This window comes from Petaurus breviceps, unplaced genomic scaffold (assembly GCF_028583685.1).
Source record: "Petaurus breviceps papuanus isolate PSGF00001 unplaced genomic scaffold, PetGlider_PUasm1.0 207, whole genome shotgun sequence".
NCBI lineage: Eukaryota > Metazoa > Chordata > Mammalia > Diprotodontia > Petauridae > Petaurus > Petaurus breviceps.
In genome coordinates this window covers 32,967,260-33,039,174 of record NW_027185850.1, presented here as the reverse complement: position 1 = coordinate 33,039,174, position 71,915 = coordinate 32,967,260, and the positions used below count along the sequence as shown (strand labels likewise).

Below are 71,915 nucleotides of genomic sequence, written 5' to 3'. Positions count from 1 at the left end.
TCCCATTTTCCAGTAAGGAAACTGAGGGACAGAGAGATGAAGGACTTCCCTCAGGGCATGCTGCAGATAAATGCCCAAGGTGGGATTTGAATCCTGTGCCTTCCTATAGCATAAATGTAGAAAAGTGGAGCCCAAAAGTCCATGAGAACAATTTTGTCTAAACACTAAGACATGCAAATAATTATTGACATAACAAATGGGGATTTTGTTACTGCTAGGATAACCATCAATGATGTACAAATAAATGTTTCTTGATCTAATTATCAGAATCAGAAATCTAAGCAAATCAATGCCAAACAATAGTGATCAGCGGCACCTCCATGCCACTTTCCCTATAATTCAGTGCACTCTTTTCATTGAAAATCCATTAAACAATTACTAGGTCATTAGTATTAATTTTTAAGTGCCATCTTCACAACCTCAGCCCTAAAGAATTCTCTTTGAAAAATCTACTGCAGAGCTCTAAGTCAAGCTGCAGTCAATTAATCACAGAATCCTGAGACTGCAAATTCACAGTAACAGTGTGCCCCTGAGTGGCCCTGGAGTGGTGGTGGCTCTCCATCATTCCCCACCATGTATAATTCTGGTTTTGTCTCCATTTACCTTTTCCCCTCCTTTCTTGCTTTCTCCCACTCCTCCCTTCTCAATCCTGTTCTTATTGTCTTTATCTGTCTAGTCCTGTGCCTAGGCCCTGGCCATTACTTAGCTAGAAGAATGGTTCTAAGGGCTGAAAACGTGGCTGATCCTGACCTAACGCTACCAAAGGAGAGTTTTTCATCAAAAAAAGACTTAAATATAGTTCTTTGTCAAAGCTCCCTCTGAAGCTACTCTGTCACAGAAAAAAAAAAACCCAAGCATATAATTCTACCCATTTAATTAAGATCAATCAAAAGGTGGGGAAACCTTCAAGTTTAAAAGATTCAGGTTTAGTGGGACCAACAGAAAGGGAATTCCTAAGAAGGTCCTTCCTTCATAAGGAAAATTCCTTGCCTTTAGTTTAAAAAAAATAATTCCACAAATATTTCCCAAAGGCCTACTATGTGCAAAGACATAAACAAGTCAGTAACTTTCTTCAGAGAACATACATGCTACTGAACATGCCTACACAAAGTACAGATCTGAGAACCTTGGGAGAAAAAAGAGACATGGGCCATTGATTTCACTTTTCCTCTTCTTTATTTTCCCCCCAATAGTCTGGAAAATGTTGGAAATAAATGGAGATGGTTCCCTAAATTCAGGTGGTATTATTAAGAGTCATCTGCCATAGTGGCAAAGCTGAGAATGTGGAATGGGAAATACTGTTCTTCCTCGTCCTGGAAGAAGACCAATGACATTAGGAGGGTGATGTCTTGACTTGCACATTAATTGGATTTAAGTGAGGCAGGGCTGGGCAAAGTTGTCAGCCTCACTCTCTCCTCCAGAATCATCAAAGTCCAGCGGCAAGACAAAAGTCAAGATGACCGAAGATGGCCTGGGATAAAGTAGGTGACCTTGGTCTTTCTAAATTAAGGTCTTAGGAAATGGAAGAATCACAGGAGAGATCAAAATAGAATCTGTTTATGATTTGTACTTAGGGAAGGGAAGGGAAGGTTATCTTGTTTGAGGTGAGAAGCCTTGGTGGTGAGATATATGAGGAAAATGCAAACTTAAGACTATTTGAAACTTGAAAACAAAAGAGAAAGATGTCTATGATGACCACATACCGAGATACAAAGGAGGTCAATCCTGGACAGAACCTGATATTCCCACCTCCCTCCTTCCTTTGGAATAAAACTCTGAAGGCCACAATTAAAATACAAGTAAATATGGGAAGAATAATTCATTAAGCCATTATCTGAATGTAACTTGTTCAGTAATGTCTGACCCTTCATGACCCCTTTTGGGGTTTTCTTTGCAAAGATACTGGAATAATTTGCCATTTCCTTCTCATTTCACAGATGAGGAACTGAGGCAGTCAGGGTTAAGTGACTTGCCCAGGGTCAAACAGCTAGTAAGTGTCTGAGGCCAGATTTGAAACACAAGATGGATGAGTCTCCTGACTCCAAGGCCACCACTCTATCCACTGTGCCACCTAGTTGCCTAACACCTTAACACAAATTGATCAGATTAACTAGTTATTTATTTATCTAGTAGGGACCAGAGGAATAAAGTTAGAGGGCAGGTTAGTTTAGATAGAGGACAAAGGAGTGAAGAGACTAGTGGGTAAACCCTACAACAAGGGACATTTCAGGGGAGAAGGATTAGGGTTCTCTGTAGCCTGAGGGAAAGTGGCATAAAAAAAAAAAAGAAGGGATATGGAACAGAGGATGAAGAGATAGTAAAGAATTTTTTTCTTCTTCATAGTTTTGCCTATAATCAATCCTGAACTTATAAAAAAAAAACAGCCCCAAAACCCAAACAGGCAAATATCCTGAGCAATTTCAGGAATCAGTCTTCAGCTTACAGTTATTTTCCAAAGGTAATTGCCTATTCAACAGAAGCTTTTGGCCTTGAATTACTACCCTTAGTTAATGAGTTTTGCTCTGTTATGAAATCCAAAACTTGTGAAATTCATGCTGTATTTGTTAAAAACCAAACACATTTTAATTTACTCGATGGCGATCAAGGCCAAAGTCTCTGCTTTTATAAACAAATGAGGAAGAAGAGTTTAAGGATTATTCATGCATTTTATAATTTTTATTTTTGCTCTTGGAGAAAAAGTCATACAAAGTAGGAGTGAGCTCCAGTTTTTAGCCCCATATCAAAGAAGACAGCATAGGCTAATACTAATAAATTAAAAGAAGAATGTTAACGTACTCCTTACATTAAAGTAATAACGGGAGAGAATAGATGAGGACTCTACAATTAATTGAGGCTCCCTGCCCCTCACCTTTCAACTGATGAAATTGTAAAATGCAAGGGGCAAATAACAGAGAGAACAAAGTGTTAAGGTCTTAAATGAAGGGCAATGAAGTGTCTACACTCTGTCCCCATTTGGTGAACTGTGAAGTTCTTTCCTCAAGCTTGCTGGAATTAGAGGGCAAGTAGCCATTGTCTGGCCAAAGGATTGGTTTTACCCTTGGTGGCCTTTAGAAATACAGGTATCGGGGTGGTCACGTAGCACAGCAAGTAAGAGCACCGGCTCCAGTGTCGGGATGACCTGGGGATTGAATCAGGGCTCAGAGACTTAGCACCCACCCAGAAACACCTGGCCGTGTAACCTTGAGCAAGTTACTTAACCCTGATTGCTAAAAAAAAAAAATACAGGTATCATTTTCCCATGCAAGGATGTAGACAATTGAGTTCCTTTGAATTCCTTACATTTTCTTTTCCCTTTTTAGGCTTCTCTTGGGTCTTGTATCAGAGAACAAATTTTTTCTTCAATTCTGGTCTTCTCCTTATAAAAGCTTGAAATACTTCTATTTCATTGAATCACCATTTTTTCCCTTGAAATATTATGCTTAATTTCACCAAGTAGGTTATTCTTGATTGTAATCCTAGCTCTTTTAATTTGGCTATAATGATCCTTCGAGTTTTATTTTGGGATTTCTTTCCTGAGGCAATTAGTGGATTCTTTCAAAGCCTATTTATTTTGCACTCTGGTTCCAGGCCATCAGGGAAGTTTTCCTTGATAATGTCTTGAAAGATGCTGTCCAGTTTCTTCTTTTGATTATGGCTTTCGGGTAATCCAGTGATTCTGACATTATCTCTCTTGGATCTATTTTCCAGGCCAGTTCAGTTGTTTTTTTCCAATGAGGTATTTTATATTTTCTTCTATTTTTTCATTGTTTTGAATTTGTTTGATTGATTCTTGATGTCTCATAGAGTCCTTAACTTCCACTTGCCCAATTCTATTTTTTAAGATGTTGTTTTCTTCAGCTAGTTTTTATATTTTCTTTTCCATTTGGCCAATTCTACTTTTTAAGGAGTTGTTTTCTTTTTCCAAGCTGTTGACTCTTTTTTCATAATCCTTTTGCATCCCTCTCATTTCTTTTCCCCATTCTTCTTCTACCTCTCATATTATTTTTAAGCTTTTTTTCAGCTCTTCCATGAGTTCTTTCTGGGCTTGACACCACTTCCCATTTTTCTTTGGAGATCTGACATTGGTGTCCTCTTCTGAGTTTGTGTCTTGAGCCTCCCTGACACCATAATAACTTTCTATGGTTCAATTCTTTTTGTTATTGTTGGTTTTTGCTCATCTTTTCTGGCCTTTTTCCTTTCTTTTACACTGAGCTCTGTTCCCAGGGTAGAAGGGGCATTGTCTCTGGCTTCTTGGGTCCTGGCTGTTTACCTGGTGCTGCACTGAGGTCCACAGGGAGCCCTTGTGTCTGGTGCATCACTGAGGGGGTGGGGTGTGACTACTGGAGTCCAGAGGGGTCTGGCAGCTTACCTGGTGATGAACCAGGGTCCTGCTGCTAGTGTCTGTTGTGTGCTGAGGCACTATTTCTGTGGGGTGTTTCCCTGGGGCTATACTGTAGCATGTGGAGGTCTGGCCACTGGAGACTACCTGTTTGCCCAGAGCTATGCTGAAGCACATATGGGTTCTCAGAGCTGGAGTTTGCCTGTTCCTCTGGTTATGCTGAAGCATGTGGGAGGTCCTGGTGTTGGTGTCTGCCTGCTCCACTGCACTGGGGCACAAGATCTCCTGCTGATTTGCTGTGATCCCTTGCTGGGACACTTGCTGTCCAGGACTGCACTCCCCTTCTACTCAAGTGAAACAGACCTTTCCTGTCAATCTTCTGAGTTTCTTGAGCTAAAAGATTGTTTCATCTCATTTTTGTGCTGGTTCTACATTCCAGGATTTGTTTTGGGGTGCTATTTAATGGTTGTTTGGAGGTGAATATGGGAGAGTTATAGTGATTTACCGCCATCTTGGCTCTTGGAATTCTTAGTGACCTTTTGAAAAGCAACCCATACTCAACAGAGACACTGCCCCCAGGCCAAGTTACCTAAGGACTCCCTGAGGAATGAAAAGGCACTGGGGCCCTGTGCCATGGGCTGTATGAATAGCCTTGTCCACCTGTATTCCAGAAGTGTGCTCTCTACTAAGATATTTCTATGTGAGTGTCTGTTCTTCCAACCAATATTGGGAAAGGACACCCCAGTTTTATGGGAAAATTTTGTTTAGCTGTTGTTGTGACTATAGACTCTGCCATCTTAGTAAATGTTTCTGCTAATTATGTCTAAGGGCAGCTAGGTGATGCCATACAGCACAGAGCCCCAGGCCTGGAGTCACAAAGATTCATCATCCTGAGTTCAGATCTGACCTCGGACACTTAATAACTGTGTTAGCTTGGGCAAGTCACTTAACTCTGTTTTCTTCTGTTCCTCATCTGTGAATGATCCGTTATTGAGGAGGTACCTAGAAGTTATAGTGGCTAGAGGGCTTGGCATGAATTCAAGAAGACCTGAGTGTGAATCTTGCCTAAGACTTTGACTAATTGTCCTACCTTTGGAAGTTCAGGCACTCCCACCCTGAGTTTCCTCGTTTGTGAAAGAGGGACCATAATAGCACCTACCTCACCAGGTTGCTTGTTATAATATTGGTAAAGCACTCTATAAATGCTGGCTGTTATTAGCACTGCTGACACTGGTTTTCTGGTGTTCATAGAGTAGAGATGCAGAATCCACATGTTTTGGAGAGTGGTTATCTGCCTTGGGAAAGAGCTAAATTTCTTATGGACATGGTAGAGCTTAGAGAGAACAGAAAAGAAGCCCCCCTTCTCTTTGGGGAATGATCCCAGGGGAATTCTTAACAAGTATAGTGTCCCAGGGGCTTGTCTGAAGCATTTTCCTCCTTACAAGTTCATTTTCCTTATATATATGTTGGTCTTTTAATCTTAACCCAGCCTCTTAATTATACAATTGTGAGAAGATTCAATTCACATGCAATCCTGAAACCCTGAAGGTTTGCCTGGGGGCCCCTGTGCCCTGGGATGCTGGCTCTTCAGTTATTTTTAGAATAGCAGAGAATGTGAGGGCAGTATAACTATGCAATGGTTATGCACGCTTTCTTCCAGGACCCCTTTATTAGTATTGTACTCGAAGAAATGTACACTTCGTGATAAGCCCAGGACTCAAAGCATAAGACTGAGCTCCCAGAGACAGAGCCAAGCTTTCAAGAAAACTCCCAACTCACAGACTAAAGACTGGAGGCAGAATCTGCCAATCCCTCTGAGATATCACATAAAGCACATTGAGCACTTGATATATTAGGTGGTTTGTAAATGCTATTGTTTTCCCTCCTTCCATCTATATCCTGGATTACGAATCACCACCTTTGAATCTCCCTTTTGCAAAAGATAATGCCTGATTTGGCTTTGACTGAAAAACATTAAAAAGATAAAAGTCAGACAAGAGGATTTCAGAAGGAGTGATTCAGACAGTGTTCCGTTGTGCAGAAAGTTACACCTTGAAAAGGGACAGAAAACACACGTGGTTTGTGATAACTCCTAGAAATTACATTTGCATAGAAATGAAATAAGGCAAAAATAAATAAATGATGGAAAATCTTTTCCCAAAGATGTTACATTTTTGTTTGTTCAGCACTTTGATGTCTCTTTGGCGAGTAGAAAGAACACTCACTCTGAATGACAAGTTCAAATCCCCCTCTGTGTGAGCTTGGGAAAGGTGATATGTACCTACCTGGGCCTCGGTTTCCTCAACTGTAAAATGAGATTGGGTCTTATGAATCTAAAAAATAACTTTCTGGAGGCATGAGCCTCTGCATACGAGCACACACACAACCACAGCTGGGCTGGAGCCGGCTCTTACAGAGACCATCCTGAAATTTTCTGTATGAACGTCTACACCTCAGAAATAGGTGGCCATTACAGATCAGACTGGATTCATTATTTTATTGGTTGTCTGGACTTAAGAAAGTGATAGAAAAAAAAATGCTGCTAATGTTGACTACTGTCCTTTTGACTTCTTCACTGAAATTCTAGCTTCCAAGGGAAATAGGAATGGATATTTAGAAAGACAAATAAAAGAAAAAATTGTCTCAAAGCAGAGTGAAATGGATTGTGCTGGCTCCTCATGGCACATAAATTGAATAAAAGTTGGGCTGTTTCATTTTTTTAACTTAAAGTAATGTTTATAAATGATTTATTGAGCAGTAGATAGAGGAGTTAAGAAGTTAAGACCTAAGTTCAAATCTCACCTCAGACACTTCCTAGCTATGCGACCCTGGGCAAGTCATCTGACGCTGTTTGCCTCAGTTTCCTCATCTGTAAAATGATCTGGAGAAGGAAATGGCAAACTGCTCCAGCATCTCTGCCAAGAAAATCCTAGATGGGGTCACGAAGACTCAGACACAACTGAACACATAGGAAAAAGGGAAGGTTTGGGGAGGGGAGAAAGATAAGAAGTTCAGGTTGGGATATGTTGAGTTTAAGATGACTACAGGACATCACATCCAAAATATCCAATTGGCAACAGAGAAGTTAGGGCAGGATAGGCAGATTTAAGAATCACTAGCATAGTGATGTTAATTGAATTAATGGGAGCTGATGAGATCAGCAAATGAAGTAGTAAAAAGGGAGAGGAGAAGAGGGACCAGGATAGAGCCTTGGGGGGCATTCAGGGTTAGTGGATGTGATTTGGATGAAGAGCCAGCCACAGACACTGAAAAGGAGTGATCAGACAGGTAAGAGGGGCCACTTCTATACAATGAAGGAGCTTGTCCAGAGGATCTGTGATCCATATGATCTATGAAGGCAAAGACTGCCAATATAAAAGTTAACTGTAGCAGCTCTGAGAGAGAGGCCAAGTCTGAGCTCACCACAGTCTTTTTTTACCATGCTATTCCTGGGACCCAGTTGGAAGACCAGCCTGGAGGCTGCTGAGTATAGAACAGTCCTAGTTTTCAATATTAATCTTATCACGCTGGCTCCCTACCTTGCTTTTTGAAACAAGTCAAATCCTCAAGGAAGAATTCTACTGCATGCTAAATCAACCTATCAGGAGAGACTAATGTGAAATTCAGAACCTGGAAAGAAAATACAGTGAAGTCTCATTCAATTTCCTTGAATATTCTGATTAACTGAGAATTACCCTCTGTGGATAATCAGTTTTCAAAGAATTCAGCTACAATAAAATTTTAAATTTAAGATTCAGTTAAACCATTCAATTAATCTAAATCCAAATAAACCACTGACATTCTATGGTACATATAATGAAGTCTTTCTTTGATAGCAATTTAGGATCCTGCAGTGACTCAGGGCTCTTATCTGAACCTCAATTGTCCTTGCACAGCCCTGTAGATGTAAAGGGTATAAGACATTGTGCTTAATCTGTCCTGACCCTATAACACGCCCCTTCAAAGAAATCCCTGATAGCAACTGGTTTACTTACCATTAGATGAAATGAAGATCTAGCCATCCAGAGCATAGAAAAGTTCCAGTTACTTGAGCCTTCCCTATTTGAGGTACAGATAAATGGGAGGTTACGACAGATCGAAAACAGATTTCATGCATGATTTTCTCCTTTGTGGTTTAAAAACTGACCATTTTCCGTGTTTTCTTTCAGAACATGACTAATATAGAAATATGTTTTGCAAGCCTCCACATGTATAACCTCTCTCAAAATGCTTACCTTCTCAATGGAGAAGGAGAGAGGGAGGGAGGGAGGGAGGATGAGAATTTGAAACTCAACATTTTTTTAAATGATGTTAAAAAGTGCTTTTACATGTAATTGGGAAAAGAAATTTAAAAAAAATCTGACCATTTGCTGTTTATCCTCGGATTCTAGGTTGGAAAAAAAAAATGGAACTGATAGTTTTGCCTCTTCTTCTCCCAGGTACGTTACCTGGGAGTGATATATCACCAGGTCTTCTAGGCATCAGCAAACAATTAGCAGATTCTCAGCAGATGAGTCATACATGACCAGGAGCTGGCCACCCCAGAGCTCCCAACTCACACGTGGTCCAATAGCAGTAGGCAAAGGATATCTGTATGTACTGGGGAGGGGAAGGTGTGTGAGAGGAAGAAAGCTGCAATTATACACACACACACACACACACACACACAAATATATACATGTGTACTCACATGTATATGTAAATGCATGTACATGTGTAGATATACACACATAGACTGCATTTATGTATTTGTTCTCACCCTGGAACATCCCTCTGCCGTGCCAGCTGCCTTCTCCCTTTGGTCAGGTCCTCCCAGGCCCTCCATTTAGGGTATGGGCCCAGGCTTGCCATGTTCCATTCCCTTCCCAGGTGAGCTTCTGACTCTCCAGTCTTTGCCATCATGTCCCATTGCTTTTGGGATCATCTCCAGTCATTCTGACCTATTTTCTGTCACTATACTCACATGACACAGGAGGAGAGAGTGAGGCTGATGACTTTGCACAGCCCTGCCTCACTTAAATACAATCCACTTGCAAGTCAAGAGATCATGCTTCTTATGTCATTGGTCCTCTTTGAGAAGGAAGGACAAACTACTGCTACTACTGCTGCTACTACTACTACTACTACTACAACTACTGCTATTACTACTACTACTACTACTACTACTACTACTACTACTACTACTACTACTACTACTACTACTGCTGCTGCTGCTGCTGCTACAAGCCGGACACTGTGCGAAGCACTTTACAAATATCTCATTTGATCCTCACAACAGCCCTGGAGGTAGGTGCTATTATTATCCCCATTGTATAGTTGAGGAAACTGAGGCAGACAGAGGTTAAGTGACTTACTCAGGGTCACACAGCTAATAAGTGTCTGAGGTTATATCTGAGTTCTTCCCGACTCCAGGCTGGGCACTCCATGCACTATGGCGCCCCCTAGCTGCCACAGACACCTACATAGACTTTAGCAAAGACCTGCTCACACATGACTCATTTGACCCTCAGAACGCTCCTGGGATACAGATACTACATACAGTGTTATCTTGTCCCCCCTGGATGGAGCCCATTTAGCACATTTCTATAAACCCTTCAGATGTGCACAGCCGTTGAGCTGACCAGTAGGCAAAGGTCAGAGGCGATCTTCCTTTTCCTGGACAATCCTGGTCTATTCACGCAGCAAAGGCTTTTGTATTTCCACTACATGCTGACAAAACAGAGAATCATAGAATCTGAGGGTCTTAGAAGGGTCTTGAGAGATTGTCCAGTCCAATACTCTCCCAGGTGTGGAAACTCTTTCTATTAAATCACCGCTGATGAGTGGTTACCCAGCCTCTGGTTAAACACTTTTCCCTACAGGAAGATGCAGGACAGTCACTTTGGGGGGATTTCAGAGAAGGAATTAATGAATTGGGCACCTGGGGGACCAAGAAAGGGAGAAATCCAATACATTAAAGCTTATGTCCAATCTCTTTCTTGATCAAGGAATATAGAGGGAGAGCCAGCATTCGATTTAACATTCAATTTAAGCTATTTAGGCAATAAATGGAAAATTCAGGCAAATGAAAAGCGTATCTAATTAGGAACTGAATTACCTAAACTAACTGGATAATTGCCTACCCTTTTTACTTTTTGCTGTTCAGGGCTTTTTCTTTCTTCTTCAGTACCAATACAGTTTACAGTAAAAAAGAAAAAAAATATATAAGAAAACACTTTTACAGATCTTAATGATATGATCATATGATCAGGTTTTACAAAGATCTAGAGATTTCTATGATTATTTTAACGGACTATAAGAGACTTTATTGCAGCATGATTTTTAAGTAGGCACGATAGGGAGAAGTTTTGGGGTCATTAAAAGAGCTTTGTCATTTCCTGATAGCTTTCTGGCCTACTCTCCTTCTCAGGTTTCATTTTGGGTACAAATTGTCCACTTGTGCTCTCTGTCAGATAATGGAGATATATGGATGGATATGTCTGTATAAACAAATTATCAATGTCTACACATACTTCTCCCTTGCACACTTTGGCTCCTGAGGAGGGCAGGCTCAGAGTTAAAGGGGTAACTATAATTCCTCTCACCAGCCTCACTCCAAATGTGGCATAGCTGATGGCCAAATTGCTCCCTTGCTTGTTTGTGGTTGGTGGGCCCCTCACCAAGCTCAGACGATGCTCTCCCAGCTTATCTGCTACAGACTCCAGATGCAGGACCTCCAGTGACTCCACCAACCTTCTGAGGCTCAGCCACCCCTCAACATTCATTCCCACTAACATCAGGAAAGACCAAACCCAGGCAGGCCTATGACGCCCCAGACACCTCTCTACCTCTGCTCCCGCAGCCTTCTTCTCACGCTGGCCTACAACCCCACTCCTATTACTTCTTGATCTGATTGGTGAGGTCCTCTCCAAGCCTCCATTTGAGCACACACCCACACCAGCCATCATGTTCTCTTCCAACCCAGACCACCTCATGATACCCCAGACTGCCTCTGCACTTTATCCCTTTCCCCACTAACCCCCTAAGCTCTTCATCTCCCTCTTGTGCATTCTTTCACCACTAGAATGTAAACTCCATAAGGGCAGGGATTTCTAATTTGGGCTTGTTATTTCTATTTCTAGTGTTTATCACAGTGGTAAGTACTCAATAAATGCTATATCTATTTATCTATCTCCCCATCTTTGTCTAAGAATTAGAGATGCCATGTGTTCATGGCCACTCGTTGGCCCAGGTGGAGAGAGATGGCAGATAGAGTTACCTCCTTCTCTCCACCTGGAAACTTACAGCAGTCCTAACCTCACTGTAATGGAAATGCGAATTTAAAAATCTTCCCTGCCCCTACGCTAAAGTGCACCTGGAGCCTGGGGTGGGAGGCTTGTTTTTCAGTTGATACTTTTTGATTGGCCAATGGGTCCAAAAGGTTGTTACATTCTCTGAGCCAGGAGAAGGCTATATAAGCCCTGATGTGTAGCTTTGTTTTTGGGGCTCACTTTGAGAAGTGTTCTGTGATTTGATATGGATTCTGGGAAGCCGTTGTCCTGAGCCCCCCGGTTTTGAAAAACCCAGATGTTGAAACCCAGATGTTGATTGGGTATGGATGTAATGGTTGGACAGTTTGAAATCTGTCCACTTGATCTGTTTCTGTCTTGATAATTCTGCCTGTATACTTTGAAGTTCGGGGTGCTGACCTCTTTCCCCTGAACTAGGTAAATGATACATATTTGACTGATTAACGTAAGCTTGTTAACCCATTTTGAGTTGCTTTCCTTTATCAAAGCAGATCTAAGAACCTGTGGTGGCAGCAAACCCTGAGGACGCTTGGGGTGCTTGCTGCTACACTCACTCACCACCAGGGAAGAAAGAGAGGTCAAGTTCCCACATCGGAGCCCTTTTTTTCCCATTCAGCTCTGACTCAGCAACCCATTAAAAGGTTTTCCTTGACCACACAGTAAGATGACCAGAAATAGTCTTAGAATACCTGTGCATGCTCTCAATGCTTCCAGGACTGCCCTATTCTGCACCATCACACACTTCCAGATACTCACTCACCAAGACATCACACAACAGTGTCCAGTCCCCTATTACAATAGCTAGGTGCAAATGTTGTCCAGGTACATGTCCTGCCTCCACCAGCTAATTGGTCTTGACCAGAAACCAGTCTGCCCAGGCATTGTGGGGAAACAGCCAGGAATTTATTTTTGAGAATTGGGAGGGGGGAGCGGTGTAAGTTTTCCTTGAACAGTATCCTTCACTTCTATTGAACTGAGAGATGCAACATCCTGTTTCTCTGTTCTGCCAAAAGCTGATAAGAAGCCAATAAGTATACACGTCCTGAACACAGAACAAACAATGCTAACCCCTCATGATACATCATCCTGGAAATGTGAACACTGTATGTCAACTCTGATCCAGGGTTGTAATCATCAATCATTGCAGGCATCAGGGGGTTTCCTACTTAATTTCTTCAACCCTCATTTTCCTCACAAGGATCAAATGAGATAATATATTTAATGTGTTTTGCAAAGGCTACATTCCTACCTAAATGCAAGCCCTGATCATCCTTCCCTTCAAAGACAAATCTTTTAACTGTTCTTTGCATACAAAATGATGCTTGTCTTTTGATTAGTCTTATCAGTCCCAAGCAGCAACTAACGTACAACTAGAATCAATAAATTCCATGTCTATTTTTATTAGAATTTCTACAAATAGGGGCGGCCAGGTGGCTCAGCGAGTAAGAGCACCGGCTCCAGTGTCGGGATGACCTGGGGTTCAAATCCGGGCTCCGATACTCAGCACCACACCCAGAAACAACTGGCCATGTAACCTTGAGCAAGTTACTTAACCCCGATTGCTTAAAAAAAAAATAAAAGAATTTCTACAAATAAAAACACCTGAAAAGTGAACCATGCCGTATGTATCAAAAAGAGTTTATATAAGAAAAGAAGCCTGTATTTGGAAGAAAACAATGGCTGTTACAGAATGTCTCCGACATTTCTGTTGCAATCAATAGACACGTGAATCTCTTGCACAGCTTCGAGACTCACCTGCCATTTCACATCAAATATCCCCCAAATATCCCCCAGTCAAGGAGCTGAGATGTGTTTTAGAGGCCAGGGTAATTTGGGAACCCCTGCACTGACACAAATAGGCAGTTTCTCTGTAATTTCAAGTCAGTTAACAGGAGCACCTGGAGGTTAAATGTTTTGGCCGCAGTCTCACTGTTAGTATGTGTCAGAGATAGAAACTGAACGACAGGATATTTATGACTCCAAGGACAGCCCTCTATCCTCTCCCCTATGCAGCCAAATTACATATGTTTAATGACAGACAGAGACACAGAGAGAGAAACAAAGGGATGGAGGAAAGAGGGAGAGACAAAGACAGCCTAAAAGATGGTCCCATGGATTTTTATCTTAAAATTTCACAGTCAACTTAATTGTCCAGTGACTAAATGGCTGGACAGGCTAAATATGGCACAGAGTGATGAAGAATGCCATCCACCTGGTGGCAGAGAAGAGGTAATTTACTCAATATGCAGAATGGGACATACTTTCTTGGACATGGCCAAAGTGGGAATTTGTTTTGCTTAGTTTTTCAGATAGATAGATATAGAGATAGAGATAGATTTATATAGATAGGTATAAGTAGAGATTTACATGTATATATACAGACATTGTCCATCACTTGGCCCAAGTAATTTCCATTGGTACAGGAATGCATTTTAATAACAAATCACACAGCCCACCTATTACTTAGTAGGAAAGTCATAGAGAGTTTCTTGTTCAGAGAGATGGGTAGCCCAGGATCTCTCACAGCTAAATCTCAGAGACAGTATTTGGAGCCAGGTTTTCCTGACTCCAGGCACTGTATTACCCTGCTTCTCCAGACTGACCATTACATATATGCTTATAGGAACATAGAATTCTAAAAATCAAAAACTGGCATAGAATGAGTTATTAGCAAGTTGCTATCAATCCTATGCTTATATAAAATTATTATTGTCAAGGAAAATTTTTAACTGTTAAAGCAGGGGAATCAATGGTTGTAATTCTTAGTGAATCACTGAGTGATTCTTAGTGAATCACTTGGTGAATCACATAAATACATATCCATGATTAAAAATGCAAAAGAAACATGTTCCTTATTTTTAAAAACAAATACAAAAAAAAAAACCTTTCAGAAGAATCTCTGCCTAAATCTTTCAAAGCCTCACAAGTTAATTTTCTTTATAGTCAAAGGAATAAAATATAAGAAACAAGGGGCGGCCAGGTAGCACAGCAAGTAAGAGCACCGGCTCCAGTGTTGAGAAGACCTGGAGATCGAATCCGGGGCTCAGACACTTAGCACCCACCCAGAAACACCTGGCCGTGTAATCTTGAGCAAGTTACTTAACCCCAGTTGCTTAGGGGCGGCCAGGTGGCTCAGAAAGTAAGAGCGCTGGCTCCAGTGTCGAGATGACCTGGATCAAATCTGGGCACACTTGAGCAAGTTACTTAACCCCAATTTCTTTAAAATATATATATATATATATATATATATATATATAAGAAACATTCTATAAAGATTTTTCTCCCTCTGGGTAATTGAATATGTCATAAAAATACACACGTATGAGTGGTCAACACATTTAGGGCATTGCATAGACTGTTATCACATTCTGAAAGCTTAATGTTTGTAAAAAGAACTATCTGTACTATGTATTATAGGGGGAAATCTTCACTTAATTTTATTTTTCACTTGAGTGTAATCTCCAGGTCTACCAGTTATGGGAGATCTACCCCTTCACAGTTCTAGAAATTGGAGCACCTGTGTGGTTTTTGAGCCTACTTGGGGGAAGTGGGGGGAGAGGAGAGGCGGTGAGGAGGGGAAAGGGAAGGAAGGGCCTTGCTTGGCTTCAAGGACCTTGAAGCCAAGCAAGGCCCTTCCTTCCCCTCCTTCCCCTCCCCTCTGAAGGCCTTGGACATGTTTCCTCCTTCTCCATTTTAGCTAGAGGAGCTCTTTGCAAGCTTCTCATAGTCCAGAATATGTCCCATTTTCACAGGGGTGACTAGCAGTATACCCAGCGGATGGCAGTTACTGAATTAGGGGCCACCCAAGTCTTTGTCACTGTCCAACGCTTCAACATCAGAAACAGACATGGTTTTCATCAGTGGAAATAGCATCTTAAAAGAAGCATTCATTCCCACTATCTGCTTTGCCATTGCAACCTAAGGATCATGGGACCTTCCAAAAGCCTCCCCATGTGTCGTCTCCCCCATTAGAACAAGAGCTTGGGGAGGTTAGGGACTGTCTACCTTTACTATTTGTATCCCCAATACTTTACACATAGTAAGCACTTAATAAATGCTTTTTCATTCACTCATCCAAGTAAAGTAATGTGGGCTTAGGCTACTTTAACAGAGTCACAGTTTCCAGGAATAAAGAGCTGATAATCCTGTTGGCACCATGCTGTGGTCAGATTCCATCCGGAGTACTTGTGTTCAGTTTTAGGAACCATAGCTAAAGGAGGTCATTGATAAGCTAGGGGGTGTCCTGAGAAGGATGAGGAGGCTGGAGGTTGTACCAAATGGAGACAAGTTGGAAGGATTTTTTTTTTTTTTTAGTTTTTCTTGAGTATTTGAAAGGCGATCATGAGGGGAAAGGGATTAGATTCTTCTACTTGGTCTCAGAGGACAAGCAAGTTTAGGGTTGAAATCCAGAAAGACTTTCTAAAAAATTAGGCCTATCCAAAAATAGAAAGGGCTTTCTTGGAAGGTAGTGGGTTCTACTCAAGCAAAGGCTGGATGACCATTCATCAGGTATATCATCGAGGTCCTGTCAAGTCCCTTCCAACTATGAAATCCTGTGATGGTAAAACCTCAAAAGACAGGGACTATCTTATGCATCTCCCTCCCCCAGTGCCTAACAGAGCACTATGCACATAGTAGGGACTCAGTAAAAACCTGTAGAATTAAATATGACAAATTTACTTTACTCCTAAGCCATAAAAAGGATTGTTTTTACAGAGCAGTGATTTTCTGCTATCCCACTTAGTTCTTTTCTTTCAGATAGATTCATAGCTTAATGCATGCATATGGTTCCCATGAATACTAATGTGAATTGCATATGCAAGTTTGTCAGGAAAAATACACCCCCAAATAGTCAGCTATTTAAGAGAGACTGATGCCAAAGAGAGTACACATTCAAAATCAACAAGGCCATTGTTATGGAAGGGGAACTAATGACTGATGTGAAATTTCAGAAAATTTCATATTTTTTAAATACCTGATTTTATATTTTTAAGACCACTATTTCAAGTTTAAGGATACCCACAAAGATATACATAGTACAGTGGGAAAAAGTACCAGTTCTAGAGTCAAAGGGCCTAGGTTCAAGTCTTCACTCAGTGACTTGGTAACTGTGTGACCTTAGACAAGTCTCTGAACCATCCTGAGTATCTGTTTCTTCTTAAAATTGAGGATTAGAAGAGACAGGCTGGGGGCTCACTAGAACTGTATTCACTAAGGTCAGGCTGAAAAGTCAGCGGTTTGAAAAAAAGAAAAAGATATTTTAAAAGATACTCATGGTAGAAGTCTGCCAGGATCCTGGGCAATCACTACATTCCAGGGACCCCAAGCCAAGCCCCAGGAGGGATGAATCAGACAAGGATGTAAAGGAGGCATAGGGCTTCCCACCACTGAGGTCCCAAAGGAGTTCCCTTTGTTCTACAGACACAGCCTCCAGGGATGATAGAACGGAGTGGAAAATCCCTCCCGGTGCCAGGCCCATTAGATTCTTAACCCTATTTGATTTTCCTTTTAACAGTTTCTTCCATTCCTTCCATTTATCCTGTCTCCAGTTCCCAGGTAGAAGTCTCAAGCTCCATCCTGGACCATTCTCTTCCCTCCTCCCCAATTGCAGCTTCAGTGACTGACCCAGGCAGCTTCTAATCATGGAAGGAGTCAAGCTGAGCCAGAACTTTTGGTCTAGAAAAGACCTCGCTCCCTAGTTCTGAAGGGCAAAATTCCGCAGGGGAAAAACACACACACACACACACACACTCACATTCACACACACGTACCAAGCATGCCAACTACAAGGTTTGTTGGTATCTTCTGTCATCTAGTGGTCAAATGAAAAAAAGACATATGCAAATTATATTCACATTTATCTAGCCAATTCATCTCCATTCAATCCAACACCTAATTGCAGCAGCTGTGCTAGGCAATGAGCATACCAAGACAAATTAAACAGTACCTGCCCCCAAGGAGATTACCTTCTATGTAAAGTAGCCTTCCAAAAATATTTTAAAGAAACTATGGCATTACAAAAATATTTATCTGCAGTTAGCAACCCTCCCTACTTTTGCCAGATTCATACCTTTCATGCCTCATTTATTCTATGATGAAATTGAGTGAATTTTAATTTTTAATTACATACTTACTACCTCATTTTGTTTAAAATATGACTATGAATAACCGATTCAAACCAATAAATCCTAGATAAATCATCTAAATAAATCATATAATTATATATAATATATATTATCATCTAAATAAATCATATCATATAATTGTATAATTAATATAATATAAACATAAATCAATAAATCCCAGATAAATTTCCATTTGGGGCAAAATGAAATACCCAAATAGCTGGCAGTTTTCATGGAATGCTAAAGAAAAAGTGGTTTTCATAGGAATACCAAATCAGAACAATAAGAGAAAAAAATCTGTTTTTGGAAGGACCTAAGGCAGTAATAATGCATTATTATCTGAGCTAAAGAGCGGAAAGATGCAATAACTTCGTTAATGTCACCAAAAAGTTACATTAAGCAGGCATAATTTTTTTGATGCTCAGAAGACTCTTGACCCCTAAATGCCCTTACTAATAATAAAGTTGTAGAATTTTGGAAGTTGGGAATGGGAATGAGAACAGAACTCAGAGATCATCTAATGAAACCTTCTACCCATGAAGCAATCCCCTCACTACCCTCCTGGTCCCATTATTGACTTTGTGAATTTCAAAACCAGTTCTCTGTGGCTAGAGATGAAGGCTCCTAAAATTTCCCAAAGCACCTGGGACCTCTTTGCCTTGAAATGTCCCTCCTCGTAACCTGCACCCTTCCCCCCTTAGTGAGTTCATCCTGGAGCCTCTATTTTGGGAAAGGGTGCAAGCCCTCATTGCTCTCCAGGCCCTGTTCCTGATTTTTTGGACTTTAAAACCACCCCCTGTGCCACGTACTTTCATTCCCCTCCCCTCCCCCATTTATGTGTTGTCTGCCCACATTAATGTGTAAACTTCTTGAGGGCACGGACTTATCTTTTTTTTTTTTAAGCTTTCAGTTGTTTTATTTTTAGTTTTTTTTAATATACTTTGACACAACAAAGATATAAAATAATATACTAATAAAATCTGGATTTATATTTAGAATCAAGGCAATATTTGCTTGCTTACAATGATTATCTTTCTTTTTGCTTGTATATGTATACCCAGAATTTAGCATAGTGCCTGGCATATAGTAAGTGCTTAATAAATGATTATTTCCTTCCCTTTCCAGAACTCTTAACTAGCAAAGGGTGATTAGAATTGGGCCTGAGGGTCTCAGCATCCAGGAAAGGGTTCCTCCACCCCATTATCTACACACCAAGTGTACCCCACAAGCCCATGTAGTTCAACTGCCCCTAGAAACTTGCTGAGCTCCAGGCCATCCCCCATTTCCGTGACACCCCTATTCCAAGGACTGCTTTTCCCCTCTGCCATGCCCTTCTCCATCTCATCCTAGCATCTCATGGGTCAAAAACTGACACCTGAGCTAAGGAGCAAATGAACCCAGGATAGTCTGTCCTCTGTCCTTCCACATTCTGTCCCCTCCTTCCCCCACAAGGGGGGACCATCTCCAGTCATCCTGAATTATATTTTGCCACTGGACCCAGATGGCTCCGGAGGTAAGACTGAGGCCCTCCCTCAGCTAAATCTAATTCACTTGCAAGTCATGGCATCAAACATTTAAAGACACTCATGTTCCCCTAAGATTTCAGTTTAAATGCACCTACTTTGTTCAATAGATTATTTTACAATAGGATTTCCAGACATCTTGTCATTATTCTCCACATATGCACAGAAGGGAACAAGATAAATTTTCTCCACACTTTTCCAGAGCCAAACTTGGATCACATTTAGAAATCCCAATTTGTTTTGCCATTCCTCTATTGATGGTCATTTACTTTATTTCCAGGTCTTTGCTGCTGGGAAAAAAAAAAGTATTGTTTAAATAGTTATGCATGCATAGGACTGTTTAAAAAAAGCATTATAACACTTTTTAAAGGTCTTAAAAACAGTCTTATTAAGAAGATTGGCCAACAAGGCTCCAGTCCCAAGAGCACTGTAATATGCTTTCTCTGCTGTAATATCACTTTAGAGGCTTCATGAACCTGTGTTGGCCCTACAGTTATGGCAGAAGGAAGCAGAACGAGGGGAAATGCAAAGAGCTACAAAAATTATATGAGGCCCTTTCTACAATTACTTCTCAGTTCTCAATTAAATTTAGTTCAGATGATCACTAGTGATGTGCTGCAGACTGAGCGGCCCACCTCCTATCTCTCTATTTCATTTTAAATCTCTTCTGCCCAATCTTTTCCTCTGTAAAACATTCATAAATCTCCTACTCTGGTTTTCCTTTGGCATATCTGAACACGGAGCTTATTAGTTTTTATAAGTAACTCTTGAAACTGCTTTGAATTTTATATTCACAATGTGACAAAATGACCAAAATAGGCTAACTCCTCACCAATCACCATGCAGTTGGGAAATATGGGGCTACCCATTCCCACCACTAGATGGTACCAATAAATCTGTTAGGAGACGGGATTCTTCCACCATGCTTCTGTAACAAATAACTTCCCTGTTATTCTCAAGGGCACTGCCGCCATCTTCTCCTTCACCAAGGTTCAAAATCTGAGGTTCATCTCACTCATTCCACATATACAAGCAGTCCTGTCCTCCCTCTCTCTGCAATATCTTGAGCGTACATTCCTTTCCTACCGTTCACAGGCCTCGTTTTATAGTCCAAGCCCTTGTCACTTTACCCCAGGTATATGGCAATGGCCTACTCATTGGTCTCCTTGCTTCAAAACTCTCAGCACTCCAACCCATTTTCCATACTGCTACCAAAGGGATTTTCCTGCATTTCACTCAACAGGGAAATAGGATATGTTAACAGAATTTTAAATGTAGTCAGAGTGAAGGGGGAGAAGGGAGAAAGGAGAATTAGACGGAGGGTAAATTGAGGCAGAATAGCTAGGTGGCACAATGGATACAGTGTAGGATCTGGAGTTAGGAATACGCATCTTTGGGAGTTCAAATCTGACCTCACCCATTTACTGGCTGTATGACCCCCGTTTGTTGTTGTTCAGTCATGTCTGACCATTCGTGACCCTGTGAGTAGTTTGCCATTTCCTTCTTTAGGGGATTCATTTTGTTGGACATTCAGAGATTAAGTGACATGTTCAGGATCACACTGCTAGGAAATATCCGAGGTTAGATTTGAACTCAGGTCTTCCTGAGTTCCTTCAAAAACATGCTTCTATCCACTGAGCCATGTGCTCTCTCCAGGTTAAATGACCCTGAGCCAGTCATTTAATCCTGTTTGCTTCAGTTTTTACATCTGCAAAATGAGCTGGAGAAGGAAATGACAAACTACTTCAGCATCTTTGCCAAGAAACCCCGAAATTAAAAAAAAAAAGGAAAAGAAAAGAAAACCCTAAATGGGGTCACAAAGAATTGTATATAATTGAAAGCTATTCAACAACAACAAAATTAAGGCAAGAATTAGTGCTGAGCAAAACAAAATTCTAACAAAGAATGTAAAAAAAAATACTTATAGCTCTTTTTGAGGCCGCAAAGAATGGAAATCTGAGGGGTTGCCCATTAGCCAGGGAATGGCTGAACAAATTTTGGTGTATAAATGTGATAGAATACTACTGTGCTGTAAGAAATGATAACAGGGGTTTCATTTTTCTTTCCTTTTCAGCTTGGCAGTACAATGGTATTGGGAAGAGAAGTCAGACTTTTGCTGACTGAAAAAAAATTGTAAGTTTAGAAATTAACTCCCCCAAAAAGTCATTTTCCTGAAACCCAAGTCTGACCATGTCATTCTCCTTCTCCATAAATTCCTAATTCCTCTAGGCCCAAAGCCAAATTCCTCAGTTTGTCTTTTAAAACTTTACAGGGGCGACCAGGTAGCACAGAGAGTAAGAGCACCGGCTCCAGTGTTGGGATGACCTGGGGATTGAATCTAGGCTCAGACACTTAGCACCCACCCAGAAACACCTGGCTGTGTAACCTTGAGCAAGTTACTTAACCTCAATTGCTTAATTAAAAAAAAACAAAACTTTTTACAACCTACTTTTTCAATAAAGAGAGTCCTGGGCCTGGAATCAGGACAGATTTAAATTAAAATTGAAAACTGCCTGTATGACCCTGGGCAAGTCATTTAATCTCTATTTGCCTCAGTTTCCACATCTGTAAAATTAGTATGGCAGCAGCACTGCTTCCCAGGGTTATGGAAGAGATAAAAGGGGAGAATATTTATAAAAGTTCTTAGCCTAGTCCCCAGCGGACGGTAGGTACCATATACATGCTACCTCTTGTTATTATGGTCTTACATGTTACTTCCTTCCCTGAACTCTACAGTCCATCCATACTAGCCTATTTGCTTTTTCCTCAAAGGGGGCTGCCAGTCTCCGTCTATGTACTTGTCTTGCTGCCTAGAACGCTCTTCCTCATCATCTTGGCTTCTTGGAATCCCTGCCCGCTTCAAGACTCATCTCAAGTCACCTGAAGGCTTTACTGATCCCACTCTGCAGCTGTTAGTGCCCTCCCTCCCAAAACTACGATGCATTTTTTATCAAAGTGTGGGACTTGGAGTCAGGAAGACCTGAGTTTGAATCTTACCTCAGACACTTCCTAGCTTTGCCAGCCTGGGTGAGTTACCTGACCTCAGTTTGCCTCAGTTTCCTCACTTATAGAATGGGGAGAATAATAATAATATCACCCATCTTCCAGGGCTGTTGTTAGGATCAAATGAGATATACTCAGTGCAATGCCTGGTACATAGTAGGCAATTTAATAAATATTTGTTGATAGATTGATGGATTGATTGAAAAGCTTCCTAATTGGTCTTTGTACCTCTAGTCTCTCCTACTCCAATACATCACTCATTTTCCTGTCTAATTCCATTCTGTTCTCTCTCGGGAGCCCATCCTTGGAGACTAAGCTAGCTTAGAAGATGCTGTCTCTTTGGGAATTTTGAATAGCTGGTAAGAATTCAAAGGCACTTTAGTTATTTTTCAGTTTTTTAGTTTCCTGATTGAAACCATTTGTACAATGCAGCCTCACTCCTCTTAACCTTTGGGACTTCTGGCTGCATTATGTTTTCATTTTGTTATCTTTGAAAAGGTTTGGACTCCCAGGCTCAGGAAGCAAGAAGATCAGAGAAGTCCTGTGGATCCAGCCTTCTCTCCTCTGACTCTGCCATCATCCTGCAGCAGGCTCCCACCACCTCATCCCTGGACTTTTCCAAGGGTCTGCTTTGGTCTCCTCTTTCAAACTTCCTCTCCCTGCAGCCCATCCTCCACCCAGCTGTGAAGCTTACCCCGCTAAAGTGCAGGTGTCACCATGTGACCCCTCCCTAGTACCTCCCGGATCAAATATAAAATCCTCTGTTTGACTTTTAAAGTTCTTTTATGCCATGGCCTCAGATACTCATTAGCCGAGTGACCTTGGGCAAGTCACTTAACCACCATCTGCTTCAGTTCTTCATCTGTAAAATGTGTATAATAATAGCATCTACTTCAGGGGGTTCTTGGGAGGATAAAATGAGAGAATAATTGTTTTTTTTCCCCCTAAAGAACTTTGTAAACCTTAAAGTGCCATTATCTCAGAGCCTGGTTCCTCCCCACTTCCCTTCCTAGCCCCTACCATGACTGCAGTTGAGCCACTCAATAAATCAATCAACAGGTATTTATTAAGGGATTGCTGGTTACTGGTGATGGGATGGTGGGACCTGGACCCCAAACAGCCCTGAGACCACATCTCTGAAAGTAACCTAGCCCCCTCCACCCCCTTGTAAGAACATTTCCGTTGCTGCAGGCTTGACTCTGTAACTCCCTTATCAGAACAGACAGAGGGGTGCCTGGCCCGAGGATTTTTGTCCCTGGCTGGTCTAAGGACTCAAGGTCCATGCCTCTGATGTCTGGCATATTCCCTACAACTTTCCCATGCATAGCTCCCAGACATCTGGACCCTTAGATTACCTAATCAGTATCCCTGCCATTCCTTTTCCATGCCCCTTTTCTATATAAACTTTGGGTTCACCCCCATTAGGGTGCAAGTTCTTGAAAGAAACTTTGCCTGCTTCTATTGGTGTTACAATAAACTGTCTTTGAAAGCTTGAGTGTGTGAATTCATTCCAGATGACTCCGCCTTGTCATTCTCAGGGTCCCAGCACCCCAAATCAGCACCCTCAAACCTCTTCACTGGGAACTGTGATAAGATTTGAAGATACCAAGAAAAAAAATAAAACAAAAATCAGTCCTTCCCCTTGCACTTTCCCTGCCCCAGCCCCTGCCTTCAAGGAGTTTATATTCTAATACCATGTTTCCCCGATAATAAGACACTGTCTTATTAATTTTTTTGGACAGAAAACGACCAGAGGGCTTATTTTCAGGGGAGGGCTTATTTTAATGAACATTGACAGCAATTTTAATAAACAGGTAAATGTGAACAAAAAAATGTACCTTTATTCAATAAGCAAATCACTGGGGAAGAACAGGATGACCGCGCTCACTGCTGCAGCTCTGATTGGATGCAGCTCAGAGAGCGGCATGCGTTTCACCCGGGGGTGGGGACGGTGCATACAGAGGGTACCGTAATGTAGCGTGTAGCGCAGGGGATCACCTTCACTACAGTAGCAATCTCAATAGGGCTTATTTTCGGGGGAGGGCTTATTTTAGAGGAATCTTACACAGTAAGGGGAGGGCTTATTTTCGGGATAGGTCTTATTATCGGGGAAACACGGTAATATAAGCGTACCTACTAAATGGATGGTTAACTCAGCAGCTGAAGAAGTCTTTGCCTTGAAAACCCAGGAGGTTCTGAAGGAGGTAAGGAAGGAGGGCATTCCAGGCCCAGTGTACCACCAGTGAGAATGTCAGGAGTGGGTGGAAGACTAATACATAGTGGGTGGTAAAGTTTAAGAAGAGTGAAAGGGTAGGGGGAGGAGGTCTAGGTTATAAAGGGCTTTAAAAGAGGGTTTTATATTTAATTCTAGTGGTGCTAGGGAACCACTCAAGTTTATTGAGTAAGGGGACGACAGGATCAGAGGAAAATCACTTTAGGGGCTGGGTAAGGGCTACACTGGAGTGAGGGGAGACTTGGGGAAGGGAGACGACCCCAGCAGGCTAGTGCAGTAGTCCAAGTGGGACATGGAGGGTCCGACCAGGGGTGGGGACGGGGCAGCACATTTGGGAGAAGTTGCCAAGCTGAAACTGACAGACCTGGGCAACAGTATTAACCTGTGGGTGCGAGAGTGAGGGCCTGAGGACCTTTAGGTCTCAGCCTGGGGAGCTAGAACAGTAATAGCTAAGTTTTGAAGTTGGGAGGGTTTTGGGGGAAAGATAACTAGTTCAGTTTTGGATGTGTTGATTTTAAGGACGTCCAGTATGAGATGTCTGAAAGGCAGTTGGAGATATGAGCCTGGAGGTTAAAATAGACTGTACAATGATTGTATTACAGTGTGTTAGATATTATAATCTATAATAATCATAGATTTTAATATGTTGTATATAATAAATATATACTAATAGAGAGGTTAGGGCAGGACAGGTAGATTTGAGAAGCATCAGCATAGAGATGGTAATTAAATGCCTGAGAAGTGATGTGGTCACCAAATATAAAGGGAAAGAGAAAGGGAGTCCAGGACAAAGCCCTGGGGACACCCAAGGTTAGAGGGCATGACCTGGACAAAGGAGACAGGTAGAGGAGAAGGGAGGATGGAGGGGTAGAGTCCTGGATCAGGGGGTGATCTACAGTGTCAAAGGCTGCAGAGAGGTCAGAGTCAAGAAGGTCATTAGATCTGGAGACAAAGGAAGTTTCCTAGGACCGGCTAGAATCAATTACACTATGTTAGAGAAGGTCAAAAGCTTTCTTCCTGTTTCATTACAATCTTCTTAAAAAAAAATCATTACGGTTTTAAGGTATCTTTCTACTCTGTGAAGCATGAGAGTCAAAATGTGGGTCAGGGTAGTGTACTTGTTATTTAAAAAACTACAATCCACTCCTATGTGCACCCTCTACTTTTTTTCTACACTTTTCCCTACTAGTCAATCCATCAATAAAGAAGGATTTATTAATAGTGCTTGCCACATTTTAGTCTGGATACTGCAGATAAAAATACAAAAGAGTTTCAGTGCCTGACTTAATAATTGTTTGTGGAAAAAAATAAAAAATAAAAAAAATTATTGTTCATGGAATGAATGAATGAATGAATGGACTTCTCATTCTACACATTCACAGATATGGAAGTAATAAATATATGTGGTTAGGGGGACGCTAGTTAAAGGATTAGCTGAGTCAGGAAAGGCCTTTGGAAGGAAGGAGCTCTGGAGCTGAGCCTTAAAGGAAGCCAGATGCCAACAATCCACCCCCTGAAGCTTTTTTGCAAGTGCAGAGCCTGCCTCAAGAAGGGCCCTGGCCTCAGCCTCCAGGGGAGGGGGGGGGGGGGGGGGGGGCTTGGGGAGTGGAATTTTGTCTGGGTCCTGGTTAAATCATGATCATCCAGAGTGGTCCAGTGTTTGGTGGAAGGCTCCCCCAACCTTGGCTGAATAGGACCAGCTCTTGGTGGGTTGTCCTGAGAAAAGGAGTATTCCATCCATCTTCCCACCCTCTCGGTGGTCAGTACACACACTCCCTGGGCTCACATGGAGACACTTCTCTGCAGCAAACAAATTGGTCTTTGTAAAACCTTTACTGCCTCTTATATAACTTATCTTTGTTACTTGAACAGTATTTCTCCTCTTTCCTCTATCTCTGGTCCTAGGCTCACCAGGAGGAAATTGAGTAATTTTATTAATTAATTAATTTAGTAATATTATTTTATAATTTATTTAATAATTATTATATATATAATTATATCATATTTATAATAACGATAATTTAATAATCATTGTTGTTTAGTAATGTTATTTATTTAATAAAGGATAAACTTATTATTATTGAGTAATAATAGCTCACAGAAAATTCTAAACTTTACAAAATACATTATCTCAAGATCTGGTTTCATTTCTGGCACTTAGTATAGCTCTCTGCCTATGAGCAATGTCCGTTAAAATTCTTTGACCTTCAGTTTTCTCAACTGTAATATTCAAGTAATACCCACAGTTCCTACCTCACAATCCTGTCATGGGACTCAAATTCAGTGATGTATGGGAAGTGATTCGCACACCTTGCAGTACCGTATAAATACAAGCAATGTTTACAGTCTCCCATATTACAGATGAGAACACTGAGGCACAGTAGCCGAGTTGGTTAGGAAATGTGGCAAGGAGCAGAAGAAGGATCCAAATGCAAGTCTCTGGGTTTCTGATTCAGGGCTCTAACCGGCATCTACTAAATAAAGTGCATTATAAAAAATGTTATTTTAATGGTATAGGTAAGGCATAGATGGTAAGGGGGGGGGGTGGATTAACAAATGCATTCAAGGATAGTTTTCCCCAAACTTTCTTAAGTAGGAGACCTGGTGACATTTTGGGGCTGAATGAATGCGGGCAAGGAAAAGTATTTTGGGCTGGGTGTTAGGGCTGGGCCTATGAATCTTCTCTTGGTTTTCCCTGAGCCGTTTCTAAAGCTCTCCTAGAGTTGGGACAAAGAAAAAATTTAGACTCCTGTCCCTCAGAATTTATCACCACTGCTGGAGAAACAGCTAACTGATAACTGTGCCTGATAGTAACTGAAGTTTCTCTGGAGTTTGGTGGTTTATACTGAAATTTGTAGGCTTTATCTCATTTTATCTTGATCTACACAATAATCCAGACTGCTAAATGTCTTTTTTTTTTTTTTTTACCAAGGTGAGGATTGAGAGAGGAGAGATTAGATCACCATGTCACAAGGGTATGGGATTTGAAAGAGGTCTTTTTTTTAGGCAATCAGGGTTAAGTGACTTGTCCAGGGTCACACGGCTAGTAAGTGTCAAGTGTCTTAGGTTGTATTTGAATTCAGGTCCTCCTGACTCCAGGGCTGGTGCTTTATCCACAGTGTTGAGTAGCTGCCCCAAGGTAAGGTCTTGAGTCCAAATCCTGCTTGATGTCCACTGGCTGAGTGTAGGCTTATATTTGTGGTTATAGAGTTAGGTGGCACAATGTGGTCAGAGTTAAGAAGATGTTTGGCCAGATATTTCTTAAGTTCTGTTTGCCTCAGTTTCCTCAACTGTAAGTTAGGGTTAATGATAGCCCCTATCCCCCCCCCTGCTGTTGTTATTATATATAATAGTTATATTATATTATATCTATCATATTACATTATCAATGTAATGATATTTGTAAAAAAAAAAACTTGGCACATAGTAAACACTTAACTAAGTGCTAATTTCCTTTTTTTCCTTATACATGTAGAGAAATTCAGAGAAGGGAGAAAACTCCTTGGAGTAATTTAGAAGGAGAGTAGGTGATCTTTGTGGGAGAAGAAAGACCTGAGCTTCAGGATTTCATACACTGGTAAGATTTCCAAGAGATAGAAAAAGGAAGGAAGAGGGGAAAGTCCTAGACCCTCTTTTGTGGGAGTGAACAACCTGAATGAAATTGTAGAGAAGCAAAAATCAATATGCTGTGTGTGGGAGAGGGCAAAAAAAGGGTGGGGGAGGGCACTTTCCTGATTACACTTACTCTGAGTGGAGGCAGGGCTGGTGTTTGGAGGAAGGAAACCTGTTAGGATCTGCCTGGAAAGCTAATATAAGTCTGATGTGCCAGTCCCACACTATTAAGAGTTATCGTCAGTTATTAGAAGGTGGTGATTAATAGGACTCTTAAACAAGACTCCTGCTTGCTTAGCTAGTGGGTCTGTGAAGTGCTTAATATCTGACTCTTAATGATTTTGTATGGAGACAGACAGAGATAAGAATAAGACAGGCAGATGGAGAGATTAATGGGTAGGTAGGTAGCTAGATGGAGATAGATAGATAGATAGATAGATAGATAGATAGATAGATAGATAGATAGATAGATAGATAGATAGATGGATAGTTGTCTGTGTACTGTACCTTTCAGTAGAAGGTAGGTTTCCTGAGTTCAGGAACTGTCTCAAGGGGTTTGGGGAGTTTTCCATTCCCAATCTAATAATAATATATCTAATAACAATAATAATAGCTAATAGCTAAAGTTTATCTAGCCCTTATTATGTGCCAGCCATATTTTGGGGTGCTTAATAATGATTATCTCATTTGATTCTCGCCACAGCCCTAGTTGGTAGGTGCTATTTTCATCCCCACTAACCCTTGCATATAGAAAGCTTTAGAAGTTGACTTGAATGGAACTGCTAACAGAACGCTTAGCTGCTTCCTCTCTGGGTGGGTGGGAGCGGGTGAGAATGGAAAGAAAGGAAGAGATAGGATATTTTGGAAGTGGTCTCGGTAAGGATACTAGGGACAGGGGGGTTGAATGGGGCCACAAGTTTTTGAATCAGGATTGCCCCGGGGAAATGGCGGTGTTACTGACGAAAGAAGCAGCAGCCTGAGCTAACGAGCTGAGCTCCATTTTAAATGGCCTGACATTCAATTTCCCTAACCTTCTAGTCTTAGCTCCAGCTTGAGTTACAGAGATAAAGAGGAAACCGGTGCCTGCCAATTTGGAGAAACTATCTTACCAGAAAGAGAGCTTTTTGCTGGAAGCTTCAGGGAATGTTAATTTCTTTCTTTTCAGAGCTTGGTTAGGGTGCTGAAGGGCCTGGGAAGCAGGGCTTTTTGCTCCAGGAGCCCCGGTTCCTTTAACCAGCTTTCTCGGTCTATGCTTCAAGATCAACCTTGACCCTGTCCCAGCCACCCACGTAGTAGAAACGTAATACATGTTTATTGAATTGAATTTTGGCTTTTGTTTTGAAAAGGTGGTGATGGAGGAAAGGGGAGGGCGTCTCTTCAACCATTAGCAAAGCTCAACTCTACTTTTCCAATTGTCTGCTGATCCTTTTCCAACTCGATTTATGAAATCTCTAGCCGACTCCACCTTCTTCCTCCCAGACCTTTAAGACATGAACCTTCGTAAAATACCCTGAAAGGCTTTCGGCTAGGACCATGGAGAACTCACTATGGGAGGAACGCTGAACTTGGGAGTCCGAGGAACGGGGTTTACTAACTCGGCTGATAAGAGTGTGTGACTTTTGAAAAATGGACTTCCTCTCCAGCTTGTTTAAATTTATCTTATCTGGAATTGGAGCTCTCCTCCTGCCCTCCCTTACAGTTTTGGCGCTTACTTGCTGCACCTGGTATTTTGCAAATTACTTAACCAGTTTCCCGTCTGTAAAATATATATATAATTTGCACTACCCTCCTTGGAAAGTCGTTGTGAGAAAATGAGCTTTTTTGTAAAACTTATAATAAAGTTATTTCTGTCGTGTTGGTGGAGTATTTTTGCACGTTTCTAACATTCAACAAAAGGTCACGCGCGGTAAGATCCAAAAGCGGGAGAAAAATTCAAAGTCACTGTAAACTCTTTTTGCAAATTTTTCCCGTGGCACAGCTTACCGAAGCTGGAGGGCAATGTTTTAAAGGGAAAGGCTTGCCAGTTGCACCAAAAGTTTTTTTAATTGTCTTATGCAATTAGCCGTATCTTTTAAACCACCAAATGCATGCTATATTCTGTGTAGTTTTGCAATAAAAGTTCGCGCCACTCCCAAGAAAAACCAGGCTCTGAAAACGACTCTTGGAGCACGTGGGCACCTACTGCAACTTGGGCTGCGGCCAAGCCACGCCCTCGCAGGGCCACGTGACCTATACACCAAGCCACGCCCTCGCAGGGCCACGTGACCTATACAGACCAATAAGCGGAGGGACGCCGCTGGGTCGCCTATAAAAGCGGCTGCAGTAGCTCTCTTGCCGCCGTTTCGGGTGAGCGGTGACGGCGACGGGTGAGCGGGGTGAGTATTCTGCTCCTGCGGGCCCTACCCTTTCCTTCTCCCGGTCCCCTCCCCCCCCAGCTATCCCTGGGGCCTTTCCACGGGAAGGCCACGGCCCTCTGAGGCTTGGCGGGCAGCTCCGGGCCCCAAGCAGGCCACGACGCCGCGGCGGTTGCTGGGGCCGTTAGAGCGCGTGGCACTGCGCCGGGGCCGGGGGGGGGGGGGGCGGGGGGGGGGTGGAAGGCCGCGTAGGCCTAGTGGGCCGGGGCTGCGAGGGGGAGGGCCCAGGTTCGAAAGACAAAAGCTCGGCTCGGCCTTCTGCTTGGAGGCTGCTGGGGAAGGTGAGCTAGCGTGGGCTTCGGGTGGGCGGCCAGGCCTGCCCTCGGACAGCTTCCATTCTGTGTGCTAGTGGTGAAGCTAATGCAAATAGGAAAAAAAAAGTAGGAGTAAATTGTAGTTGGGAGCCGGCGTGGTGTGCACCCAGGCCCGAGGGACCGCGGTGCAGAAGCGTGCACGGTGAGCATCCTTCAATGTTGGCTGGGCGTGCAGCCGTGCAGCCCCGGAATGGGTGGGGTTGAAATTGTTCCTGGTTGGGAGCCTTCTTTAATAGAGTGTTTTTGGATCTTGGAGGTCAAAAGTAGAGAAATTGGGTAGAGACCTTTTTTTCTCCTTTTTCCATTGCTTTCTTCTTCATCCTAGGTGCATTAATTTGGTTTGTGCAGAAGCTTTTTAAGTTATATGTAGCCAGTTGTCTTATTTTGTTGCTTTGCTTATTCGTTTTATTATCCTTATTTCTATTTTGATAATTTTGTCTTATTTTGTTTTTTAATATCTAATTTTATTTTAAGCTCAAGTTATTTTTTATTTTTATATTTAATTATTTATATTTAAATTTTTATTTTTAATGTTTGATATGATTTTATGTTTGTATTTAAATATTTTAAATATATTTTATTTATCCCTATCCCTTGCTGAGAATATACAGAGCTCTGAAAGATAGATGATTCCTAAAGTTTTTTTTTTTTTTTAATGCTATGATCTTTAACGGCAAGGTCATGAATTTTGAATTGATTATAGAATGTGGCCTAAGATACTGTCCAAGCTACATTTCTGGCTGGCTGCTTTTGCTTCGAGGTAAATAACTGATGGAGGATTTTGCATAGTTTTGCATGATGTTTTGAATACAATGAGGAGACCCCTCCCCCGCCCCCCCCCCCCCCCCCGCCAGCCAGAGAGGCCAGAGGTTGGGCTGGGCACAAAAGTGGTGAGTTTGGAGAGAGATCTACCCATTTGGCTTTCGATGTGTTACTGGCATTTTGTCCTGGAAAAGGCCTCCATTAGAAGACTTGTACTTTCCAGGTGTTTGTCTCTGATCCCATATTCCTCAGGCGCGCTGCTCATAAGTGTGGAAAGGCAAGGTTTGAAATTGGAATTCTCCCGGTTCCAAACCAGACTGAAAAGGGGAGCTCACTGATAGGGTTTTAAATAAAATGTGGAGAATTATTTCTAACCTAAGTGGATGCTACTCTATGGAATGTCTTTATTTTGAGATGAAATTCCAAAATAAAAGTTTTACCTTTTAAACAAGTTTCATATCTCTTTGGGTCTTGAAATATTTGTACTGGAGTGACTCTCTTAATGCCTGTAGGCACAGGTTTATTAAACACTAAACATCTTTAGATTATAACAGTCCATGGAGAGTAGCTAAGATGGGCAGAAAAGGGACATTAGACACAAGTATAGACACACCTTTACTATCAAACAGGTACTTAGGCACTATCGTGACTGTTAAGCTCAACGCCCCTGTCCTCCAGGAGCCTCATCTTGTTGGGAGCTCTGGGGGTACAGTGTATCTACAGATGAGTAATCAGGCTGCTTATTGATTAAGGGGGGAGGGGGGTCACCAAAAGCTTATGGAAGAGAGTTGACACTTGCAGGTGAAGGGGCCTGAACCTTGGGGAGAGAATTGCCTGGAGTGGAGGGAAGAAGGGAAAGCCTCCCAGGATTGGAGGTAGCACTTAGAAAAGCACTGGAGTGTTCTCTCCATGAATAATGGTTTCTGGGCAGGAGCTCCCACTCAAACCCTCCAAGGGTGTTTTAGGAGAAATAATATGAAATAAGTCTGGAAAGGAGCCACATCATAAAAGGCTTTAGCTGACAAGCATAAGTTGGCCTTTTATCCTACCAGTCAATGAAGAAGCAGTTAATATGGGCTGGGCAGCCTGTGCTGGACTTAGGTGTTTCAGAGACATGGAGCACCTGCCCACAGGAAGTTTATATTCTGTCATGGGAAACATAATTGAAAAAATTTTCTACTAGGCAAGTTGGGGGTATGGTGGGGAGCTGATAGCTTGAGAGAATTGGGAAAGGCCTCATATAATAAGGGTTCTTGAGCATGGGAGTGACTTTCCAGTGACTTAGGAATGTTGGTTTAACTAGTCTTGGAGCTATTGGAAAGGACCTAAAGTACAGGAGCAAGTAAGGAGAGGAAAGCCTGCCCTGAGGTGGTTATGGTTCTAGTGGAGCTGGCCAATGAACTTTGATCCACACACCCCCCACCCTACTCCCAGGATCTCTCAGGTTTGAATGGAGAATACAGGCCAACACAAATGTAAAACAACTGTATACAGGAGAAATGGGAAGTAATGAGCCCTGATAGCTCTAATGTTAAGGGGGATTCAGAAAGGCTTCCTGCAGAAGGTGGGATTTGAATTGGGACTGGAAGGAAGCCAGGAGGCAGGGTTGAGAGAGAACCTTCCAGAGCAGGGAAAATGCCCTGAAGAAAGGCCAGGGCCAGTGGGGATGTTGGAAGGGGCCCTTTATAAGGGCTTTGGAAGATTTTATATTTAATTCTAGAGGTGCTAGAGAGCCACTCAAGTTCATTGAGTAAGGGTGTGACACAGTTAGGCCTAAGCTTGGAGAATATCACTTTGGTGGCCAAGGGTCAGACCTGCATGTAAACAGAAAGGAGGCTGGACTGGAATTGGGGGAGGCTTGTGGAGATAGAGGAGGCACTCTCAGTAATCCAGGTGTGAGGTGAGTAGAGCCTGGACTAGCATAGTGGCAAATACAGGAGAGAGATGTTGCAAAGGTAAAAAATGACAGACTTTGGCAACAGGTTGGAAATGGGAGAGAGGAAATGGAAATAGGTTGTGAGGTTGGGGGACAGGATGGTGGTGTCCCCTACAGTAATTAGGAAGTTGAGAAGGGGGGTTGAATTTAAGATGTCTACGGGACATCTAGTTTGAGATGAACAAAATGGATATGCAAGGTCAGTGGTCAGATTGGGGCAGGATAAATAGATGGGAAAATCATATGGTTAGAAATAATTAAATCCACTGATGAGATCCCCAGTGCAGTAGTATAGAGAGAAGAGAAGACCCAGGACAGAGCCTATCAGACACCCTAGATTAGACGTGGCCCTGGAAGAGGATCCAGCAAAGACTTGAGAGGTGTTGGGTTGGAGAAATACCAGGAGCGACTGGGCCTGAAAACCTAGAGAAGAGATTATCTGGGAGAGGAGTGATCCAAAAGTGTCAGGATAGGTAAAGGTGAGGATTGAGAAAAAGCTGGGAAATCATCTGTAATTTGGGGGAGGGCTGTTTTGGTTGATGAGGCCATGTAAGCATGATTGTGGAGGTACCACACAGCAGAAGAGATCTAGGATGGGAGCAGAGATGGTTTTTAGGAGGTAGGGAAGGAGCTAGTAAAAGGGAGCGAGCAGGGATGATGGGAAGATGGGGAAGATGAGATGGAATGGGATTTATTGTGCAGAAGTGTAGTGTGTAGAAGGCTTGCCCGACCACCTGTTTGTATGAGAAGCATAAAGTAGGGCCAGTGGCAGAAGGTGTCTTGAGTGATAGAGGAGGGGGAGCATAGGGACAGGTTCAAGGACAGATGAAAAGGTTTGGAAGAATACCTGTGGAGAGTGGTATTTTGTTGTTGTCGGTGCCCCCTCCCCCCAGTGAGCCGCTCCTGATTTTATTCTTTTTTAACTCCGGTTAATTTTGTTCATCTCTACTCTGACTTTTCAGGATTTTATATTTTAAGGTTAATTTGAGATTTTAAAATTTTTTAAAATTCTCTCTCATTGATTGAAGTGTTTAGAGATAAAATTTCTGTTAAGTGCTATTCTGACTGTATTCCAACAATTTTTTGGCATGTGCCTTTGTTATTTTCTTTCGTGTGTGAGATGTGTTTTTTGACCCATCCATTCTTTAGGATTACGTTAATTTCCAACTAGGTTTTAATTCCATTCCAGTGATTCCCCCCTTCTTTTAGGACATTAATTTCCTTTATTGAATATAATTTTTATTACACTGTGGTCTATAAAAGGTTAGTTTACTGTTTCTGCATTTGCCTCTGATATTCTGTGCTCTAGTACATAATTTTTGTGAAGATGCTATTCTCTGCTCAGAGATGCATGCATGATGCTTTGTATACCTCTTCATTATTCTCCAGAGCTCTTTTTTATTTAACTTATTCTGAAATTCTACTCAGGTTCTTTATTTTGTTGAGGTTTGCCTAGGTCTGAGAAGGGCTCAGTTAAGTGCCCTACTTATAGTTAATGATTCTTTCTATAATTTATTTAATTTTTCCTTTAAGAATTTAGATGTTATACCATTTTGATGTGTCTATGTTTAGTATTGATAGCCATTCATTCTTTATGCTTTCACCAAAATGTAATTTCCCTTTCTTTGAGGTCTATTTGTGTTGTTACTTTAAGGTCCTGATTGCTACTTCTGTCCTTTTTTTTTTGCTTTTTTGGAGGGCATTTGGGGTTAAATGACTTGCCCAAGGTCACACGACTAGATTTTTGTTTGTTTCTTTTTATGTTGTGTCTGAGGCCAGATTCTCTATTCACTGAGCCACCTAACTGCCCTGCCCCCCTTTTAACTTTTTTTTAACCTTTAGGTCAAACAAAAAAGATTTGACTACAGCCCCTAGTTTTAATTGTCTTTTTGTTTCAAATGCTCTTGTAAACAAGATTCTACTTTAGATTTCTACTTTTTCTATTTCCTGGGTGAGGTCATCCTATTCACAATTATGATTGTTGTTTCCCTCCCTATTTTATACTTTTACCTTGTTTTGCTTCTGACTGATCTTTCCCTGAGGCAGCTGGTGATTTAGTGGCTGGAGAACTGGGTCTGGAGTCTGGAAGACCTAAACTTAAATCTGGCCTCAGAAAAATGAGGATCCTCCACCCAAGACCTTTTGTTGATGTGGGTTATAGCATCAGTATTCATCATGTCAGAAATGCAAACATTATCATGGAGCATCTAGGTGTGGTGCGGTCCACCCACCCTCTGTGATCCCTCCTTCAGTCTATGTGCTCTCTTCCCGGTTCCCTGTTCAAAGTATATTTTTGTACCCACCTTTGTGTGTATTTTCTCTTCTGATCATTTGGAATGACAGTGAGGTTTGTGTCATTCACCCCCCTTCATATCCCCAGCTTATTCCTCTGGGATGAGGATGGGATTCAGAGGGAGTGCTGTCATGGGCCATCTCTCCTTAAGCCCCTTGTGATTGTCCTTCATAATTTTCTTGTCGCCTGTGTTTGCATGACAGCTTATACTCAGCTCTGGTCTTTTCATCCGGAATGCTTGGAAGGCCCATATTTTATTAGAGTCTTTATTTTTTCCACTCAGTATGAGGAGGCTTAGTTTTGCTACGTTATTCATGGGTATGAGCTTAGCTCTTCTGCCTGGGATTTGAGGCTTTACATTCCTTTAGTTATTGGCAGCAACCAAATCATGTGTGAGCCCAGTTGTGGCTCCTCAGAATTTGCATTCCTTCTCTGGCTGCTTGAATTATTATTTTTCTTTGACCTGTAGATTCTGTATTTTGGCCTTAATAATCTTGGGGGTTTTCAGGAGGTGACTAATGGATTGATTCTTTACCCTCAGACCGCATTCCATCTTGGCACAGAATCCTCCCACTTCAGAAGTACCGCATCTCTCACCTCCTTGCATCTTATCTTACTTAGAAAATTTACAGTCTCTGACATAGGAAGGAAGGCACTTTAAGGCCCTGCCACCCTTTATGTGGACTGTTGCCTTAGTCTAATTTTATCATCTTGCCCCTCATCTTTCCCCTTTCCAGGCTGTCCTCTATGCAGCTTGTAAAGTGATTTTTCTAAAGTGTAGGTCTCACTCACCATGACACCACTTTAAAACCCAGTAGGTTCCTGGTACCTCTAGGATGAATTCTAAATTCCGAATCCCTTCACAGCCCAGCCATTTCATTTTGCTTAGCTGAAGTGTCTTCCTGGCTGTCTCCCCACAAGTGGCACTCTGGTCTCTGGGCCTCTGTCTTTGCTGGGCCCTTCCCCTCCTCCCCTTGGATCTCTGCATTTGTTAAGGCTCCACCAAGGGCCACCACCTTGGAGCTGCCAGTGCCTTTCTGCCTGAGGTTAGTTACCCTGTATCTGGTCTGTGCCTGCCTGCCTGTTGTTTCCCTTTGGGCTAGGAACATTAGTTAAGTGACTGCTGTGTGTCAGGCTGATAGTGGTCAGACTGTGACCCTTAGACTAGAAGGGGAGAGGAGGCAGCTAGAGGCTATGTCGAGAGCCTGGGTTCTTGGGCTTGGGTGGTGATCTCACCTGGCTTTTAATTTGCATACCTGAATTCAGTGTGAACACATGTTGCTTTTTTCCTCCCCAGGATATATGTGTAGGGAAGACAGCATCTCATCAGCATAAAGCTGTTCAGAATGTCTCTGTCGAGTCGGCAGACAGCTATTGTCAACCCCCCTCCCCCAGAGTTCATAAATGCCAAAAAAACTGGCCGCCTCACAAATCAGCTGCAGCACCTGCAGAAGGTGGTCCTGAAGGCTCTGTGGCGCCACAGCTTCTCTTGGCCCTTCCAGCAGCCTGTGGATGCCGCCAAGCTCCAGCTTCCGGTGAGCAGGGGTGAGGCCACACAGGCCTGGGATTGTTAGTGTGGGGCTGCCCTTCCTGTGCGGATAGCATCTGTGGGGGCAGGCTCCATCTCCCTTAGCCCTCGAGACTCCTCCATCAGCCATGCTCTGGCATTCTGGTCACAGGCGCTTTTCCCTTAGGAGTTAGTGAAATAGTGGATTAGAAAAGGCCACCTGGATAGAGGGCTGTGCTCTGTTAGGGAGACCTGGGTTCAGATTCTGCCCCTGACTGGGACAGATCATTGGATCCCTTGGTCCTTGGAGGCAGCTCTGGAAAAAGTCAGCTGAGTCATAGCCCAGTTCACCATCAGGGTGAAATCCGAGGTCAAGATAGTTTAGGAGTGTGGTGGCTGGTCAGTAGGGTCACTGCCCCCCTCCACCTCCCCCCACCCCCCAGAGAGGGAAGGGGGCATGACTCTGAAACCAGGAGATCCTTTTTCTGGCCTTAAGCTTGCAGTTGGTTTGTCCCCAAAGTACTGTTATGGACACTTCATCCTTAAAGCATCATCAGATAGGGCTGAAGCCAGAGGTTACCCAAGTCGTTAAGAATAATCTGCTGAATTCCAGAGCTGGGCTGCTTAATTGTCCTCACACTGTTGTAAACTGGCCAGTTTGAACATCACTGGGGGGAGCGTAGCCTCACATGCTAGATCGGTATGGATGGGCGGCACATCCTCTGAGTTGTCCCCCTGCCCCCCACCTGTGACTCCTCCCTGAAAGGATTCTCTCAGAAATTGTGGTTCAGATTCTTTTCTTAACAAGTGCACATTGCAGTTACATTCCGTTCATGAATAGAATAGACTAGTTTTCCTTATATTTAGTTTAATGGCAAGTTTGTCACAAATCTGCCAACTTTGGCATAAGGTTACTTGTGTAATTCTGTAATATTTTTAAAATGCTGTTTGTTCTTTTTATAGAAGTGAACCTCTTCTTTTGTGTAAATACTCCTATGACAGTCAGACACTGGATCTGTTATTACAAGACTGTTTGGTTTAAGTATAATGAAAGTTAAATGTTGCTTCTTTGATTTGTGCACCAGTAATTATGGCAAATGTGTTCTTGTGAGCGTTCACATTCTCCTAACTTAAACCCTGCAGGACTATTACAGCATCATTAAGAAGCCAATGGATTTGAGTACAATTAAAAAGCGCTTGGAACATAAATACTACACGAAAGCATCAGAATGTATAGAAGACTTGAAGACAATGTTTGCCAATTGTTATTTATATAACAAGGTCTGTTACTTTTAATCATGGCTATTGATTAGATGGTTTCTAGGTTCTAGAAAAATGTTGTTTTAACAGTGTTAGAGACTATAAAAATACATTGAGTTTATCATTTTAGTTCTATACATCCTTGAGTTTATTACTGTTTTCATCCAATGACTAACAGTAATAGCTAATATCTCTGTATCAGTATATGCTTACAGTTATCTCGTTGGACCCTGGGATGTGTGGACTTAGTCAGGGTCTCACAGCTAGGAAGGGCCTGAGGCTATCTTTAGAATAACTGAATCCAGGCTTAGTGCTCTATCCACGAAGCTACCAGCTGCCCCAAATACTTAATTATTCAAATACTTGACATTTGAATTCTTACCTTGTGTCTCAAACTAAATCTCAGTTCAGTATTTGAGTATGCACTGTTTTGTCACTTTTTTTTTTCCAATTAAACAAACATCGAACATTTATTATATACAGATCACTGTATTGCTCTTGGTGCAGAGGTCTACACAGACCTGGTCCAAGTGTAGTGGCTCCCCTGGGGTCAGCCAGGTTGTCAGATGGTGTGTGTACGGGTATGGTTTAGGTAGGGTGCTCTCTGGAGAGGGCAGGCGGGTGGTCATGACTGACTGAAAGAGGTAACATTTAGAAGTTCATAGCCTCACGCTGAAGAGCAGAGGATACTAGAGGCATCCTAGTTTGACTGCTTGCCCATTATTGTACAGATGTGGGGACTGAGAGCTCAGGGAAGGTTAAGTGATTTTCCTGAAGTCACCCAGGTAGCATCAGGTGACCAGACTGTCCCATAGAAATGGGAATTAATGGGAACAAGGAGAGGCAGGCAGCACATTCTAGGCAGAGGAAAAAGCATGAGCAAAGGTGGGGAGACAGAAATGTCTGGGGCAGGTAAGGAAAAGTTGACTTTAGCTAAGTTTGCACTTCTTGGGCAGGTGTTTTTCTCCACAAGTAAGCTACAGTTGGACAAGAAGTCAGAAGCCCCAGTTCAAGTGGGAGTGCAGCGACATCTCTCTCCCAAGGGGATTCCCCGCCTCGAGACAAGAACAGCTTCCAACTGAGGCTCCTCAATCTTGGACCAGCTGGTTTCTGGTCTGTCCTAGCTCTAAGACTGCCCCAGTGACCACTGAGGCTGCGTTTTCTGGCTCTTAAATAGATGCTGGGAAATTCTTCCTTTCCTCCCACATCTGCCTCCCTGTGACTCCTCTTCTTAGTCTAGGCCCTAATTTCTTTTCTAGAGACAAAATTGGCATAATAATTACGCAGAGTGATGTTATTTCCATTGGACAGAGAATCTGTCTGTAAAATTCAAATAGCGATAATGTGGAAAGTGGTAATTTTTCTGATTTGCTTATGAAGCCTTCTGTGGTATACCAAATGCTCTATACACAAAGCATTTTCTTAAATGATGCAGTTATAACTGAATGACATTGTAAATCTTATCGTTTGTTTTGTAGCCAGGTGATGACATTGTTCTCATGGCACAAGCCTTAGAGAAACTATTTATGCAGAAAATGTCTCAGATGCCTTCAGAAGAAGTAGTGATAGGTGGAAAGGAGAGAAAAAGAAAAGGTAAGAAACAAAACGGATGAGAGAGTGCCTGGTTTGAAAACTTTATATGTGTTGTGTTTTGGGTTAAAAATTAAGGGATTAGATTTTTAGATTTTTCTCAAAAATTGTTAGATTTTTCTCAAAAGAATCAGAGCTATGTCAATCATGCATTGCCTTTACAAGCTCTTGCAGTGTCTTGTTTGCTCTCACACCAGATGGGCTGGCTGATTCATTGATTTAACTTCCTGTTCCCAAAGTGCTGCTTGGGTTCTAATTTTGACCAGCAAGGAGGAATTGTGTGGAACCTTGGTAGAGAACAACCTTGTAGTCCCTGTGAGCCGAGGGGGAGCTCTGGGCATTGTCAGAGAGGCCATTTTCCCCAAAAGCATGTTTTGAAATTGCAGAGAAAAAAATGTGTCCTGTCTCCTGAGGAGAGGCCCTTCTTAACAGAATTCTTCCAATATGCTGTAAATAAGATGGCTTTGGTGGCCTCGTTTCATAATTTAGCATCAGCAGAGTGCCAGGTGGTGTGGTACTGAACATGCAGCTCCAGATGTGACTTCAGAGAGCAGCCAGTCCCATGACACCAAGGGACTCTTGATGGGGCTTCTGAGCTGTCCCTTCAGGCTTCCATCCTCAAAGAAGGCTGGGTCCTAGCTCCGGCCCTGTGAGCACTGCCCTGCTAGATGGGCACCTGCCTGCTGAGTGTTACTTATTAGTAAAGTCATTTAGCTCCTTAAGGAAGGCCTTTTTGTCTTCCATTAATTTTAAAATGGGGAAGCCTGAAAAGAGTGTTTGAACCAGAAAAAATGTTATGTAATAATTTCAGTTGAACTGTAAGTTATTGAAATGTAGATGAAATATAATGTCGGGGGGGGAGTGTGTGTGTGTGCGTGCGTGTGTGTGTTAAAGTGAATGCATAAAAATGGAATTCTGAAAGAACTGTCAATATCTGATTCATTGAACATTTCTTTAATTAGGTACTCAACCATCTTCAGGAGTTTCTACTATTAAAGAAAAAACATCCCCCAAGGCATCTGACATGGTAGTTAAGCAGCAGGTGATGCCATCTTCTGTGTGCTCACAGACAGCACTTTCTTCCTTGCATGTTGCTAAAGCAGCTCCACCAAGCTGTACCACACAGGCTGTGACACAAGTAAGGACAGAGCTTGATGAAACACTGGGATGTTGTGCCATATCATGTCTTAACTATGTATTGAGCAAAAAGTTAAAATCGAGATGGCAATAAAATCATCTCATGTAAATCTTATTTTTTTAAGGGACTGTGATGCTTGAACAGCTTTTCCTGTTTGCTTATTTTTGCAAAGTATTTTTTAACGTTTTTTTTGTTGTTAAGGATTTTTGGACCTCCAGTTTAAGTGTTACTGTTAGAATTGTCTACTTTTTTCATTTTAAATGCTATAATTTATATTTTCCATAAGTTCTTTAAAAGTAAGCGTTCTGAGTGATTGTTTAAATTATGAATTCTCTTCTAGGTTAAAAGGGGTGTGAAAAGAAAAGCAGATACTACAACCCCTACAACTTTAATAGTTACAGCAAGTAGTGAATCTTCACCAAATCTGGCAGAACACAAATCTGCTAAAATACCACTTTTAAAAGAAAAAGTAGTGAAGAATATTGTACCAGATTCTCAGCAACAATATAAAGTTGTGAAAAGTGTTAAATTAACTGAACAGTTAAAATACTGTAATGAGATTCTGAAAGAAATGTTTTCAAAGAAACATGTAGCATATGCTTGGCCTTTTTACAAGCCTGTGGATGTTACTGCTTTAGGACTCCATAATTACTATGATGTTGTTAAAAATCCAATGGACCTTGGAACAATTAAAGTAAGTGGTTTTGTCTTCTGTTTATCTAACTAAATGGTCCTTTCGTGACCTTGTGTGATTAGGTTATGGTTTTATATTAACTTTTGTTTCGTTGTTGTTTGTAGCTTTACGAATCCCAAACTTGTGCTTCCTAATGTATTCCCACCACTGCTCAGAAAGTGCTGCACTTAAAACCAGAGTGATGGGATGTCATGGAGCTGTTAGAACAAGGATGTGTCTGCATCCCTGCTCTCTGAGGGACTGTTTGATCCTAAGGCCTTGGGTCCTTCCTTCCTTGTACATGTTCTCTTGGCTCTGCTTGTTTCACTCCAAGTCATTTCATGGTAGCCAGGATTCTCTCAAATGATCCCTGTTCTCCTTTAATATGGCATGATGGGAGTTCCTTTTCCAGTTTGTTCAGGCATTCCACAGTTAAGAGATACCCTCTTAGAATTGTTTGCTTTCCTATTTTCTCCTTGTAATCTCCCTTCAGGCCCAGAAAGATGGTTTGTCCTATTCCCTCCCAAGTTGTATTCTCCCTCTTGTACCCGCCCCCACCCTAGTCTCTGTTGGGTTCCATGTGGAGTTTGGTCATCTACCTATGATCATCTTGTCCACCCTTCCTTTCTCCACTTTGGATGAGAATGAGCTTTTGATGCCTGTTTCCCCATCTCTTCCTCTCTGTTCTCATAGTCATGTTCCCATGAGTCCCAATTATGGAATTTCTATTCCCTTCATCCTTTCTACACTGAGTATTTCTTTTCCCTTATTTCTTCTCCCAGATCCTCAGAATAGAACCAGTTCTCTTCCAGAGACTCTTTTTTCCTTGTTTCATCTTTGCCACTGTCCTGTGCAGTCATTTACAGACCTTAAGACACTGGAGGAATACTTGTTTTTCTCTCCGTTAGAATGCTAGAGTGACGTGATTGTACAGTGCCTCTCAGTGACTCAAATCGACCTTTCTAAGCCTCTCTGGGCTGTGTGTGTTCCAAAGCTCCCTCCTGGCTCTGGTCTCTCATCCAAGTGATTCTTGATTCTTTGGCCTTTGGGGCTACTGTGGTCTAAGGTCGTATTAACAGTAGAAGCTGCGTATCTTTAGTGATCCCTGATGGGATTCCTTGGGATTTGAGCTGCTTGGGATGCTTGCTGGACTTCTGAGGTTTTGGCCATAGTATTCCTGGGACTTTTCCTCTTGGGCTTCCTTTTGGAGGTTAGGATGGATTCTTTATGTTAATGGTTTTTAAAAAATAGTGTACAGGATAGTATTTAATCTTGGTTTTTAAGTAGTCCAGTGATCCTTGAATGATTTCTCCTTGACCTGATTTCCAGAGTCATTGGTTGATCCATCTGTTATGGTTTTCAGATAATTTTCCTTGATAATTATGCTTGGCTATTTTATCTTTTGTGTGGCTTTTCCTTGTTCTCTCATTTCTTTTTTTAAACCCTTGCTTCATTTTCTTGCTGGTATTTATGTGGGTTCTTGTGCACAGTCCCTCGTTTTTCCTCCTGCTCTGTTTGCAGGTCTCTCTGGGAGCACTTGTAGGGGGCCAGGCCTCTCAGTGCTTTGTGTCTCCCCTGGCCTCTGCCCTCTGGTGGTCCTGCACTGTGTCACCTCCAGGCTAGGCCCCTCCGGGTCTTTGAGGCCGACGGTCCTTGTTGGCAGGCTCATTTTCCTGATGCTTCTCTTTTGGGTGGACAAACTGGGTCTTTGAGGCCGACGGTCCTTGTTGGCAGGCTCATTTTCCTGATGCTTCTCTTTTGTGTGGACAGAGTCTTTCACTGTAGTTTCTTACTGGATTTCTTGGTCTCTGTTAGGTTTGTTATTTCTGGATTTTGCTGGCATAGGTTTGTGTGGGGACTGGGGCAGTCTTGCCTCTCAGGCCGCTGTTCACATCTTATTATGTTGGCGTTAAGTGCATGTCCCCCATCCCGTGGAGTTCCCCCCAGACATGGGGTCATCTGGTTTCAAGGCTTTGATCATCCATGCTGCCCAGCTAGCTTTCTGCCTCATCTGGAGGAGGGTTTGTACCTTGGAGCATGTGGACTTGAAGCGTATGTGATGCTGTCCTTTGATGTTTGAGGAAAGGGAGGGAAAACGATGTGCCAGAGAGTGCACCAAGATGCATCTCTCTTCCAGGATGTGCTCATTAGGGGTAACTCTTGTTTCTGGTGTGCTTTTGGAGCTTTAAGTAAACTCTGGAATGTTTTTAATAGAAAAAAATGGATAACCAAGAATATAAGGACACACATGAATTTGCTGCCGATGTTCGCTTAATGTTTATGAATTGCTACAAGTATAACCCACCAGATCATGAGGTTGTAGCGATGGCGAGAACCCTTCAGGTGAGATGTTATTTCAAATCTTTATTTTTTTATTTTAAGAATGTAGTTTCTGTTTATGTGACTTTTATAACTAATATTCAGGAATCCCAAAGTTTGAATGCAGCGGTTTAGCCCTTTTTTGGTTTCACTGTCTGATTAAATAGATCTGACTAGTCCCTCTTAATGAAGGGTCCCTCCGTGTGGTTGAGCATGAAGCATGTGCAGGTCGTCTTGTATGGTCCCCTTAAAAGTAGGTCTCTTCAGCGGTGTGTGTGACTGCTTCCTGGGAGCAAGAAGAGGGTAGCCCCCCTGCAGCAGGCTGGTTTTCACCTCATTGAGCAGGAGGCCCATTCAGGAGAGATGGGAAGAACCCCCAGATGGTTCGAGAACCCAGGAATTCTGTCACCCAGGAGGAGAGGGCATGGCCTGGAACGTGCTCCTCTAAGCTGGCTGTTGGCTTGTCCACAGAACGTCATAAGGAGCAATGCTGCTCTGCTGCTAGATGTGTGTTAAATGTAACAGACAGTGGGTTTTTTTTGTACTTTAGGATGTTTTTGAGATGCAGTTTGCTAAGATCCCAGATGAACCCATTGAAAGAATGCCTATATGTTACATTAAAAAGAATGTTACAAAAGCTGTTTGTAGAGAAAGTAGTAGTGAGGCTTCCTCTGAAGACAACTCTGATGAAGAGTCACCGGATGAGCAAGTACAGCGCCTTGCAAAGCTTCAGGAGCAGGTACGTCTCCCCTGCATCGGACCGCATCAGGGATGTCATGTTTGTGTACCATAAGGGGATTTTTCTCCAATTAAATCAACCAGGATAATTCTTTAGGTCAGTAGTCAAAAAAATTTGAAATGGTTGATAATTATTTTAACTAAATATTTCTTTATATTGAGAAATTTCCATATTGCTAGCTGCACTGAGTGATGCCTGATTTTAAGCAGTTTACAAGATATTTCTGAAATGCCTCATGGATGAATGTCGTTTCAAGCTTTAAAAAAAAAAAAAAACATTTCCTTAGTGAACTGTTAGTTATAACCTGTTTTATGATTAAAATTATAGACTTAATGCATGCATATTTTGGAAGTTCTTTATAGTCTGTTGGGCGACTTCTGAATCTTGTTTTTGAATTAAAATTAAATGTCTTGTTTCTTTGGTCTTTTTATTTCATGTCTGAAAGTTGGAGACTATTATTTTATATTTAAAGGAAAGGGAGATACTTTTTCCTAGGATAATGAATTAATAAAATTGAGTGTAGACTTCAAGGGAATGTGAGCGTCTAAAGTTTACTTACTATATTTGAATTTTCAGCCCCTCCATTTTTTATAATCATCTTTAATGCTTAATTGAAAATGTTGAATAAATATCTCTCTTTATTAGCTTAAAGCTGTTCATCAACAACTACAAGTTCTGTCTCAGGTACCTTACCATAAGCTGAAGAAAAAGAATGAAAAATCTAAAAGAGGGAAGAAGAAAGAAAAAAAGAAATTTATCAACAAAGATGAAAATCAGAGGAAAAAACTTAAGCAAATAAAACCAAAGAAAAAGCTGAAGAACAGGTGAATTTTTTCACATGGTTGTTTGTTCACATAATTCACTTCTCTATGTATATAATACTTCACAGGATTATCTAAGCTCACTAACCTAAGTAAAATTTGTTACAGTCAGCCTAAAAAGGCCAAGCAGCAAATGTTGGCGTATAAATCTGAAGATGAAGATAATGCCAAGCCTATGAATTATGACGAGAAAAGGCAGTTAAGCTTGGATATAAACAAGCTCCCTGGAGACAAACTTGGACGAGTGGTCTACATAATAGAGTCAAGAGAGCCGTCTTTAAGGAATTCTAATCCTGATGAGATAGAAATTGATTTTGAAACACTCAAAGCATCAACCCTGAGAGAACTGGAAAAGTACGTCATGGCCTGTCTGAGAAAGAGACCCAGGAAGTGTCATGGTATGTATCTCGCACATTAGCAGCAGGCTAACTGGTACTTGCCTGTGGTTGTGGTTGTGGTCATGCTCACTTTTTGTCCTAAATCATGCAGCTAAGAAAATAATGAAATCCCAAGAAGAGCTTCATTCACAGAAAAAACAGGAGTTGGAAAAGCGGTTACTGGATGTCAGTAACCAGCTAAATTCTAGAAAACGCCAAACAAAATGTAGGTGACTGTTTTAAAGTGTTGGTGCTGCCCCTTAATTGTGCTGGTAGTTCATCACCTTTTCCCCCTATTTTCCAGTTGAGAAAACTCAGTTGTCCAAGGCCCTGGGAGGGGGAACACGGCTGAGCGAGAGCAGCAGCAGCAGCAGCAGCGGTGGCAGCGGCAGCTCCTCGGGCTCGGGCAGCAGCAGCAGCGACTCAAGCTCTTCTGATAGCAGCGATTCCGACTCAGGTTAGCTGCCTCTTGTCAGTCTCTCTGTGTAGGTGGCACATCTGTTCCTTGAAAAGCTACAACTGTTCTCTTTAAGGAATATGTGTTGCATCTAACAGGAAGCTGTGATATGTACTGCCAGACCCATTCGCCTTGTTTTCCATTCTAGTCTTATCTTCCTGCCTTTGAAGAATGTGAACTTGTATGAGTCTCTGATAGGTTTGTAATGTCCAAGAGAGAATTAACAGTTGACTAAAACAGGGATAATCGCTTAATAAAACATTTTAAAATGTTAGATCTGCATTAGCTTATCACAAAAATAAAGGGTCGCTAAAGGTATCTCACTTTGTAGGGACTAATCTGGTTTATCATGGATATAGCAAGGTTATAAAATGTATTCTCTGTGTGATACTTCATTCTGAATTCAATTAGTGTTTTGAATTGAGAAACCAGCCATTCCTGCTATTTCTTCTAATTAGACTTCCCTTTTTTATTCAAAGTATAGCAAAAATGGTTGTGCGCTCTAAATGTCAAATCCTGACTTGTGCTAAATCTGTTACCTTGTACAGTTAAGTTTGAGACAGTTGAGAATTCTGTCCAGAGAAGTAACTCATGCCTCATTCATTGGGTCTTTTGCTTTAGAAAATAGAATCTTACAATTAGAAAAAATTTCTTACAATAAGAAAAAAAATCTTACAATTCAGTCGCAATCACTGCCACAAAACTAATAAGTTGGCAAAAATTTCAATTAAAGTTGAGAATATGGGGTATTTTTTCATGCATTGAAGTTTTCTTTTTCTTTGTTCATAAATGAATGACAATACTAAGTAGCATTAAAGCTGAGCCCTAGTTCATGATACTGTATTGTCACATGAAAGGTTCTTGCTCTTTGGAAGAATTCTGCCTGCTGGCTCTCAGTAACTATTTCACTTTTAGACATTGTTTTGTTTGAGTTTATATAGCACTGACTTCTGAATTTCACATTCCTCAGTTACATTGTGATGACTTTATATTGCAGTTTTGTAGAGTACTATACATTTTGAACTTCAGTTAAAATTTGTCATGCTAAACAGTTAAAAGATTCGGGATCCATTGATATTGTAAGACTCCCTCTATTTGACTTTTTTAAACAAAAAGCAACCTTCACAAAAATCTAAGTTGCATTTAGTGTTTTAAAATTGTACTTACTCTTTGTAATTTTTCATCCAATAAAGAGCTTGTGAACTGACAAGGTAAATTGTTCTGTCTTTTCTTTAGTTGTAAGTTTTAAAAAATCCATGTGTTGTAAGTTTTGACTAATTGCAAAAATCTTAGGCATTTTTTAGCTGCTTTTATAAAAGTACTTTGATTCTTGGAAAAGTGGTGGTCCCCCATATGAAGACTCAGAAGGGTCCTCATGGGTTTTCCAGTAGTCACTTTGTTTGTGATGGCAGTCACGATGTGGACTGTTCTTTACTTCCAAAAGAAACAAACTGGATAGTGCAATCTCTGGACTGCTTGACTTCAAAACAAGTCACTTAGGTTCTCCCTGCCACTAGGAGCTCCCTAAGGCAGTTAGTCTCAGAGGGCCTTTCCTCCCTGGGAATTCCCTATACGAGTGAAATCAAAAGTCATGGCCTGCCACTTTCCTCTTGTGTGCAGCTAGCTTACAGCCTCAACCTTAACCTTTGTCATCTTAAATTGAATGTTTCGGGTGTCCATTTTCTAATTTGCACTCCAGTTGTATCTCACCTATTTTCAATAACTTCATAAAATTCATTTGTGTTGCTCAAGGATTGTGTATAATTTGGTGCTTCTGAATTTCTGCTTTTTAAAAATTCATACTTCAGGTTACTGCCAGCATGATGTATCGACACTTGGTCACATCACAAAACAGTACTACAGTTCTTTCATTTATATCCAGTTTCGAGATTGGCAAGATATTTGTTTCTTGGAAAGACGAGTGTGTGTGTGTGTGTGTGTGTGTGTGTGTGTGTGTGTGTGTGTGTGTGTGTGTGTGTGTACATACATAAAGAGTAAATAAGCCTCAGCACACCCTGTAACTCTCTTTTTATGCATGTGAAACTCTTATGATAAGTTGGGAGGTGACCTTTAATGGAAGAGGTACAGTTGAATTTTCTGTTTGTTAAATGAAGCCATGTGAAACCAGTAATGAGAGGGGGATGCCCTTTTTTCTGTTCTAGAGTTGAACCCAGTTAAATCATCCAGAGATACAAGGATAAGAAAATGACTCCTATGGAAAAGGACTTGAGAGTCCTGTGGTGGAGCTTGAAGAACACCACGTTTTGGGCGGGGGGGGGGGGGGTTGTTTGTTTTTTTGTAGTCTTAAACTTAGACTTTAAAGAGTCCTTAATGGGCAAATCTCTTCTCAGGGATAAGAAGTGAGGTTTGTTACTAATCATTTCCTATGAATGGATGTAGTTTTACATTAAAAATTAAACACATCATTATCAAAGGATATTTTAATAGCTTTTCCCAAAGTACAAATTGCAGAGAAATGAAGGATTTTCATGGGATTAACAGCCCACGGGGATTGTGTTTAAGAGAATCGTTTAGCTTGGCTCCAAAATATCTGCTTGGAAAAATAGATGGTTTGGTCTACTAGCAAGATAAAGGGAAAACCAAGACCCTCTCTGCTCTGATGATATTCTTGCAAAGCACCCTTGATGTGGGTGGTCTCTGCACCCCCGCCAGCCAACCAACATCCCCCCACCCCAGATAGATTCATAGGGGGACATGGGGCATATGAGGGCTGTGAGCATGGATGGTTGTATTTGCATCATGGGAGGAAAACAAGGTAGACTGAAATGTTTTCACCTTCAAATGATAACTTAGTAATTAGTGTGATACAATCTCATTGTATATTATCTCTGAAGGTTTGATGTTAAAAATCTTAGGATGCTTTTTGTATTCTGTTACCATGTGTGTATTTGTGTCCTGCCTTCTGATATTTAATATACTGTATACATAAACTATAAAATTTGAGCTTTTCACTTCATCCTAACATAGATTAAAATTGGGGAATTTTGTCTTGAAGTAAGACTCCTATACCATTTGAAAGCATCTCCGAAATTGAAAAATAGAGGTATTGTGACATTCATCTCTGAGGAAAAGTCTACAGAAATGGGAAAAAGCACTCCAAAAAACTCCAATTTCTATTTGACTAAAGTTGTAGAAAGATTTCAGCTAAGATACCTTTTGACCTGAGGGGGGTGGGGTCTGATTTTTTTTCTTATTCAAGCACATCTTTAGGTAACCTCTAGCTTTAGCATTTCCTTCAGTAATGAATGTGGGCAGCAAACATTTTTCTGAGGAGTCTGTAAGCTTCTCTAGACTTGTGCAGGTGAGATAGCAGTGAAATAAATATTGGTGAGCTTCAAGCGGGGATGGGGATGATGACTACCTAAACATACTTCACACCCTTTCTGTTTAACTAACTACATGTCGCCAACAGTAGGTCAGATTCAAAACAGAAGGTGAAGGAATGGCAGTGGTAGCGTATTGCTTCTATGGAGAGAACTATTCCTGAGGGAAATCACTATGTTGTTAAATACCAGAGCAAAAATCAGCCATCCGAGCTCCTGAAAGGAGGCTCATTGCCTGGCTTCACATCAGGTCAGTGGTAGTTTGCTCCTGCAAGGGCCAAGGCTTGTCCAGTGCAGAGGCGTCAGACTCAAAACTGTCACCTCTTTTGACTCAGACAACCACAAATTAATATCATTTGTGTTGAATTGGTTTTAAAAAAAATTTTTGTTAAATATTTTCCAGTTACATTTTTCCCTGATTGAGGCTGCTGCTGGGGAGTTTTGGGGGGACCAGAGTTTGATAACCTCTGCAGTTGGCACCTAAGAGAGTCTAATACAAGACAAGGAATATGGAACATAAACTGACTTACTGTAGGTGGTAACATTCATAGAGTAACAGAAATAATCCACTGGGCCCCATCACCTTGATCAGTAAAGTCATGCTTTTACCTGAAGCCTTACACCAAGCCCTATCTCTAATCACAAGGTCAGTTCACATGGGAAAAATGGAGAAGAAAATTGACAATAATATATTCCCTCTTGAATAAACAACCAAAAATGAGGGTGTCAAGAAAGTTGTATTTAAGCCACTGTAATCAAGGGTATATAACCTGTAAGAAAACAGCTAGATCATGTGGGGTTTTTTTAAGTCCTACTTTTTATACCTGTAGGTGGTGATCCCTTTATCTTTTTAAGAAAGTAAGTAATGCTGCAACCACAAATATGGTCAAAGTTTTCATTTATCAGGAAAAGTAGTCTTATTTAGTCAAAGCTTAAAATGTATGTTTTTAAATCCCTTGCTCCATTTTTTTGAGGCTGACTTACTTTCAGAGCTGTGAGCTGAGAAATCAATTTTATGAAGCCCTCCACTTTTCTGTTTCCTAGTGACTAAAATATAAACTAGCTATGTCTGTTCTTTGAGAGTCTAGGACTTAGTTTTAATGGCTAATTACTTTTTTGTTCACGAATAGGTCCCTTGGAAGAGAAGGTTTCAATGACATTATACTCAATCCATTTCTAGATTTTGGAATATCCCTTATTTGGGAGCTTGGGGGCCAGGTAAGATAGGTGAACCGGAAGGCTATGGAGATCTAATTTGTGTACTTTTATGACCATGCCTGAATCCAGTTACAGAAAGCTTTTACTAAGTGTTTACTGTGTGCCAGCCACTCTTCTTAGCTCTGGGGGGTACAAGGGAAGACACAATCCCTGCCCTCAGAGGCAGTGAAGTACCCCCAAGATGTCGTGTGGGGAGGCCATATAAAAGTGGGGGCACTCCAGTCCAGTGGAGAGGGGATGGGACAAGGAGCCCAGGAAAGTGAGCAGGAGAGCCTGTTTGAGGCTTGGGGGAGCAGCACAGTGACAGATAAGGGCCCAAGGCAGAATGAGAAGGTGGAAGTTTGTGTGTGAGGAAGAACAAGGCAGCCGGGGGGCAGGGAGCAAAATGGAAGGGGGGCCGCTTTGTGAAAGGACTCTGCACGTGATCCTTGAGGGGCTAGGCAGCAGGGGAGCCATGCTTGGGCTAGGAGGGAGCAGGGAGACTTGCTGGTTCTGCCATTGCTGAGGAGTTGCGGTGTGAAGTGATTGAGGACAGAAAGGACCGTGGACAAGAGATGTCATAAAGGGAGAAACGAGATTTAGCAGCAGATTGGCTGAAGGGGCCAAGTGAAGGGCCACCTTCACTTGTGAGCCTGGGGGCCTGGGAAGAGGATGCTGGTACCGGGAAGTTAGGGGGTGAAGAGAAGGAGGTCTTGTTTAGAATGTGTTGAGTTTGAGACATTCTCTAGGCAGTTGGAGACTTGAGACTGCAAGTCTAAAAAGATAAGAGTTAGGACTGAGAATCATCTGTATAGAGGTGATGGTTGAATCCATGGGAGCCAAGGAGATCACCCACCAAGCAAGATAGGAAGGAGGGAGAAGAGGAAAGGGCCCAGGAGCCAGCCTTCGGAGACAGCCACTGGTATTAGGCATGACCTTGGAGAAAGACCCAGCAAAGAAGATGGATAAAAAGTAGTCTGGTAGGAGAGCAGTGTCACAAAAACAACCTAGAGAGGAAGGCGGGGGGGGTCACCTGTGTCACAGACTGCAGAGGTTAAGAAAATAAAGGCTTAAGAATTGGCTAGGGTCCTGTGTGCTTTGAAGGTTCCTTAGTTCTTAAAGTAAAACTCCATGTTGTAATATGTGGGTTTGTTTAGAATTTCACAGTACCTTTATCAGTCAAGAAATTTAAATATTAGCAGCTTTATCAGATGATTGGAGAGAAGCAGGTGACCATTCTGTCCATTCCAGCTCCTAGGACTGTTCTTCACTTGCCTTCCCGGGAGAACCCTTCCATTTGGGGATCGTTAGGCTTGTTTTGCCTTCACTTCTAGACTTTCCTTTCTGTATAGCTTCTGCAATAGGGGACAAGGCATAGAAAGTATGCCCACTTCCTTTTGAGACGGTTCCCACACTCCTGCCTCACCCACTTCTAAGCTTCTTTAGGCTAAACTTTTCTACATCTTCACATGAAAACGTCACCTTTGGCCTGCCTTTCTCTGCGTTTTCCTTCAAATGTGGTGGCCAGAAGGAATCACAGTCATCCGAATGAGTTCTGATGGGCTTAATCGGATGGTAATCGCTGTCATGTTTAACCAAAGGTGGCATTTGGTTTTCTGTTTTTTCTTGGCATGTCACATTCTGCTCTTCAGTTCTTGAGTCATGGAGGTTGCATCTCAGGAAAACCCTCTGCTCTTTTTCCAGCAAAGGCACTGTCTAGCAGTCTCTGTTCTAGCTTCTCCTGGGAGCCCACGTCTGAAACATAGGAGTATTAAATTTCATTTTAATGGATTTGAGTTCTAATCATCCATTAGTGAATTTGTCGATTCTCATCATCCAGCATTTTACTTTTCCCTCCCAGTCTTGTTAATTGCAGATTTGATAAGCGTAGCATTCTCTGTTTTTATTAGTCATTGATGAAATTTAGGCGGAGCAATGCTAAGCATAGTTTCCTAGGGCAGTCCCCTGAGAACTTGCCTCTAGAGACATATCAAGCTATTGATGACTTCTGCCTAAGCATTCAACCGGTTCCCAATCTTCCTCTTTATATGTTTTCCAGCGAACATCTTACATCTTTTACACAAGAAAGGCATTAGAGACTTCGGATGCTTTATTGCTTATACTGGTGTGTCCTGTGCCTTATGAATGGCAGCAGGCTGGTTCTTAGCTAACTATTTCCATTTCTATATTCATTAGTCATCCTTTCTTAATAGATTCTGAAATGTTGCCAGAAATAAAAATGAAGGTTACTGTGCTCATTTACTGTCTCTGTTAGGAATCAGGACAGTGTTAGCCCTTCTTCAGTCCTGTAGTATTTCTTTCCAGTCTTTGATCACATTGGCCAGTTCTTTCAATCCTGAGAATACTGTTTGCCTGGACTAAGTGATGTGAGTTTGTCCCGACCAGCCCAGTTCTCTTTAATAAAATGTTCACATATTCTGTGTATCAGCTTCTTGTTGGACACTTTGTCCTATTCTTTCAGGTCTGAAGATATTTCTTCTCAACAGAAAAAAATCAATTGTACTAGACAAACCATCCCTGCCCTTTGATCTTGGGCCACTCAGCTCTGTCCTCCCATGAATGCCGCTTTGCTGGGTATTCCCCAAACATGCATTGGGAGCCCTTCCTCTTGACCATATTGCAGCAATATCAGTGGGGCATGTGAGCTGCCTGTTTACTCCCTGACACCTGACACCACCTCTCTTTTCAGCCTCAATTCTCCCCAGTTATACTACCTACGGTGTGCCTGGGCACTTTTGGGGGGGGATGGTTACACGTTGGCGCCTGCCAAGCCCTTTGATTTGTCTTTCCAGTGACAACCTACAACTTTTAATACCTTAGAAACTAGCATGTGACTACAGCACCAGAAGAACGTTGACTTTTAAGAGATGAGCCTTGGTGCCAACTAGAAGCTTGGGATTATTAAAAATTCTCTTGTGATGCCCCTGGGCAATTGTCCAAAGGCAGTCTGACCAGCTCATGTAATAAGAATGTAAATTTTAAAGATCTTCCCTGCCCCTAGGCTAATGTGCACCTGAAGCCTGGGGTGGGGGAGGCTTGTTTTTCAGTAGATACTTCTTGATTGGCCAGTGAGTCAATAAGGTTGTTACATTCTCTGAGCCAGGAGAAGGCTATATAAGCCCTGATGTGTAGCTTTGTTTTGGGACTCACTTTGAGAAGTGTTCTGTGATTTGATCTGAATTCTGGGAAGCCGTTCTTGAGAGTCCCCCGGCTTTGAAAAACCCAGAATGTGGAAACCCAGATGTTGACTGTATATGGATGTAATGGTTGGACAGTTTGGAAATCTGTCTATTTGATGTTTCTGTCTTGATAATTATGCCTGTATACTTTGAGGTTCAGGGTGCTGACCTTTTCTCCTGAACAAGGTAAACGATATATGTCTGACTGATTAAAGTAAGCTTGTTAACCCATTTTGAGTTGCTTTCCTTTAACAAAGCAGATCCAAGAACCTGTGTGAGCAGGCACCCTGGGGACACTGGGGTGCTTGCTGCTACAGCTCATCACCACCTGTTTTATTCTGGACAGTTCATGGCCTGTCCACACTGTCCAGTATGGTGGAACAACTTTATAGATTAGATGTGTATTGTTGGGGTCAGAAGCAGTCTTCCTTTTGAACATTATAGCCACTGCTTAACATTTAATTTTATTTCTAAGAACTGTATCAGAATGCTGACTAAACAGTAGTCTTGTACAAGCATTTGGCTAAGGTCTTCCTTAGTTTAATCATTCATGGAGGGAATGGGGTGTATATTTATCACATACGCATTTATATCACGTGTGTGTATATAATAGGTATGTGTATATATAATATAGGTATGTGTATATATGTGTGTGTGTGGAGGGAGAGAAATAGACACATATGTGGTCAGATTAATCTTTTCTCTTTTAAGTTAAAGTCAAGTAGGATTTTCTCCTGTAATTGGGCAGACTAATATACCAAACTCCTGATTAATCAATACTATTAGTCGAGTAGCATTTAGATAACATTAAAAGAACTTGAAATTCTTTTGTCAACTGCAACATAATTTTGTCATGTGGCGATTTTAACAACATCTAGCATCGAACATTTTAGGAGAGGGAAGGACAGTAACACATTCAGTGGAAAATGATGTCCTTTCAAGAGGCAGAAGGTAATTATTGAAATTAAGATGGTTAAGCTAGACGATAAGAACCAGACTTAGCCACCATGGAGGCTCTGGAACAGTCGGACCAAGGCGAGCACTTTAGGTCCCCTGGATGGTGGATGTGTGTGTGTCTGAGAGAGAGAGATGGGGAAGGCAGGGACTCCACACGTACTGGAGGAGGTCTCCGTAAACTGCTCGCTTGAGGTCAAGAGCCGTCCTAGCCTGGCTTCTTCCTGAGCCACATCACAGCTGTGCTGTTCCCGGCAGGGCATCGAGGGGCGACCCAGTCATTTGTAAGGGGTTCCTCTAGAGTGGCTTTATAGGCTGGAGATTTCATCCTCAATCTTAGAAGAGTAGCCTTGCCACAGAGATCAAGTTCTCTTTCTGTATTTTTCACTAAGTTGACGGACCTCTATCCCTCCCTTAGAGGGCCAGAGTGGTACAGGGTGGGGGGAAAGGCTGCCATTGAAGTCGGTGGGCCGGAGCTGCTGTCCCAGCTCTTAGGTTGCAGCCTCAGGGTCTTGATGCAGATCACTGCATGATTCTGGGCATCACTTTCTTCATGTGTGACTGTAATCAGATGGGGCAAGTGGTTTAACCGGAAAGGAGTGTTTCAGCTTTTTTTTTTCCTAATAGCTAGAAATTTTTGACCAGTGGGCATAGAAAATGCTATATAAAAGTCTCTTAAATCAGGTGGTGTCTTAAGTTACCTTCAAATCAGTCTTCAGTAATCCTGTTTACATTAATACAAGTTATGAGATAATAGAATAACTTGAAATAAAATGCCATGGCCCTCTAAACTCATAAATACTGAGAAACGAATTTATGTACGTTTGCAGAAACATCACCTGTGTTAACTGGGATCAGAGAGAGACATTCCTCTTCCAGAGGAAAAATGAAGGTAAGTGGATTCTAAAGTAATTCGGTTTTTCAAGAATGTGGGAATGTTAACCTGTCTTAATACTGAAAGTGTGGTATGAAGTCTCTGCTCTGTGCCAAATTAAAAACCTAGGGAACTCAAGGCCATGTTCTTGCATGGTGCCTTCCCTAACCACCTGGGACTGCAGCAGATCCAGTAAGAGTTTGGGGTAGCAGGAAAAGCACCGTATTGGAGTCAGGCAGTCCTGGGATCGAATCTCACCTCAAGGTGCTTTACTGTGTGACTTGGAGCTGAGTCGTTAATCTCAGCCTGTTTCTTCATCTGCAAAATGGGGGTGGTAATTACAATTCTGATGTGGTTGTCAAGAGAATCAAATAATATAAATATTTGTTGTTCAGTCACATCCAACTCTTCATAACCTCATTTGGGGGTTTCTTGGCAAAGATACTGGAGCGGTTTGTCATTTCCTTCTCCAGCTCATTTTACAGATAAGGAAACTGAGGCAAACAAGGATCAGTGACTTGCCCAGAGTCATTCTGCCAGTAAGTGTGTGAGGCCAGATTTGAATTCAAGTGGATTCATTCAGACCCAGCATTCTGTGCACTGTGGCACCACCCAGCTGCCTCCCAGTGTAAATAAAGGGCTACACAAATCTGGAAGTACTAAATAAATAGGGGCTTTTATCATCATCATCACCATTTTCAAATTTTGAATTTACCAACTAGTGTTGGCTTGAGGGTTCACAGTATAGTAAACGGTACTGTTGAGATGGATGTCATAACATAAATGAGTTCAGAATTGGGAAATGTAAACATCAAAAATAAAGGGGGCTATGTGGGACATAAGCGTTGTATGTTCTTGTCCATGGTTCAGAAGCAAGCCCCTGTAGGAGGTATTAGTTACAGAATGTTGATTTTTACCTAAGAGGTTTCAAGTGTATGCTTAATTTCATTGGTGTTTAATGTTAATTTATATAAACAGTTGCTGGTGGTAAAAGTTTATGAGAATAGGGGGGTAGAATAAGCTTTGCAATATATTACAAGAGTTTTGTTGTAATCCCCAAATGTAAAGAATTTTTTTTAAAAAGCTATCTTTATGAAAATGACACCGTTGCAGAATCTGTTATTATTGGAAGGATAATGGTATTGTCTTGTATCGTCTTTAGTAACAGGGAAGTTGAGAAGAGGGATAGGGTAGATTTAAGTAAAAAGATGAGTTCTGATTATGCCTTACTGAGTTTGGGATGTCTATGAGGCAACCAATTTGAAATGCCCTAAAGGCCATCTGTGATGTGGACCTAGTGTTACAGAGAGAGGGTTGCATGTCTAAGTCTGGTCATCATCCTAGAGATGATAAAGAACCCAGGGAGCTGATGAGATCACCAAGTAAGAGATTAGAGAGAGCCTCGAGAGATGTCTGCATTTAGGGAAGGTGGCAAGAATGAAGATCCAGGAGCCTGAGAAGGGGCTCGGTGAGGCAGGAGGTGAACCAGAAGTAGACCACACTCCAAAGCAGAGAGGGGTACCTGGGAGAGTGGTCAGTAGTGTCCAAGGTGTAGAAGGGTCAAGAAGGATGAGGACTGAGAAGAGGCCATGGGATGATGGAGGGGGTTGGTAAGCTCTAGGGGGGATTTTTAAAGCATTGGCAAAGACTTGGTTGTGTTTGTAGACGATAAGGAAAGAACCATTCGGCAAGGTGAGATTGAAAGTAGGAGCTAGAAGATGGTTGATGCTGAGGGCAGTCTGCTAGTGAGGGTGGTAGGGATTGGGATCCAAGAGTGAAGAGAGTTTGGCCTGGGGGGAGGACAAGGACCACCTCTCCAGAGACCTGGAGTAGAAGAGGAGAGGAGAGGCTTGAGAAGAGGATGGTGAAAGTCACTGAGGTGAGTGGGCTAGAGGATCAGTTGGGAATAGGATTGCTTTGCTGCAGTGAGGGCCCAGTTCTTAGGTAACCTGATTGCATAGTGGACCCAGTTAGCAAAGTCTCCTGCTTTCCTTCAGCTCCTTTAAGCATCATGTGCTACAAGGAGCAGAGATGTAGGTGGGAATAGTGCTGAGTCGTAGTTTGGCAAAGAACCAGCAGGTAGAAGACATGGCAACAAAGGGATTGGGTAGAAGAGAGGAGAATGTGGGTAAGGGTGAACTGGCTCACTGAGGGCTCAAGATGGGGAAGAGAGTGGAGCTGGAAGACCAGTAATAAAATCACTTGGAAAAGTACCGTTCCTTATGGAATATAATCACATATAAGTGTGTGGGTATGTATTTTTTTTTTAATTAGAAGATTTATCTCCAAAAGTGTTCACCTTTGCAAAGAGATCCCTGAAATGAGATATGTTTTCTCCAGTGAAGCTTCCATGGCTCAAAACTTCTCTGGCATTTTATCTTTAAAGTCTATGATATATCTTTTAGTTATTCTCAGTGAAAGAATCGTCTTATTTTAAAAATATCCAGAGTTAAGCCTCCTGAATAATGTGGATAATCAAGCTGGACAATACTTTTTGTTGTCCTAAGCAGTGAAATTGGCCAGGGGGAGGAGAGGGTTTATGTGTGGAACTTTAGCCACCTTGAAAGGCATTCCTTCAAATAAGTTCCTGATATTCCTTAGGAACATAAAGGATTCATTTGAATATATACATTCTGGCTTATTTGTTAATGAGTATATTGTGTCAATGTAATTTTTTTAGAAGCAATACCAAAGATTAATATTTATGATGGAATTTGTATGTGAATGTATGTTCTATACTATGTATATGTGCTTTTACATATATATCTATTTATAATAGATTTGATTATTGCTTGTAGTATCTTATGAGAAGAAAACTTATAGTGTTTAATTGTTTAAATTGTTCTTTAGCAAATAATTTTCTCTGCGAAGGGATTTTATTCTAACACTGTTACTGGTTTTCAGACCTTGTCTTTCTGTAGGACATCTAATCAAGATTTGTTAGCTCTTAAGAATCACCAAGGATCTCAACAGTTACAGACTTTACAAAGCCTTCCAGCAGCACAAATTAGCATATCTCTCTCAAGTAAGAATTTTAATAGTAAAATGTCATTTGAGAAATTGTGAATACTATATATATAGATTAAATTATGGTGCAATAATGTTATCAACAAAGCTTTATTCATTGGGTTTTTTGGTTTTGTTAACTTCTTTGATTTTTTTTTTCTATTTTGATATTTAATTTGGGGGACTTTAATTTATAATTTTAGTAGCATATTTAACTTGTTGCTCTTTTTTTTTGCCTTTTGGAGGGCAATTGGGGTTAAGTAACTTGCCCAAGGTTACACGGCCTGGTTTTTTTGTGTGTTAAGTGTCTGAGGTCGAATCCGAACTCAGGTCCTCCTTACTCTAAGGCTGGCACTTTACTCACTGCGCCACCTAGCTGCCCCTGTTCTTCTCTCTCTTTTTTTTTTTTTTTTTTTTTTTAGCACTGATGAAAGTAATTCGAGATACAAATTTTCCTTTAATAGTACCTCTTCTGCATTTCAAAAATGTTGGTATATGTCTCATTGTTGTCATTTTCATACTGAAATTGGTTCTTTGATTTGTTCTTTAACCTATCAGTTCTTTAACATTAAGTTTTAGGTGACCCAGTGGATAAAGAATCCTGGGCCTGAATTCAAGAAGACTGTTCTTCATGAGTTCAAGTCTGGCCTAAGAGACTTAACTAGCTATGTGACCTTGGGCAAATCACTTAACCCTGTTTGCCTCAGTTCCTCATCAGTAAAATAAGCTGGAGGGGCGGCTAGGTGGCGCAGTGAATAGAGCACCAACCTTGTAGTCAGGAGGACCTGAGTTCAAATCTGGCCTCAGACGCTTGACAAGCTAGCCATGTGACCATGGGCAAGTCACTTAACCCCAACTGGCCCTTTCTCCCCCTCCAAAAAGCAAAAAAAAAAAAGACCTGGAAAAGGAAATGGCAAACCAGTATCTACTAAGGAAACCCCAAATGAGGTCATGAAGAGTAAGACACGAATGATTAAACAGGGATTTCATATCCAATTGATTGTACTCTATAAAAGATTTATTTAACATTTTTAACTTTTATGCTTTTGTGAGGTTTTATGCCCTTGCTATATGGACCATTTTTGTGCAGGTGCCCATGTACAGCTTAGAAATATGCATATTCTTTTTTATTCTTAACCAGTATTCTCCAGAGGTCTATCATATCTAATTTATTCTGAAGTTGTATTGAAGTTATTAATTTCTCCTTTGTTTTTGTTGTTGCATTTATGTAGGTCTGAGAGGGGTAAAGAGGTACCTTACTTTGATAGTTTTATTGTCTGTCCCTGTAACCTCGTTTAATTTTTCCTCTAAGAATTTTTTTAGATGCTCTGTTATTCTATACATATATGTTTAGTACTGAGATTAATTCATTCTATATGGTATCTTGATGCAAAAAATACATACGGTATGTTTATCTTTTTAAATTAGGTTTGGGTTTGGTGTTACTCTGAAGTCATTATTGCTGTCCTTGCCTTTTTGCTTTTGGTTGAAACATGATAGATTCTACTCCAGCCCTTTATTTTAACTGTGTGCATCTGGGTTTTTCTTGATCAAAATAAACAAAAGAATTGTAAGTTTCTACTTTGTAATTCATTCAACTACTTTGCATTTTATAGGCAAATGCATTACATTCAGATTCACATTCCCTTATATTTTTCCCCTTTTTTGTCTAAAGAAGAGTGTAGTTAGCTCATCCCAGTGCTCTAGGTTTTATGTAATATGCTAATGTTCCTCTGCCCCTCCCTTTCCTCCACTAGAGACAAATAACAAGTTCTTGTCCTTTTTCTTTTAAGCCATTCAAAATCTACCTTCCATAGTTTTGCTTAAGGCCCTTTCCCCACCTGAGTCTACCTTCCCCCTTATTTTCACTTTTTCCTTCTCTTTCTTTCCTAATTCCCTCTGTGTTACTTTGGGTTACTTTGAATTACTTCCCTTTGAAATGTATACTTTACCCAATTATATATTTGTGTGATAGATCACATTAAGACATAATAGAACCACTCCAAGACCTGTCTGAATTGACTCTTTTATGATCTCTGATGTTGATATGGTTTAGAGTGGACACAAGTATCATCTCCCCATATTGGAATGTAAACCGTTTATCCCTTAGGATTGCTTACTTATGTTTGCCTTTTTGTGGGGTTTTTTTGAGACCTGTGTTTGTTTGCATTTCAAAGTTTTTACTTAGCTCTGATTTTTTCCTCAGGAGTGCTTGTAAGTCCTTTTTCATTAAGAGTTCTACTTTTTTCATGTGGGATTATACTCAGTTCTGCTGGGTAAGCTATTCTTGGCTGTAAGCACATCTCCTTTGCCTTCAGGACCATGAGATTCCAAGTTTTCCACTCTGTTATTGTGATGGCCGCTAAATCATGAGTGATTCTGACTGAGGCTCCTCAGTACTTGAATGTTTTCTTTCTGGCTGCTTGCAATATCGTTTTTTTGATCTGGAAGCTCTGAATTTTTGGCTGTGATGTTCCTGGGAGTTTTAATTTGGAGGTTTCTTTTACGGAGTGACTGGGGGATCCTCTTTATTACTGCTTTAGCCTGTGGTTCTAAAAGATAACCGGGTGTTTACTTTGATGATGTGTTGGCTCTTTATTTTGGCCATGATGTTCAGGCAGTCTGGTGATTCTTAGATTTTTGTCCTCAACCTTTTTTCTAGATTGTTTTCATTATGAAATAACTTACATTTTCTTTGTGTTTTTTCCAGTCTTTTGATTTTGTTTTTATATTTCTTGTTACCGCATGGAGTCATTGTCTTCTGTTTAGTCCATTCTAATCTTCAAGGAGTTTGTTTCTTGGGTAATGTCATACCTTGTTCCAAGCAGTTAACTTCCCTTTCCACTTCTTTCTTTCTCTCATTTCTTTCCCCATATTTTTAGCTCTTTTTAAAAACTTGTTTTATCTCTTCTCATTGATCTTGTGCCCAAACTGTTTCTTTTTGAAGCTTTGCTTGTAAATATTTTGGAGTCAATCTCTTTGGGGTTTGTCTTGAATGTTCCTTGTCACCTAAATAGCTTTTTACGATAAGGATCTTTTTATTGTTGTTGGCTAACTTTTACTAGGACCTGGCTCTGTACTTGGGAAGGGAGTGTATGTAGGGGCTATTTCTGTTGCTGTTTTCTTGAGGTGTTGAGTGTTGTGTTTTCTGATCCCAGGGAAGACATTATCTGGGGACCTGCAAGCTTTTGCAATCCCAGAGTAGACTAGGGCAAAGTCATATTGTTCCAGGGCTGTCCCTCCTCACCCTTATGTCTGTAAGTTCCAGGGCTGGGTTTGGGTCTAAGCAGTGGGCCTGTCCTGTTTGGAGTTCGATTAGACTGCTACCGGCTTCCACCCCTCTGTCATCTGGGCAGCTCTATTGGGTCAGAGGAGCAGAATTGCTGGCACCTTTTGGTCTAGGATTCCTGCCCTGGCTTTCCTGTTGCAGGCATCAGACTGGGTGGGAGCCTGGGACCAGCTAGGACCCCCTGCTCCTGGGGTCGGCCACACAACTGCTTGTGTTTGGACTTGTTCTAGCTCATGGACCTGTCAGCCCTCCTCCTCTGGGATACCATGCCCAGATCAGATCTCCTGCTGCCCTGGATCTGTGACCTGGAGCAGAGCAGGTGACATGCCAGCTACCGCCTGGTGCCTGGTCTGCACCTACACGAGGGGAGGCCTTTCCCTCTTCTGTCGTATTTCTGGCAGTGCCCTCCTGGTCAGATGCAGTCTCCACAGCCAGTGACTTCTCTGTATGAGCATTGATCTGGCACATTTTCTATGTCTTTGTGGGTGAATTACATTAGAGGAGCCAGGGCTGACTAGCTTTCTGGTACTCTCCCCTTGAGTGGATTTGTCTTTAGGGAGAGAAGACTTGGGAAATCTAGCAGAGCTATGGTCGCATGTTTAGTGAGTAGGAGAATCTGTCTTTTTTAATCCCTAGGTGAGGGTAGAGCAAGGACCACAGGTCAAATTTGAAAAAGCATCTAATTTTAGGGGTGATAAAAACAATTTGAACTCGTCAGAAATGGAATATGCTGCCACAGAAAGCAAGGGCTCCTCCTGTTCTGCAGTTGACAAAAAACAAAAGAAAACTCTTACAACTGACACAGGCAAGCAAAGCAAACAGCCCCATGTACAAGAACGTGTCTCATTGTGAATGTTGAGCCCATCGGCTCAGTGTTATGTGCTTCATGGGTTATGTGCTTCCTAGTGCATTCATTGATAAGTGTTCTAAAGTCTTTGAGTTGTTTTTGTTTATTATAACATGTACATTGTTGTTATCATTGAATTTAGGTTGACCAGTAATTATCTTGCATATATAATGACACTGTTGCTATGGAACCAATTTCCTCCTTGCGACATTAGACAAAACAAAGTTGTATTGAACTAATTGAGGAGGCTAGGTAAAGAATGTCAGTATGCTTTTCTTTGTTTTAAGTATGGCAAATAAGGTACTTGTGCTGGTTACTTAAACTTAAATCGAGTATGAACCCGTACAAATGAAGGAAAAAGTCTTTTATTCCTATATGTGGTACTGACATTATTCTCAATTTTTAGGTCTTCCTGAAATTGTGTCCCCAGTAGGTGTTACTTCTCTGCTGCAAAGTGCCCCGAACATCCTCACTTTTGAGCCCATCAACCCCATTCTCATAGTTTCAAAGGTAACTCTTCACTGTACAAAACAGGACTTGGAATATAAAATACTGGATCTAGCGTCTGTTTAATGCATTTTGTCAGATTGGTCTTTGAGTTGGCTTTGAATGTACCAGGAAGGTCTGTTAGAAACAGGATTTGGTCTCAGACTCCTTTTGCAATGAGTAATTGTTTCTAGTTTCCACATCAGCTCCCTTTAGAATCATGAGTTCTCTTTCTAAGTACTATTTTTCAGAAAGACAGTGGGGTCTGATGGGAAGCACCCTGAGGGAGTCCCAGGGCCAGGCTTCTAGGCCCGCTGGGTGGCCCTTGGCCAGGTGTGTTGCCTCACCTGCAAAGGGGTAGCCGGGGAGCTGATTTCTAAGACTGCTCTACTTTTTTCTCTTCAGAAAATTAACAAGTAGGTTTTTTGTTCTCAAATTTTAACAGGTGACTTTTTAGAAAAAGATAACACTCCATGGTAAGATCACAGATTTGAACAGAAGCCTTCACCTTCAAGGTTATTTAGTCCAGACACCTACTCTCCTTTCTTTGTATTTGGAGCCCAGGCTTTTATAAAGGGACTTACTTGCCCAAGGCCGCATAGCTTTTAAATTCAAGGCCCACTCTTGTTTTATTTCATCCATAATTTATCGTCCTCATTTTTGAAATTATAACAAAAGTATTTGGTATATCTGTGTACTTACTAACTTTAGCTGGCTGCTGGTAGAGTGTGATCAGTCATATTCTTTGGTTCCATTTAATGTAATTGATGTTAAATTTGAGATTAGATCTGAACATAATATTAGATCTGAAATTAAGACAGTAAAAAAGCATTTGCCAGGAGAGACTGGCGTCATACAGCCACAATTTCCTTTTCATACTTAGGGTGGTTGTTTTTTTTTTAATCTTGGAATAATAAAAGTGATTTGAGAAGCCAGGTTGTGACTAAGAGTTTCACAATCTACCATGATTCCGTTGGTCGATTCAGAACAACACTAAACTACCTTGGGTTGTGTTTTTTTCCCTAGAATACTTCATTTAGTGGTGACAGAAAAGATGAGGCTGTGTCTGTAGCAAATACTGGAAAATCATCCCCTCTCCTAAATACAATGTGGGAAGAAAATGTGGAAAGTGAGTGTGAATGGCTGTGATTTGAGCCTAGGTCTCTGAATTCCAAATGAAGTATTTGTTGTCCTGTGCCCCAATGTTCAAATCTTTGAAACATACACTTGTGTTGTAGGGGAGTGTACCAGCTTCAGCATGGATGTGTTAGAGCCTGAACTTCACTCTCCTCTTAAGAAGGTGAGAGTCTTTATTTCTGTTTGGGGGGAAGTATATATAGTGACTACATATTAAATGTACAGTGGATAATGAAGTTGGCTTTAAGATCTTCCTACAGATGTTTTCTGTTAAATCATGTGTGTATGTTCAACCTCAAACCTCTTAACTGTTTGAAATACCTTTAACAGACCTCATGCATTTCAAATGTTAGCTGTTTTTTCTAAATTTGCCCATCAGCGATGCTGGATTTGGATTCTACCATAATGTAGCTTTTGTGTGTGAAATGCGTTTCATGAAACATGAATGTAAAGGTAGCATTTGTATATTAAATCCTATTTTTCCCCACTATTTTGCATTAACATTTCTCAACACTTAATCCTACTATTTTCTTCAAAAACATAGCCTCTTGATACATTTGATTCTTCCATTTAACCTTATCCCTGAAGTTATTTTCTTCAGGCAATGCTGTTGTTACCTGAACTTGACCTAAAGGGAGGTGTCCTAGGGCTAAGAGTTGTAAAGTTCTCCCAGCTCCTCTTTTCACAGGTGAGGTTAAGTGACTTGCCCAGAGTTACAAAGAGAGAGCAGCAGCAGAATTCAAACCCAGTTCCCTCTCCAATGCTGGTTTCACCATACTTTGTTATGTAACCTCACTTTATGCTACCAAATGATCTGTGCTTAGAATGATTTTTTATAACAATGAGGCAGTGTTCCTCAGATAGTTGTTGGGATGTTAATTGACCTTTTATAGGCCTTTCTGTACTTCTTATTTGACCTGCCACAGCAAGAGTAATTTGATTGAGTTACTCTGAACAATGGAATCCAACTAAGACTAGTTTCTTACTAGTCTTAGTGAATTTAATCCTTACTAGTCTTAATGAATTTAATCCTGACCAACACTGGTCCTGGTTTAGATCCTGCCTCTGACCCGTTGGCCAGAGCCTCAGGCAAGGAGGTTGTGATCCATATTGCCTGGGGGTGTTTCCTCCTTGGGGCTCCTGGTATCAAGAAATGGTTTGTGTCTGGTCTAAACCTTTCTCTCCTATTCCCATCCACTTCACCCACACCCACAAACAAAACCCCTACAAGGGTATATTAGAAGTTTTTTAAAATAAACTCTTCTCTTAATCTACTGCTTAATTCTTGTAATAAAAACTCTCCCTGACCTAGTGAAAACGGTTACAAATAGGAAATGTGTAAATATTTGTCCTTAACATCACTGATTACAGAGAAGTGGAGTTTGGTGGGCCTTTTTTTTTTTTCAGCAGCAGCCGGAGAGGTTTTTTTCCTTTATTATTGATGGGGAGTGTTCTTTTTTGTTGTAAGAACTTTCATTTCTTTTGAGGATGGTATCTGTTAAGTGGATAGTGTTTGTAAATGTTTCTGTTGATGGTACATCTAGGCTGTCTGGCCCTTGTCTTATTAAGATATTGAATGGGAAGATTTTTTCCCCACAGTTAATGCCTTTCTTTTCTTGGGTGCGCTAACAAATATTTCTTTTAGGATATAAAGATCAGGAACACGGACTGTTGGACAAATTTAAGCAAAACAGTCACAACTTCAGAGCTACCAAAATCGTCTGATGATCTCTTCAGGCAGTTCAGAAAAGCAGCTATAGAGCAGGAAGTGAAGACCCAAACACAGGAGCTGGGTCAGAAGCCGGAGGAGGCAAACAACAAGCCCGACCAGCCACGGTGAGATCCTAAGAGAGGGAGGGCACTGGCTCTGTACTTCAGCCTCTTAGTTCACATTAAGAGTTTGCATAGATATCTCCTATTTTAATCCCATAAGTGCTCTTACAGAGTAGCAATAACTTGGAATGGATAAGATGTCTTTCTCAGTTGAACCTGAATTGCCTACTACATCCAAGGCAAGGCAGCTAGGTGACTCCATTGTACATGGAGTGTGCAGCCTGGAGTCAGGAAGGACCTGAGTTCAAATCTGACCTCAGATACTTAGTAGCTATGTGACCCTGGGTAAGTCACTTCACCCTGTTTGCCTCAGTTTCCTCATCTGTAAAATGAGCTGGAGAAGGAAAGGGCAAACCGCTCTAGTATCTCTGCTAAGAAAACCCCTAATGGGCTCACCAAGAGTCAGACACGACTGAACGAGTATGCATGGCCTTTGCACAGCTAGGAGCTGATGATAGAAGGTAGTCCATCAAAGCCTCCACTGTCACAAAGCAGAGATGTGCATGGGGAATCGAAGATGGCTCTGCATGAGGAAACTGATGATGAGAGCAGCCTCCAAGTTCAATCTTAAGGAAGTCAGGGGCCTATGCCAAGGCCGAATGGGGCTTGAATTAATAATAGCACATGGGCCAATTTGTGGCAGTGATTCGCAGGCACACAGACTGACCTCAGAATTTTCGGTAACTCCTGTGTAGCCCTCTGTAGACCTGCCTCTGACCTGGCCTTTCTCATTTGGAATCAGTAGACTTGGGTGGAGCCAAGAGAGCCCCACTTTTGTATAAAGCATTATTCTCCCCTTGTATCCACTTTGTCAGTATGAATCATGTAAGCTCTGCAGTGATGGATGTAATGTCAACACTTCAATTTGCTGTTAGGATGACCCATGAATCTTATTCGGGGACTGTCTTTCCATGTGCTTCCGTTCCCAAGCTCTCTGTTATGTCCATAGAGCTTTTTCTGCAGAACAGAATACAGTGGAGCTGTGTGCACACACGCACCCCCACAAAGCTTAACCTTTTTTTTTTTTTACAGAAGTTGCTGTGATTTTAGTGTTGTTTTCAAAATAATACCCTATATCTTAAAGTAAAACAGCCTAGTAGATCTTTTATAGGCTTTAAAAATATTAGCCAGGTAATAAAGCCCCTGCATAGATTTTACTATTTTCTGATGAAACAAAAATGTGATTTTTAAAGGGACGTTGACAAGAGTGCAAATAAAATTCAAGATGAGTGTCATACTGAAATACCAAAAACACATCAAGTGCCACTGGAAGTTCCAGAAGATCGTATTGAAGATCGTAACTTGGCAAGAAAGCAAGAGCAGGAGAGAAGAAGAAGGGAAGCCGTAAGTAAAGCTTGGGTTTATTCATTCATTCCAGCCCATGTGGACTGTGCCACAAAACTTGCAGCATCCCCTGAGATAAAGGCAGGAGGCCCCAGGGCTCACCTTGGGCCGCAGTTTCCTCAGGTTCAGGCCAAGGTTACACTCTGTATTCTCTGCCTCACCTGGCTCCCACTTTTCTTTCTGTGTGAGAGTGGCTGAGCTTATTCTTATGTGTATGGAAATGTGCTCACCCATGGCTGCCTTCCCAGGCAGAACCAGCAACGCTTTGTTCTCTTCTGTCCGTTTTCTCCTTTGTTTTTCCCCTGGTTTCATTTCTGGCAAAACAAGATTTTGGTGCCTTTGCATGTCAGCTGCTTGGTCATTTGACCAAGGACTCTCAGGAATTGTGCCAACGTAGCCAAGTTAAAGCAGGACAGATGGTCCACAGAGAGGTTCTGGGCCCCCTCCTCGCCACCACTGCTGTCTGCACAGGGTGGGGACTAGTGAGCTTTCTGTTGGTTTCATCAGTTACCTCAGCAAATTGCAGTATAATGACGTGACAGTTAGCCGAGGCATCCAGAACATTTAGAGAGGACATGTGAGCCTTCACACGCAGGGGTTTGACCTTGGGGAAGCATTGGGTGACCCTTGAAAAGGAACATTTTGGGGCTGAGTCTCCAGAAGGGGGGGGAATGGGAGAAGTTCAGGAGCCCCTGGCCTAGCCAGAGCATGTGCCCTGCTCGGGGCAGCTCCGTCCTCTCTGCTGAGGAGGAAGGCAGCCTTATTCCTGCCTGGTTGCTCTCTTTTCTTTATTCCTTTTCTAGCCTTTTTTTTTTTTTCCTTAAAACAAAGCAGCTTCATTAGTAGTCACTTCCAGCCAGTGAGAGGGCAAGTTTGCTTGTGGTCCCAGTGTCCATTAGCTGTTTTCTTGACTATTTAGAGACCATTGAAGTTGTTCTTCTGGGTTTTTGGGTGGATGGATGTTTTCAGACTTGAAGGTCTGGTGCTCTTTCAGATGTTTGGAAGTCTTACCTCTGCATCACTTAGGGGATGTTTTCATAACCTCATATATAGAACAGTCGTACAGGACAGTGCTCCCTACCACCTGCACGAGTCTCAACTCAACGAGGAATCTTGATTTATCAGATGCTTTCTTAGAATGTCTTCTTAGCAGAACAAGCCCCTGATCTTTATAAAACCCACTTGTATTAAAATTAATAGTGCTTTCTTCCTATGTGCAAAGGGGGGTAAAGATTCAATCCAGTGTCTGAGCTGCTCAGACAATCAAGGTTGCAGTCACAAGCTGCTTCTGGTAAAATGGAGAAGACTGAAGTTTTATCAGGCCCTGAATGGGCCTAGGTTTTCTTGTGCCACAAGGATGTTTCCATCTTAGTTCTCAGTATCTGTTCTGTTTCTCTTTCCTCAGATGACCAGCACCATTGATATGAATCTGCAAAGTGACATCATGATGATCTTTGAAGAAAACTTTGATTGAGTTTGACACTGAATTAATTAGTCATTGGTTGGTCCATTTGATTAAGCCCTGGGCCTGAAGGGAGGGAGCCAACTTTAACATTAAAGCCCATGCCGGGAGTGAAAGCAGGTCTTTTACACCCCAGTTATCAGTTACATTGGGTTCTGATTCAGGATGACTACGAATATTTTTTAACTCTTTTCTTTAACATCTGGTTTCTTTTATATTCCTGGTATTTTTATATGAGTGATATTTACAAGGAATTTCATGATTTTGTAATCCTGATTGTCTAATTAAGGGTGCTTACTGAGTCTGGAGAAGTATCAGGAAGCCTCTATAGGAATATTCCAGAACAATTTAAAAGACTTTGAACCCTCAAGTTTCTGTCTAGTTTTTACCTTTTTTTTTTTTTTAATCAAGCATTTGCCTTTGAGAATGAGCACTCAACCTTAACAAAGGATTCGGTCTGTGGGTTCCTGTAAGGCATTCTCCTAAATTGGGGGGGGGCCCCATGTGACGTTCTAGATCCTTGAATGCAGCCTCCTGACCGAGTTCAGCTTTTACTGAACAGATGTTTTTATTAAGGGAATTTGTTCTGTAAGGTTTGATGCCTCGGCTGGAAGTTCCCCATCCCCATCCCAAACTGAGAGCACTACTTTCTGAGTTTTGTGGTTGTAGCCCTTTAAACGTGGACAGAATGCTTCCTTTTGGAGTTGTCTGCGACACCCTTGGGCCTGGCTCAACCACACAGCGCTTTAAGATGAATTGTCTGGACTCTAGCAAACTAGATGGCTTTTTTTTTTTCTTTTTGGAGGGGGAATGGTAGGGCAATTGGGGTTAAGTGACTTGCCCAAGATCACACGGCTAGTTTTATGTTAAGTATCTGGGGCCAGATTTAAACTCGGGTCCTCCTGACTCCAGGGCCAGTGCTCTATTCGCTGTGCCACCTAGCCGCCCCTTTCCTAATTATTTTCTAAAAGCAGGAATTAAGCCAGCCTGCTTTTGTCATTCTGGTAGTCCAGAAGACCCTCTGTTGCCCATGCAGTAAAACTTGGGTAGTGCTTCTGCCCCACCCCCACTTGTTTTTTCATTTTGAAATATGGGGACAATCTAATAAGATCAGATCTATAAAGCACTTACTGTGCACAGTGCCTGGCACATAGTAAGCACTATATAAAATTAGATATTATCATTTAACATTAAAAACTCTGAACTCTCTAAATTTCTTTTCTCTTAGCCAAGTACCAGGTAGAAAGTCCTTTTCCACCTTAAAGTTTAATGACTTGAGATATCCACATGATAGGAGCTGAAATACAAGGATTAGAACCATATAGCTTGGGGTTTTTAACCTTCAGTAAAACTGGACACATTTTTTAGGCCAATTTAGTTTCTACTCAGTAATGACTTAAGTTTTAAGAAAATTAATTACATAAAAATAACCTGCAGTCAAAACTATTATATAAAATAATCCACAAGTAAGAAAAACAAGTTAACCCACAGTTAACACTCTTTCATAAATTGGAGAATTTACCTTTTCTAGTGTTTACCAGTGCACTTCTACCATGTATATCTAAAGTTAACCAAAGTTTGAAGTCATACAAAGACTTTATAACTGCCCTGTTTTTACTGCCATTTCCTAATGTTTTTTGAACATAGATACATCTGTATACCCCTATCAGTACACACAGCTATACTTCGGTACAAGAATCTGATGTTCTCTTTCTGGATCCTCCTTCCCTAGAATGCTTGAGGGTCAGTGGTCCATGAGGTCCAATACCCTGGTTATGAACCTCCCTGAATTTCATTAGGCTGATCTTCGTTTAACCAATAATCCACACTTAAAAAGTGTTGTTAGCCTGGTCTGTTGTACCAGAGTTTATTCTCCTTAAATAGCTTTCAAGAACCCAGGGCCACCTCCCCATGTACATGAGGGAGCCCAAGATGTCACTGAGGCCTTAATGAAGAATTTACATGTTACCCAAAGCCTATAATCACTTGAACGGCTTTCCTTTTGTAGTGGAGGCACAATGTAATTGATGCAAATGTGGAACATAGGAGTAAAGGTGTTATTAACATAATTAGGAGTTGTAGCTGTGCACCAGAGGACAGCCCCTAGTTCTGCATAATAAAAAAAAAATTACTGGGGTCATAAGTAGCTTCCTGGTTGTATAATGTGAAGTATGTTGGACATGTTCCTAAAAAGCCATGCGTAAACGATTAAGGAGTT

General features: G+C 41.6%; 1 protein-coding gene across 1 annotated transcript; it reads left to right on the top strand.

Annotated features, from left to right (window-relative positions):
• The first annotated feature begins 37,146 nt into the window (after positions 1 to 37,146).
• LOC138164765 (bromodomain testis-specific protein-like) lies at positions 37,147 to 69,709 on the top strand. The gene is made up of 19 exons (XM_069092728.1): positions 37,147 to 37,378; positions 38,494 to 38,631; positions 40,089 to 40,203; positions 41,163 to 41,338; positions 41,679 to 42,032; positions 44,226 to 44,354; positions 44,881 to 45,069; positions 45,715 to 45,893; positions 45,999 to 46,288; positions 46,380 to 46,493; positions 46,572 to 46,724; positions 56,250 to 56,311; positions 59,198 to 59,318; positions 63,842 to 63,945; positions 64,948 to 65,050; positions 65,160 to 65,221; positions 66,704 to 66,894; positions 68,085 to 68,235; positions 69,641 to 69,709. Exons 1-19 carry the CDS (start codon positions 37,190 to 37,192, stop codon positions 69,707 to 69,709), a joined length of 2,889 nt encoding a protein of 962 aa, XP_068948829.1. The 5' UTR covers positions 37,147 to 37,189.
• Positions 69,710 to 71,915: the final 2,206 nt, after the last annotated feature.

Excerpts from the sequence above, each read along its gene's own strand:
- LOC138164765 (XM_069092728.1), top strand. The coding sequence starts at position 37,190 with ATGTCTCTGTCGAGTCGGCAGACAGCTATTGTCAACCCCCCTCCCCCA. Across the intron at positions 42,033-44,225 it reads TGGACCTTGGAACAATTAAA|AAAAAAATGGATAACCAAGA; the intron begins GTAAGTGGTTTT and ends TGTTTTTAATAG. Across the intron at positions 59,319-63,841 it reads AATTAGCATATCTCTCTCAA|GTCTTCCTGAAATTGTGTCC; the intron begins GTAAGAATTTTA and ends CTCAATTTTTAG.